At 50.7% G+C, this 72,089-nt stretch overlaps 1 pseudogene; it reads right to left on the minus strand.

Annotated features, from left to right (window-relative positions):
* Positions 1-42,948: 42,948 nt before the first annotated feature.
* On the minus strand, positions 42,949-43,093 carry LOC139696133 (U1 spliceosomal RNA; annotated as a pseudogene).
* Positions 43,094-72,089: the final 28,996 nt, after the last annotated feature.

Raw genomic sequence — 72,089 nt, forward strand, 5'->3', positions numbered from 1 at the left:
CACCCCTCGAACTCCCGGAAGCCCTTTTGAGCCGGGTGCATCTTCTTCCCGGTGACCGCCCAAGATAGTATGCGGTCAGCAAGCACCCCGGCGTACAGCTTGGCGATGGTGTTGCCAAGCGCTATGGGCCTTCAGTTGCCGATGTCCCGGCGGTCCCCCCCTTTGTGCAGGAGGACAGTCCGAGAGGTCTTCCACGCGGCCGGTGTTCTGGCCTCCTTCAGGCATCTGTTGAAGATAAAAGAAAGAATTCGTCCACGTCTATCGACCGCCCTCAGGTCACCGTAGGTGAGGCCATCGGGGCCTGGAGCGGTGTTCTTTGTTCTAGATATTCGTCGCGTTACTTCTTCAGGAGTGATCCTTTCGAGGAGCAGCTTCTTCTCGGTCTCCGTCGTGCGACGGTAGACGGAGTCGTCACCCTTGTCCTCCAAGCCCCCCATCCCGACACTCCCGTAGACTTGGCGGAAATGCTTTTCCACCTCCTCCGCGGGAATGTCGCAATAGGGTGACTTATCGGATAGGATGCTCTCCACTGCCCTCCTGGGATGACTCTTGAAGAGTTTCTGTAAGTCCGACGCCTTTTTCGCGTCGTAGTCAGGTACTTGTCTGCGTCTTGGTGGTTGTCTGTGCACGACGTTTCGTGGCCGAGGAGCTTCCCCTCCGTCCGCAGGTTTCGCCTCCCTCTTCCTCTCCGCCTGGATGGTGGCCACCAGATCCTTCACCACGACCTCAAACTCCTCCCATGACTGGCCGGATGTACTGGCCAGTCGGTCGAGCCACAGCTTCTCCTTCTGCTGTATCGGTGGCTCGACCTGCCGTGGTGCTCCTTCTGCTGCGTCTGGAGCTGGCGGCGGCGATGTTGCTGCGTCCACAGGCGGCGGTGACCCGGGTCGTTGGTGTCACCGACTTCGGAAGGCTGCCCCGGCGCCAGGTCTTCGGCCGGAGTGTCTGCTGCTGCGTCTGGAGCGGAGGGTTGCGCCTCGGTCACGTTGGGCGGCGTCGTGCAGCTGTCTCCTCGATTGCCTCCTGAAGTGGGGCAATCAAGGGGGGAGGTCTTTTGTGGGTCACCATGTGGTTCGCCAACCCGCGACGGGTACCGCATGCGAAATCGCATGTCCCGCACCGATGCGAGAGTGCAACACGCCCGTCCGCCGCCTTACGTATCCCCCCTTTGAGGCAGGGATGAGTGGACGGCTTGCGGCCGATAGTCCCACCGCAGACGGAGCAGGCGTTCACCGACGGGAGTCGGTGGCCTTGCTGCTCCATCAGGTGCCGGAGGAGACTTCTCCGCATCGCCGTCCACTCCGTAGCGCGGAAGGACATGCTGCATCCCACCTCGGTGCAGGTTAACGTATCCGCCACGGGAAAGTAAACCACAAGCTGATCATCGATTCTCCTGGCCGACACCGCGGTGCCGGTCAGAAGCGTCGGGACCCTGTCAGTCGTTTGGGGGGCAGGGGCAGTCGGGGGAATCGGGGGGGGGAATCCAGCGCCGGACGTCTGGACGAAGAAGAATCCGGAGGCGTCGTGAAGTCGTCGAGGGAGAGAGGGGAAGAAGAACGGGACTTGGGGGGAGAATAAGTGACGTCCGAGAGCGGGGAGAAGGTCTCAAGGGAAGGCTTTCGGACGCCGGATGGAGAAGAAGAAGAAACGGGGGAGCCATAGTGTATGATTTTTCGCGGGCGACGCGTCCTACGCGCCGAAGCGCCTTCGGACGCGCCGCCCGGTGGTGTATGGGGAGGGGAGGAGTCGGGCTCTGACGCCTCGACTTTCCTCCTCCGCAGAGTGCGAGAGGAGGAGGGGGGGGGCGGAGGAACTAGCACGCGAGGATGCTTTTCTAACGGCCCCCGCCCCCCCGTTTTTACGGGGAGGACGTGGGGGCATGGGAGGGCGTTAAGACATGTTTACAAATGATCTGGAGGACGAATTTCCACGGCATGAAGGACCGTGGAACGTTATTTGAAAAATTGTCCTCTTAAGGACACAAAAAATTCAAAAGATATAAGTGCTGAAGGCAAAGGGGGGCGACGGAGGGCTTTTCCGCGGTCTCTCAGACCGCGGAACGAAAAGTTTAAAAATGTCAAATTTTAAATTTAGCGCGTGGCGTCCACCTGAATGAAGTCCAGGCGGCCGCCGAGGGATGGCGCTGAAGGCGCTCAACCCGCTTCTCGGCCCGTATGGGTGGGATCGGGAGGAAATTTAAATTTACAAATACCGGACGGGGGGAGGGGGTCAACCAAACCAGTTGGGCGTGAAGCGCGCCGAACGGTCGCTTGATCGGCGTCGCGGCCGAAAAAGGAAACCGCGCGCCGTTCAAATCACCCGCTCTGCGCCGATCCGTACGGGATCGACGGAGGATGTCCCTGGGGGCCCTGAGGGGGCCCGGGGGCCTCGGTGCTCAAGCTACCGGTCCGGAGGGGACCTGGCAGTGCACCGGAGGCCGGGGGACGTCCGGTGCTCAGCCTACCGGTCCTGAGGGAACCCGGCGGTGCACCGGGGGCGGGGGCCTGCGCCGGTCCTTAGGGGCCCGGCGTCGAGCCCGGGGAGGTTATCGCCCCAAGTGGGCGTGGGGAACGGTCCGTGAGCGACCGGGTGGCCCTGAGGGGGCGGTGGGTCCCACGGTCCGCCTTGATGAGGCAATGGACCGTGGGGCCATCGGGGGGCAGAAGAGGGGCTACTGGACAGAGCAGGCGCCTAGTGTCCTGTTGCCCCTTCCCTCTGGGAGTGTCCCGGGGGGCTTACCGTTGGTCGGGGCCCGTCCGGGATTCCTCAGAGAGGCAAGAAAAGTCCAAAAATGGTAGATCTGTTCATGAATATTTTTAAATTTGGCGGGCGGAATGCAAAAGAAGAAAGTTAAGGGGGATTAAGCTGATAAGAACAGATAAGAACAGATTTAAAATGTTTATTTAAAAATTTTTCAAATACAGAGTTTTACTCAAAAATACAATTAATATATATATAATTCATACATGTCCGGCTCCCTCCAAATGAGGGAGCCGGGGAACAAGTCTTTTCGCCCCTTTTTTGGGGAATTATTATATTAAGATATGCTTCTCGCACGAGTGTCTAATAATGTTTATATATTTAGTCTCTCACGGGGAGGGTTTACACTTTTTGGGGGTGGCCGTTCATACACCACGTCTTTGTCCATTTATACACTATGGCTCATAGAGTAAATAAAAGAGAAAGGGGACAGAAAAAGGTTTTACAATGAAGAAGTATGGAAAGAGGGGGGGAAATGAATTTGCACGACTTCACTTTTGTCTTTTCTTTTCAGCCTCCGGAGCCGTCTTCATATTGTCTATGTCCCGTGATGTGTTCGACGTAGCAGTCCCGGGTCCAGCGGATGACGTCGCTGACCATCAGTCGCCGCATGCTGGTGCAGAATCGTCGAGGTAGGCCCAGGGACTTCAGGACGGGGTCGTTCTGCGAGTCCCACGTCCCCAGGCTTCCCACGACGATGGCGGCGACCGATGACCGGTATCCCTGCTGGCGGATGGTCTCTGCCAGGGCGGCGTACTTCTCCTTCGCGGTCCTGGCTGCCAGCAGAGCTCCCTCGGTGTTTTCAAACGGCACTGCTACGTCGATCAATGTCAGTCTTGTCGGCCTGGTTAGTTATAACCAGGTCTGGTCTAAGAGTCGAGTCAGTGCCAGGTACTTGTTTGTTGACTCTGATTTCATCGTCACCTTTTCCCCGGCGTCCAATCAGAGCCCTGTGTAGTCGGTCTTGGACAGCATTATGTCTATGCTGCCACGTCCTTGAGTGCATCGTGCAGTGATTAACGACATGGGGCAGGGTCTCCTCCGTGTAGCCACATCGCCGACACCGCTTGTCCCCATTGGTTTCCCAACGGCGACAGGCATTGAGCGGGAGCAGATCAAGCCGAGCCCTAAAGATGAACCTCCAATCACAAAACCTGGTGTATCTCCCTCCTGCCAGGAAGTGATTGGAGGCTTCAGACTTCGCCGAGGCACGAATGACTTTCCCTTGATCGGGCTTGGCGCTTACCTTATTCAGGTAGTAGCGCCGCACCGCGATCTTCAGGGCACCCGTCAGTTGCCTTACGGCCTTCGGAGGAACCCTGATGAAGGGGGGGCGGTCTTCAGCCCCGTCATTCATGTCCCGGAACGAAATCTGCATCTCCCTTAGCTCGTCCTACCATCTCCAGCTCAAGCCTATGCGCGCGGCGATACGGCGTGACGCGGAGCGAACCTGCGTGAAGAGGGAACTGAAGTCGCCACTTTCCCTTCCAAAGTCATCCCGCAGACTACCACTAAGGTACTCTGCGAGATCACCGGTGGTTGGCGGTCTCCTCAGCTTCCTCCGCACTACCTCCTTCAGGCGACCCCAGGCGAGCACTCTCACGTTGGGGTCACGGGAATGGAGGAGTCGATATCCCTGCACGATGGTCAATATGTAAGTCAAGTCGGAAAGAGGGAGAAGACCTGCGCCGCCGTGTTGATGGCCAATGAAGACCATCTCAGGCGATGCACTTTTGGGCAAATGGAGCCAGCCCTTTGCGCAGGCCTTCAGCCTCTTTTCGAAGTCGGTCAAGTTTTTCTTTTAACGTTACCAGCCCGCAAGATGAATTCCAGCCTGGGCAGAAGGAAGATGTTGGTCGCGGCGATCTTCTGCCACGGGGCGAGGAGTGACTCGTCGATCTTCTTGACGTCCTCGCCCAAGCGCACCAAGTCCTCCTCGGGGGTGTGGTCCACATGGAACCCGAACGGGACCCCGAGGTACCGGTACGCTTCGCCGTCCTTCAGGCTGGAAATGGCCGCCCCCTGGATGGTGAGTTGGGACGGCTGCACGGGCTGGTTGGTTGAAAAGTTGAGGTCCAACGTTGCGCACTTGCCTGGCTTGAACTGTACACCTGCAGCGGTCGCCTCTTCTCCCGCGATGTTCAGCAGGCGCTGCAGGTGCTCCTGGTCCCGGGCCACCAGCACCAAGTCGTCCGCGTAGGCCAGGATGGCGATGTTCTGCCCCTGGACGACGACTCCGGACTTGCCTGCCTCACCAGCGACCGCCCGTATCACCGGCTCCATTCCCAAGTTGAAAATGGTCGGTGATAACGGGCACCCCTGCTTGACACCGGCGCAGATGTCGATGACGCCGGTGTCGCCGCTGGCCGTCTTCACGACCGTGGAGCCCTTCTGCAACTCCTCCACGGTCCTCCTCATCTCCTCAGGCAAGTCCATCCTCCTCAGGGTGTTCTGGGGGTGTTGGTGCGGGATGGACCCGAACGCGTTCCGTAGGTCAAGCCAAGCCAGTGCGATTCGGGAACGTCTGCGTCTCATTTCGTCAACAGCTGCCTGAAGGGTGAAATTGTGCTCGTGGCACCCCTCGAACTCCCGGAAGCCCTTTTGAGCCGGGTGCATCTTCTTCCCGGTGACCGCCCAAGATAGTATGCGGTCAGCAAGCACCCCGGCGTACAGCTTGGCGATGGTGTTGCCAAGCGCTATGGGCCTCCAGTTGCCGATGTCCTGGCGGTCCCCCCTTTGATCCTACACTTTGATCTTAGCCATAAGGCCGAGAAGCTACCGGTCCGGAGGGGACCTGGCAGTGCACCGGGGGGACGTCCGGTACTCAGCCTACCGGTCCTTAGCGGACTCGGCGGTGCACCGGGGGCGGGGGCCGGGGGGTCGAGCCTGCGGAGGTTTATTCCCCAAGTGGGCGTGGGGAACGGTCCGTGAGCGACCGGGGGGCCCTGAGGGGGCGGTGGGTCCCACGGCCCGCCTTGAAGAGGCAATGGACCGTGGGGCCATCGGGGGGCAAAAGAGGGGCTACTGGACAGAGCAGGTGCCTAGTGTCCTGTTGCCCCTTCCCTCTGGGAGTGTCCCGGGGGGCTTACCGTTGGTCGGGGCCCGTCCAGGATTCCTCAGAGAGGCAAGAAAGGTCCAAAAATGGTAGATCTGTTCATGTAAAAATTTTAAATTTGGCGGGCGGACTGCAAAAAGAAGAAAGTCAAGGGGAATTAAGCTGATAAGAACAGATAAAAATGTTTATTTAAAATTTCGTTAGGTTCAGAGTTTAAGTATTCAATAATCAATTTACATATATATTTTGATACAGAGCCGGCTCCCTCCAAGTGAGGGAGCCGGGGAACAAGTCTTTTGGCCCCTTTTTTTTGGGGAATTATAATATTTTGATATGTTTCTCGCACGAGTGTCATTTAAACTGTTTATATATATATATATAGTCTGTCACGGGGAGGGTTTACACTTTTTGGGGGGGGGCCGTTTATACACCACGGCGTGGCCATTCATACACTATGGCTCATAGAGTATAAGAAAAGTGAAAGGGGACAGAAAAAGGTTTTACAATGAAGAAATATGGAAAAAGGGGGAAAAATGAATTCACACGACTTCACATTTGTCTTTTCCTTTCAGCCTCCGGAGCCATCTTCATACTGTCTATGTCCCGTGATGTGTTAGACGTAGCAGTCCCGGGTCCAGCGGATGAAGTCGCTGACCATCAGTCGCCGCATGGTGGTGCAGAATCGTCGAGGTAGGCCCAGGGACTTCAGGACGGGGTCGTTCTGCGAGTCCCACGTCCCCAGGCTTCCCACGACGATGGCGGCAACTGATGACCGGTATCCCTGCTGGCGGATGGTCTCTGCCAGAGCGGCGTACTTCTCCTCCTTCGTGGTCCTGGCTGCCAGCAGAGCTCCCTCCGTGTTTTCAAACGGCACTGCTACGTCGATCAATGTCACAGTCTTGTCGGCCTGGTTAGTTATAACCAGGTCTGGTCTAAGAGTCGAGTCGGTGCCAGGTACTTGTCTGTTGACTCTGATTTCATCGTCACCTTTTCCCCGGCGTCCAATCAGAGCCTTGTGTAGTCGGTCTTGGACAGCGTTATGTCTACGCTGCCACGTCCTTGAATGCATTTTACAGTGGTTAATGACATGGGGCAGGGTCTCTTCCGCGTGGCCGCATCGCCGACACCGCTTGTCCCCGTTGGTTTCCCAACGGCGACAGGCATCGAGTGGGAGCAGGTCGGGCCGAGCCCTAAAGATGAACCTCCAATCACAAAACCTGGTGTATTTCCCTCCTGCCAGGAAGTGATTGGAGGCTTCAGACTTCGCCGAGGCACGAATAACTTTACCTTGGTCAGGCTTGGCGCTTACCTTGTTCAGGTAGTAGCGCCGCACCGCGACCTTCAGGGCACCCGTCAGTTGCCTCACGGCCTTCGGGGGAACCCTGATAAAAGGTGGTCGATCTTCTGAACCGTCATTCATGTCGCGGAACGAAATCTGCATCTCCCTTAGCTCGTCCGACCATCCCCAACTCAATCCAATGCGCGCGGCGATACGGCGTGACGCGGAACGAACCTGCGTGAAGAGGGAGCTGAAGTCGCCGCTTTCCCTTCCAAAGTCATCCCGCAGACTACCGCTAAGGTACTCTGCGAGATCACCGGTGGTTGGCGGCCTCCTCAGCTTCCTCCGCACTACCTCCTTCGGGCGACCCCAGGCGAGCACTCTCACGTTGGGGTCACGGGAATGGAGGAGTCGATATCCCTGCACGATGGTCAATGTGTAAGTCAAGTCGGAAAGAGGGAGAAGACTTGCGCCGCCGTATTGGTGGCCAATGAAGACCATCTCAGGCGATGCCCTTTTGGGCAAATGGAGCCAGCCCTTTGCGCAGGCCTTCAGCCTCTTGTCGATGTCGGTCAAGTTTTTCTTTTTAACATTACCAGCCTGGGCAGAAGGAAGGTGTTGGTGGCGGCGATCTTCTGCCACGGGGCGAGGAGTGACTCGTCGATCTTCTTGACGTCCTCGCCCAAGCGCACCAGGTCCTCTTCGGGTGTCTGGTCAACATGGAACCCGAACGGGACCCCGAGGTACCGGTACGCTTCGGCGTCCTTCAGGCTGGAAATGGCCGCCCCCTGGATGGTGAGTTAGGACGGCTGCACGGGCTGGTTTGCTGAAAAGTTGAGGTCCAGCGTTGCGCACTTGCTTGGCTTGAACTGTAGACCTGCAGCGGTCGCCTCTTCTCCCGCAATGTTCAGCAGGCGCTGCAGGGGCTCCTGGTACCGGGCCACCAGCGCCAAGTCGTCCGCGTAGGCCAGGATGGCGATGTTCTGCCCCTGGACGACGACTCCGGACTTGCCTGCCTCACCAGCGACCGCCCGTATCACCGGCTCCATTCCCAGATTGAAAATGGTCGGTGATAACGAGCACCCCTGCTTGACACCGGCGCAGATGTCGATGACGCCGGTGTCGCCGCTGGCCATCTTCACGACCGTGGAGCCTTCTGCAACTCCACGGTCCTCATCTCCTCAGGCAATAACTCTATAAGGAGTCTATAACCCTGTACAATAGTCAAGATGTCGGTCAAGTCAGAAAGAGGGAGAAGACCTGCGCCGCCATGTTGATGGCCAATGAAGACCATCTCAGGCGATGTTCGCCTCGCCGTCCTTCAGACTGGAGATGGCCGATCCCTGGATGGTTAGCTGGGACGGCTGCACGGGCTGGTTCGTAGAGAAATTTAGGTCCAGCGTGGCGCACTTGCTTGGCTTGAATTCTAGTCCTGCTGCTGTTGCCTTCTCTCCTGCGATGGTCAGCAGGCGCTGCAGGTGCTCCTCGTCTCGGGCCACCAGCACCAAGTCGTCGGCGTATGCCAGGATGGCCATGTTCTGCCCCTGGGTGACGACTCCGGACTTGCCTGCTTCTCCAGCGACCGCCCGTATCACCGGCTCCATCCCCAGATTGAGGATGGCCGGCGATAACGGGCACCCCTGCTTGACACCGGCGCAGATGTTAATGACGCCGGTGTCGCCGCTGGACGTCTTCACTACTGTGGAGCCCTTCTTCAGCTCCTCCACGGTCCTCATCTCCTCAGGCAAGTCCATCCTCCGTAAGGTCTTCTGGAGGTGCTGGTGCGGAATGGACCCGAACGCGTTTCGAAGGTCAAGCCAAGCCAGTGCGATGTGGGAGTGTCTGCGTCTTGCCTCGTCGACAGCTGTCTGAAGGGTGAAATTGTGCTCGTGGCACCCCTCGAACTCCCGGAAGCCCTTTTGAGCCGGGTGCATCTTCTTGCCGCTGACCGCCCAGGATAGTATGCGGTCAGCCAGCACCCCGGCGTATAGCTTGGCGATGGTGTTGCCAAGCGCAATGGGCCTCCAGTTGCCGATGTCCCGGCGGTCCCCCCCTTTGTGCAGGAGGACGGTTCGAGAGGTCACACGAGGCCGGTGTTCTGGCCTCCTTCAGGCACCTGTCAAAGATTGTAGAAAGAATAAGTCCATGTCTATCGACCGCCCTCAGGTCGCCGTAGGTGAGGCCATCGGGGCCTGGGGCGGTGTTCTTTGTCCTAGACATGCGTCACGTCACCTCTTCAGGAGTCACCCTTTCGAGGAGCAGTTTCTTCTCTGTCTCCGTTGTTCGACGGTAGACCGATTCATCATCCGTGTCTTCGAAGCCCCCAATCCCGACATCCCCGTAGATTTGGCGGAAATGCTTTTCCACCTCCTCCGCGGGTATATCGCAATAGGGAGACTTCTCAGAAAGGATGCTTTCAACTGCCCTTCTGGGGTGGCTCCGGAAGAGTTTTTGTATGTCCGACGCCTTTTTGGCGTCGTAGTGCGGTACTTGTCTGCGTCTGGTCGGTGGTTTATGCGCAACGTTTCGCGGCCGAGGTGCTTCCCTTCCGTCTGCTTCCTTTGCCTCCTTCCGCTCCGCCTGGATGCTGGCCACCAGTTCTTCTACCACGACCTCGAATTCTTCCCATGATTGGCCGGATGTATTGGCCAATCGGTCGAGCCACAGTTTCTCCTTCGGTCCTCCTGTGGGCCCGACAGGTCGTGGTGCTGCCAGATCTTCTGCTGTTTCTGCTGGTGGCGGATGTTCTTCATTTTCAGGCGGCGGTGACGGGATCTCAAAGTCACCGATCACGGGGGGCGGTTCCGGCTCCGGGTGTTCGGCCGGTTCAGCTGCTGTTGGTACGGAAAGTTGCACCTCGGTCGCGTTGGGCGGCGTTGCGCATCTAGCAGTCTCCTCGATTGCCTCCTGAAGGGGGACAATCAAGGGGGGAGGTCTTTTATGGGTCGACTTCTGGTTCGCTAATCCACGGCGGGTAGGACATGCAAAGGTGCATTGTTCGCACCGATACCGGAATGCCTCAGGTTCTTCCGCTTCCTTGCTGGTACCTCCCTTCAAGCAAGGGTGCGTGGATGGCTTGCGGCCGATAGTCTTGCCGCAGATGGAGCAGGCGTTGACGGATGTCAATGTTACTACACTTAGATCTTAGCCATAAGGCCGAGAAGCGAACAGATATATTCGTTTATTTAAAATTCTTATTAGTACAGAGTTTTAGTCAAGTAAATTTACATATATGTTTTTTTTATACAAGTCCGGCTCCCTCCAAGTGAGGGAGCCGGGAAACGTCTTTGCCCCTTTTATGGGGAATTTTAATATTGCAGTATGCTTCTCGCACAATTGTCTTTGTCCATATATATTTTTATATATTGTTTTGCACGGGGAGGGTTTATCACTTTGGGGGGGGGCGTTTATAAACCACGGCATTTAGTCCATTTATACACTATGGCTCATAAGAGAAAGGGGACAGAAAAAGGTTTTACAGGGAAGAAGTATGGAAAAAGGAGAAAAAAAGGGAAAATGATTTTACTACGACTTCACTTTTGTCTTTATTTCAGCCTCCGGAGCCGTCCTCGTATTGTCGGTGATCCGTGATGTGCTCGACGTAGCAGTCCCGCGACCATCGGATGACGTCGCTCACCATTAGCCGCCGCATGGTGTTGCAGTATGGCCAATGAAGACCATATCAGGCGATGCCCTTTTGGGCAAATGGAGCCAGCCCTTTGCGCAGGCCTTCAGCCTCTTGTCGATGTCGGTCAAGTTCTTCTTTTTAACGTTACCAGCCCGCAAGATGAATTCCAGCCTGGGCAGAAGGAAGATGTTGGTGGCGGCGATCTTCTGCCACGGGGCGAGGAGTGACTCGTCGATCTTCTTGGCGTCCTCGCCCAAGCGCACCACGTCCTCCTCGGGGGTCTGGTCCACGTGGAAACCAAACGGAACCACGAGGTACCGGTACGCTTGGCGTCCTTCAGGCTGGAAATGGCCGCCCCCTGGATGGTGAGTTGGGACGTCTGCACGGGCTGGTTTGCTGAAAAGTTGAGGTCCAGCGTTGCGCACTTGCTTGGCCTTAACTGTAGACCTACAGCGGTCGGCTCTTCTCCCGCGATGTTCAGCAGGCGCTGCAGTTGCTCCTGGTCCCGGGCCACCAGGGCCAACTCGTCCGCGTAGGCCAGGATGGCGATGTTTTCCCCTTGTCGATGACGCCGGACTTGCCTGTCTCGCCAGCGACCGCCCGTATCACCGGCTCCATTCCCAGATTGAAAATGGTCGGTGATAACGGGCACCCCTGCTTGACACCGGCGCAGATGTCAATGACACCGGTGTCGCCGCTGGCCGTCTTCATGACCGTGGAGCCCTTCTGCAACTCCTCCACGGTCCTCATTTCCTCAGGCAAGTTCATCCTCCGCAAGGTCTTCTGGAGGTGTTGGTGCGGGATGGACCCGAACGCGTTCCGTAGATCAAGCCAAGCCAGTGCGATTCGGGAACGTCTGCGTCTCATTTCGTCGACAGCTGCCTCAAGGGTGAAATTGTGCTCGTGGCACCCCTCGAACTCCCGGTAGCCCTTTTGTGCCGGGTACATCTTCTTACCGCTGACCGCCCAAGATAAAATGCGGTCAGCAAGCACCCCGGCGTACAGCCTGGCGATTGTGTTGCTAAGCGCTATGAGCCTCCAGTTGCCGATGTCCTGGCGGGCCCCCCTTTGTGCAGGACGGTCCGAGAGGTCTTCCACGCGGCCGGTGTTCTGGCCTCCTTCAGGCATCTGTCAAAGATAAAAGAGAGAATTCGTCTATGTCTATCGACCGCCCTCAGGTCGGCGTAGGTGAGGCCATCGGGGCCTCGGGCGGTGTTCTTTGTTCTAGACATTCATCGCGTCACTTCTTCAGGAGTGATCCTTTCGAGGAGCAGCTTCTTCTCGGTCTCCGTCGTGCGACGGTAGACCGAGCCGTCACCCTCGTCCTCCAGGCCCCCCATCTCGACACTCCCGTAGACTTGGCGGAAATGCTTTTCCACCTCCGCGGGAATGTAGCAATAGGGTGACTTATTTGACAGGATGCTCTCCACTGCCCTCCTGGGATGATTCCTGAAGAGTTTCTGTAAGTCCGACGCCTTTTTCGCGTCGTAGTCAGCTACTTGTCTGCGTCTTGGTGGTTTTCTGTGCACGACGTTTCGTGGCCGAGGAGCTTCTCTTCCGTCCGCAGCTTTGGCCTCCCTCTTCCTCTCTCCCTGGATGGTGGCCACCAGATCCTTCACCACGACCTCAAACTCCTCCCATGACTGGCCGGATGTGCTGGCCAGTCGGTCGAGCCACAGCTTCGCCTTCTGCTGTATCGGTGGCTCGACCTGTCGTGGTGCTCCTTCTATTTCGTCGGGAGCAGGCGGCGGCGGTGTTGCTGCGTCCACAGGCGGCGGTGACCCGGTGTCGTTGGTGTCACCGACTTCGGAAGGCTGCCCCGGCGCCAGGTGTTCGGTCGGAGCGTCTGCTGCTGCGTCTGGAGCGGAGGGTTGCGCCTCGGTCACGTTGGGCGGCGTCGAGTATCAAACTTCTCCTCGATATCCTGCTGAAGGGGGGCAATCAAGGGGGGAGATCTCCTGTGGGTCACCATGTGGTTCGCCAACCCGCGACGGGTAGCGCATGCGACATCGCATGTCCCGCACCGATGCAAGAGTGCAACACGCCCGTCCGCCGCCTTGCGTATCCCCCCTTTGAGGCAGGAATGAGTGGACGGCTTGCGGCCGATAGTCCAACCGCAGACGGAGCAGGCGTTCACCGACGTGAGTCGGTGGCCGTGTTGCTCCATCAAGTGCCGAATGAGACTTCTCCGCATCGCCGTCCACTCCGTAGCGAGGAAGGACATGCTGCATCCCACCTCGGTGCAGGTCAACGTATCCGCCACGGGAAAGTAAACCACAAGCTGATCATCGATTCTCCTGGTCGACACCGCGGTGCCGGTCAGGAGAAGCGTCGGGACCCTGTCAGTCGTTTTGGCGGCGGGGGAATCGGGGGTGGGGAATCCAGCGCCGGACGTCTAGAAGTTGAAGAATCCGGAGGCGTCGTGAAGTCGTCGAGGGAGAGAGGGGAAGAAGAACGGGACTTGGGGGGAGAATAAGTGACGTCCGAAAGCGGGGGGAAGGTCTCAAGGGAAGGCTTTCGGACTACGGATGGAGAAGAAGAAGAAACGGGGGAGCCATAGTGTATGATTTTTCGCGGACGGCGCGTTCACGCGCCGAAGCGCCTGATGCGCCGCCCGGTGGTGTATGGGGAGGGGAGGAGTCGGCCTCTGACGCTTCGACTTTCCTCCTCCGCAGATTGCGAGAGGAGGAGGGGGGGCGGAGGAACTAGCACGCGAGGATGCTTTTCTAACGATCCCGCCCCCCCGTTTTTACGGGGAGGACGTGGGGGCATGGGAGGGCGTCAAATCATGTCTACAAAGGTGACCTGGAGGTTGGTTTTCCACGGCCTGATAAGGCCGAGAAGCGATCTTAGCTAGACTACACTTCGATCTTAGCCATAAGAACTAGAAGCGAGAGGCCGGGCCGGGGCCCGTCCGGGATTCATCAGAGGCCAGAAAGGTTCAAAAGTGGTAGCACTGTTCATAAGGCAATTTAAATTTAGCGGGCGTAAAACAAGAACTCTTCCTCTCTTCCTGGCTGGTGGCCACCAGTTCCTCCACCACGACCTCGAATTCCTCCCATGACTGGCCGGATGTGCTGGCCAGTAGGTCGAGACACAGCTTCTGCTCTATCGGTGGCTCGACCTGTCTTGGTGCTCCTGCTGCGTCGTGAGCTGGTGGCGGCGATGTTGCAACGTCAGCAGGCAGCGGTGACCCGGTGTCGTTGGTGTAACCAATCTTCGGAGGCTGCCCCGGCGCCAGGTGTTTGGCCGGAGCATTTGCTGCTGCTGCGTCTGGAGCGGAAGGATGCGTTCGGTCACGTTGGGCGGCGTCGTGTATCTTAATGTCTCCTCGATTGCCACCTGAAGGGGAACAATCAAGGGGGAGGTCTCTTGTGGGTCACGATGTGGTTCGCCAACCAGCGACGGGTAGTGCATTCGAAATCGCATTTCCCGCACCGATGCGAGAGTGCTACACCTCGTTCCGCCGCCTTACGGATCCCTCCTTTGAGGCAGGGATGCGAGTGGTGGACGGCTTGCGGCCGATGGTCTTACCGCAGATGGAGCAGACGTTCACCGACGTGAGTCGGTGGCCGTGATGCTCCATCACGTGCCGGAGGAGACTTCTCCGCATACTAAAAGTTTTTTATTTAAAATTTTAAAAATATAGTTTTTCTCATTGTTTTAACTAGTAACTAAGTAGTAACTAACATATTTTAGCATCACCCGGTTCCCTCCAAATGGGGGAGCCGGAGCACAAGTCTTTTGCCCTTATTACTGGGTAACTATAAGTGTTTTTGCTTTCGCACATTTGTAGTTTTTATCTTAATAAGTCTTATATATGGTTATCATATTCACACACGGGGGGATTTACACTCTTTGGGGGTGGGGGAGCCGTTTATACACCACGACTTTGCCATTCATACACTATGGCTCATAGAAACAAAAAGAGAAAGGGGATAGAAAAAGGCTTTACAAAGAAGAGATTTCCCCGCGGGTAGGGGGATAGAGAATCCTCCCGTTGTATCCCTGCTTGTCGTAAGAGGCGACTAAAAGGCCGGGGAGAATACCCCGAAAACAAACCCCAAGCCAGCAAGGGATGCGTCCGGACAGTGCTGTGAATCCACTGTCTGAGCGGTCATACCATCTGGCCTGCGATCCGTCCAGGTGTTTGCCATCCGTCTCGTTTCGCTCCGGTGGCTTGTGGCAAGGTTGTGGGGGTCTGCGTAGGGAGGTCGGAGATGTAAGGGTTTGGGTGGGCCCTTGCACCGAATATCCACCCCGAAACACAACCACTCCTGAAGCGCTATATCCCTCGAGTTAGCTCTGGCGAGAGCTCCGGTTTGGCGGAGCGGCCTAATGTGTGGCTTCGTGGCGGTTGGGGACGCCGAGGGACGAGGGAATCATTTATTATTATGGAGGAAAAACCCTTTCTACCACTAAAAAGATCCCGTTCGGACACCGGCGGGGGAGAAAAATGTATTGGCGCATGTAACCGCTTTCGATTATGTCGTGTATAAAGGAAGGTGAAACCTTGAAAATGGTTTCTCCTCTCTTAAATCGCAGTGTTGTCACAGACTGTGCCTTGGGACCCAAAGATCGTGAAGAAGCTCAGGGATTATGCACTTCTTATAGACCCTGAACGATACACAGCGAAAAATTGTTAGCTATTGGAATGTTCCATGTCATTCCGGTAAAAGTGGAGGTACACCGCATTCTTAACACTTGTCGGGGAGTAATCAGTCATTACGACCCCTATGTCGACGTCGACGAAATCAAGAGGGAAATGTTCTCTCAGGGAGGGACTGATTGTCGTCGACTAACCACGAGGCGCAACGGAGAAAACGTTAACAGCACCTCCGTGATCTCTACGTTCGCGCGTGATAGACTACCCGACAAGGTGTTTGTGGAATATGAATCGGTCCTAGTGAGGCCATTCATTCCAAATCCGGTGCGTTGTTTCATGTGTCAACGGTTCGGCCATGTCGCATTGCGCTGCGAGGGCAAGGCCACCTGCCTGCGCTGTGGCAAAGACGCGCACGAGGATAAAGAGTGTTCGTGATTGCCCAAAGAAGAAAGGGAGGTCACGGAGATTAAAACGTTAGAAATAAACCCATATGCTGAACCGAGGAAAAAATACAGGGCGCTAATCGCCCAACTTTCTCCCGGTCCTTTGCTTTCGTTGAACCACGCCATGTGTAATGTTTACCATCGCCACGCAGACAGAGATCCCGAAAAAATCCCCTATGGACAAGCAAGTGCCTAAACCCAAAAGGGTAAAGGCTACGAAGAGTAAGGTGGACGAGGAGCCTCCTACTCCTGTGGGCCCTTCAAAGAAGAGCCCACAAAAACCACCAAGGGGAACACGCCAAAGGGCGTGAGAATACACCTTCCCCGCCGCCTCCAGTCAAGCCAAAGAAGGCGGAGGTAATTGAAGAGGACCTGAGTATCCCGGATACGGAGGTCCTAGCAACCGAGTGTAGGAGGAAACATTGCTTTAAGCGACGATTTCTTAACAACCGGTCATCTCCCAAATTTTAAAACACATTTATTTCTATATTTATTTTTTTTAATTATAATTATTTTAAATTGCCTTTTTACTGCAGTGGAACCGCAACGGTTTTTATCGGCACAAGGAGGAGCTGGCCGTTTTAAAGGACGCTTTTGATTCCTTTCGCATCTGTCTGCAAGAGACGCATTTTAAGGCGACAGACAAGGGTGTTTTAAAGGGGTGCACTGTTTTTAGACTAGACGACACGAGTGGTCAACGCGCCCAAGGAGGAGTGGCAGTTGCGATTCGTGAGGCCCTTTACACCTCCCGAGTCCAACTGAACACCCCATTCCAGGCAGTGGCTGTCACAGTGCATACCCCAGAGACGATGACGTTATGCAACGTCTTTCTGCCGGAGGGTGCACCGGTAACTCGTTTTAACTTGGAAGCCCTTGTCCGTCAGCTACCTCGGCCATTTATTTTGATGGGCGATTTTAATGCCCATGACCCACTATGGGGAGGCCCATCCACCCCAAGCAATAGGAGAGGGCGAATTTTATCGAATTTTATTGAGGATTTTAATTTGTTTTTATTAAATAGCGGGGAAAAAACTCGCTTCAACAGCTTCAATGGGGAATTTTCAGCAATAGATCTTGCCATATGCTCGAGAAGCCTAGCCCCGAAGCTGAAGATGAACGTCCACAACGATCTCTGTGGGAGTGACCACTTTCCTCTTCTACTCGAGAAAGTAGATCGTTCGCCAAACACCTTCAGACCTCCAGAAAACTGGCGTATCAGCCGTGCCGACTGGTCGCTTTTTAAGAATATTTTTCATTTTAAACACGACGCAAGTCTCGACGCGTTGCAAAATGTCGAGACACTGACTTCAACGCTCGTAGCCGCAGCTACCGAAAGTGTTCCTCGCACGTCCGGCACCCTTCATCGGGCACCCGTCCCTTGGTGGAACGAGGACTGCGACAGGGCGATCCGGACGAGGAAAAAAGCGTTGAATATTTTTAAGAAATACCCCACGGCAACAAACCTGGCAGCCTACCGCCACCTACGAGCGCGAGCCCGGAAGGCGGTGAAGCAGGCCAAGAGGGCATCCTGGATAGAGTATGTCGCTACCATTAACCAGAGAACCCCCCTTGCGCAGGTATGGGAGAAAGTCAAAAAAATCTCTGGGTCCAAGGGCTCCTTCGTCATCTCGCCACTGCTTGTTGCTGGACGGGTGGTGACTTCACCCCCAGAAATAAGCGACACTTTCGCCCAGCAGTTCGCGGCCAGCAGCAGTGATGAACTATATGACGCCAACTTCGCAAACTTCAAGAGGCAATGTGAGAGAGTCCCTCTCAATTTTGGCGAAGCTGGAAATCCTGCAGCATACAACGAGCCATTCTCGCCATGGGAACTAGAGTCCTCTATCATGGACTCCCATAACACCTCACCGGGAATGGATCAGATCCACAACGCCTTTCTTCGGAATATTCCGAAGTCAGCGTTGGGGGAGGTCCTCAATACCCTCAACCAATTGTGGATTGAGGGTAGTTTTCCGAATTCCTGGCGGGAGTTCCTGGTGATACCCGTTCCGAAACAGGGTAAGAACAAGAGCGACCCGAACAGCTATCGGCCCATCTCTCTCACCAGTTGCCTGTGCAAGGTGATGGAAAGAATGGTTAACCGACGTCTCGTCTGGTGCCTGGAGAGACAACACCTCCTCTCCGACGCTCAGTGCGGCTTCCGGCGTGAGAGGTCCACGACAGATCATCTGGTGCGCACTGACAATTTCATCCAGGAAGCCTTTCTGTTACGCCAACACGTCGTAGCAGTCTTCTTCGACCTCGAGAAGGCCTACGACAGTGTGTGGCGACGAAAGATTTTAAACACGTTGCACGAGTGGGGTTTTAAGGGCAATATGGCCATATTTATAAAAAATGTTTTAACAAACAGCCTTTTTAGAGTAAGGACGGGCAATTATTTATCCCGATCCTACACTCAGGAGAACGGCGTACCCCAGGGATCAGTCCTGAGTGTGACGTTGTTCGCCATCGCAATCAACGACGTAACGGAATGCATCAATGCCCCGGTGATGGCATCGCTATTTGTTGACGACCTGGCTATTTTCTGCCGCTCTACAAGACTGGCATACGCCTCCAGGCAAGCCCAGGTCACCTTGAACAAACTGGGAGAGTGGTCGCGAAGGAACGGGTTTCGCTTCTCCACGGAGAAAACGAAATGTGTTCATTTCCACCGTCTTCGCGGACAGCACACACCACCGACCTTATGCCTTCTGGGCAGAAATCTCCCATTTGTCGAGTCCATTCGCTTTCTCGGCATGATCCTGGACGAAAAACTAAATTGGCGGGAGCATATACGGGTATTACGGGAGAGGTGTCGCCAGACCCTAAATATCCTAAGGTTTTTGACCCATTCCAAATGGGGAGCAGATCGCTCTACCATGCTTTTATTATATCGAGGCTTGGTCCGGTCGAAGCTGGACTACGGGTCCATAATATACTCGTCAGGACGAGAGTCCTATTTGAAACCCCTGACGTGTGTCCACAATGCCGGGATACGTTTGGCCACTGGGGAATTTAGAACCAGCCCAGTCCCCAGCCTACTCGCTGACGCAGGTGAACCCTCGTTAGCAACCCGAAGGTTGATTTTGATGGGAAATTATGCCTGTAAAGTTTTATCCGTGACCAAGCACCCATGTTTTAGCATTCTTTTTAAACCAAGATTTTTAGATATATTTAACAGGCGAAGAAGGGCAACTAGGCCCTTGGCCGTTCGTTTTACTGATTTTATCCAGGCACTCAATATTACCTTACCTCAAGTTCTCCCTGTCGCCTATGCTAAACATCCTCCTTGGCTAACACCAAAGCCGGATATGAAGTCGTTGCCTCATGCGCACTGCAAAGCGTTCACGACCGAGTCAGAATACCAAGGACTCTTTAACGCCTTCCTCGGATCGCACCCGGACTTCGTCCCGGTCTACACCGATGGGTCGAAGTCGGCGTCCGCAAGTGCCTATGCAGTCGTCTCCCGCTACCATGGAGTCGTGAGGGAAAAATTGAACACGCTTTGCGGTATATTCACAGCCGAACTGTCAGCCATAAGAACCGCCCTAAAACAACTAAATGAAAATAACGGCTCTTTTCTCATCTGTTCGGACTCTTCTAGCGCCTTAAAATCCATTTCGGTGTTCTCATCAATGCACCCGATAGTCCAAGAGATCCATCATAGTCTCTTATCCCTTCAGAGAAAGGGGACCAGGGTATCCTTTATGTGGATTCCTGGTCATGTGAGAATACCTGGCAACGAAAAAGCCGACAAAGCAGCGAAGGAAGCCCTGGACCAAAATGAGTCCGATCATTGTTTGGTACCGGTGGAGGACATAAAGGCCGCCTTGCGGCATAATGTCCTAAACCAGTGGAAAGAAGCTTGGCGGTCCCTAATAAATAATAAACTTAGGGAGATAAAACCGGTTGTTTCGGCATGGCCCTCTTCCATCCGAAAGAATCGGAGGGAAGAGGTCACGATTACGCGTTTGAGGATAGGGCACTCTGCCCTCACACACTCGTACCTCTTCACAGAGGGAAAAGTGCAACCGCGCTGCAATGAGTGCGACCTGCCCCTTACAATGAAACATATTCTTACGCAGTGCCAAAAATATAAAAGGGCCAGAGAAAAGTTTCATGTAAGGGGAGATCTGGATCAAATATTAGGAGACGACCCCAACTCTTTAAGCAAGGTTTTATTATTTTTAAAGGAAACTGGCCTAATGAGGAAACTTTAGCTGTGGTATTTTTATTCTTGCCGATGTCATTTGTTTTTACTATATATTTATTTATTTATTTATTAAACCCTAACTGTGGTTTTTAAAAGTTTCGACGTGGTGCAAAATGACCTCAGCCGTCGATGCACCCCATAAACAAAAATACTACTACTACTAGTTATGAAAATCTCCGGGTCCAAGGGCTCATTTGTCATTTCGCCACTGCTTGTTGCTGGCCGGGTGATTACTTCACCTTACGAAATAAGCAACATACTTGCCAGTCAGTTCGCGGCCAAAAGCAGTGAAGAGGGCTATGCAGCGGACTTTGCGTACATGAAGAGCCGATGCGAGAGAGTCCCTCTCAATTTTGGTGCAGGTCCTGCATCTGAATATTACCAGGAGCCTTTCACGCCCTGGGAGCTTAAATCCGCCATCGGAGACTCCCACAACACAGCGCCAGGGTCGGACGAAATCCACCACGCTTTTCTCCGGAACATTCCGGAAACTGCGATTGGGGAGGTCCTAAATACACTCAACCACCTTTGAACGAGGGCAGTTTTCCAAATGCCTGGCGAGAGTCCATCGTGATACCAATCCCAGAACAGGGCAAGGACAAAAATGACCCGAACAACTACCGTCCCATATCTCTCACCAGCTGCGTGTGCAAGGTGATGGAACGGATGGTAAACCGATGTCTCATGTAGTGCTTGGAGAGTCGACACCTGCTCTCCGACGCTCAGTGCGGCTTTCGGCGTGGCAGGTCCAAGACAGACCATCTGGTACGCACTAAGAACTTCATCCAGGAAGCCTTTCTCCAGCGTAAACACGTCATAGCAGTCTTCTTCGACCTGGAGAAAGCCTATGATAGTTTGTGGCGATGGAGAATCCTTGACACGTTGCACAAGTGGGGATTTAGAGGCACCATGACCCTATTTATCAGACATTTTTTAACAAACCGCCTTTTTAAAGTAAGGACTGGTAAGCACTTATCCCAAAATTTTACACAGGAGAACGGGGTACCCCAGGGTTCAGCACTGAGCGTGACGTCATTTGCCGATACCATCAACGACGTGGTGGAATGCATCAATGCTTTGGTGATGGCATCGCTCTATGTGGACGATCTAGTCATATTTTGCCGGTCGACACGACTGCCAAACGCTTCCAGGCAAGCCCAGGTGACTCTAAACAAACTGGGAGAGTGGTCGCGAAAGAACGGATTTCGTTTCTCCATGGAGAAAACGAAATGCGTGCACTTTCACCGTGTTCGCGGTTACCACGTTACCCCGACCCTAACCCTGTTGGGTAGGATTCTTCCATTTGTGGAGTCCGTCCGCTTTCTCGGCATGATCCTGGACCAAAAGCTGAACTGGCGGGAGCATATCCGCGTGTTACGTGAGAGGTGTCGCCAAACCCTCAACGTTCTAAAGTTTTTTAACTCACTCCACTTGGGGAGCAGACCGCACCACCATGCTTTTATTGTACAGAGGCTTGGTGCTCCCCCCCGCGGGTAGGGGGATAGAGAATACTCCCGCAGTATCCCTGCTTGTCGTAAGAGGCGACTAAAAGGGCGGGGAGAAAACCCCGAAAACAAACCCCAAGCCAGCAAGGGATGCGTCCGGACAGTGCTGTGGATCCACTGTCTGTGAGCGGCCATACCATCTGGCCTGCGATCCGCCCAGGTGTTTGCCGTGCCTGGAGACCCGTAAGGGAGAGAAGGGGATCCTGGAGGGTGATCTCTCTGGTTCCCAGCAGGGTGTCGGAGGCCCTGTATGGACCGGGGAGTGATACCCCTCTTCGGCCCCGGATTTCGTGTAAACGGGAGGCCGGGAGCTAGCCACTCCCGGTCAATCGGCTTCCGTCGCGTTTTCGCTCCGGTAGCGAGTGCCAAGGTTGTGGGGGTCTGCGTAGGGAGGTCGGAGATGTAAGGGTTTTGGTGGGCCCTTGCACCGAAGATCCACCCCGAAACAGACAACCACTCCAGAAGCGCTATATCCCTCGAGTTAGCCCTGGCGACCGCTCTGGTTTGGCGGAGTGGCGTCCCAAATGTGTGGCTCCGTGGTGGGTGGGGAGGCCGAGGGACGAATCATTTACTATTATGGAGGAAAAACCCTTTCCATCACTAAAAAGATCCCGTCCGGACACCGGCGGGGGAGAAAAGTGTATTGGCGCATGTAAGCGCTATTTAATTATGTCGTGCATAAAGGAAGGTGAAACCTTGAAAAAGGTTTCTCCTTTCTTAATTCGCAGAGTGTTGTCACAGATTGTGCCTGGGGACCCAAAGAGCATGAAGAAGCTCAGGGATGGTACACTTCTTATAGAGACCCTGAACGATACACAAAGTGAAAAACTGCTTGCTATGGGAATGCTCCATGACATTCCGATTAAGGTGGAGGTGCACCGCACTCTTAACACCTGTCGGGGAGTCATCAGTCACTACGACCTCCTATACGTGGACATCGAAGAAATCAAGAGAGAAATGTTCTCTCAGGGAGTGACTGATTGTCGTCGACTCACCACAAGGCGCAACGGAGAAAACGTAAACAGCACCTCCGTGATCTTGACGTTTGCGCGTGATAGACTACCCGACAAGGTGTTTGTGGGCTATGAATCGGTACCAGTGAGGCCATTCATCCCAAATCCCGTGCGTTGTTTCAAATGCCAACGGTTCGGCCATGTCGCGTCGCGCTGCGAGGGCAAGGCCACCTGCCCGCGCTGTGGCAAAGACGCGCACGAGGATAAAGAGTGCTCTTCGGAACCTCTTTGTGTCAATTGCGAGGGTACACACCCAGTGTACTCTCGTGATTTCCCGAAGATGAAAGAAGAGAGGAAAGTCATGGAGATAAAAACTGGAAAAAATCCCATATGCGGAAGCGAGGAGAAAATACAGGGCGCTAATCGCTCCAACTTTCTCCCGGTCCTTTGCTTCCGTTGCAACCACGCCATGTGTAAAGTGTACCATCGCCACGCAGACGGAGATACCGAAAGAATCCCCAATGGAAAACACGCAAGTGCCTAAACCCAAAAGGGTGAAGGATGGAAAGAGTAAGGTGGACAAGGAGCCACCTACTCCTGTGGGCCCTTCAAAGAAGAGCCCACTAAAAACCACCAAGGGGAACACGCCAAAAGGGCGTGACAATACACCTTCCCCGCCGCCTCCAGTGAAGCCAAAGAAGCCGGAGGTAATTGAAGAGGACCAGAGTATCCCTGATACAGAGGTCTTCGAAAACGAGTGGAAGAGGAAACATCGCTTCAAGCGATAACCTCAATAGAGTTGGTCATCTCCCTTTTTAGTCAACTTATTTATTTATATATTTATTTATTTATTTTAATTTAACATTTTAAATGTGTTCCATTCTGCAGTGGAACTGCAATGGTTTTTATCGGCACAAGGAGGAGCTGGCCATTTTAATCCAAGATTTTAAACCCTCTTGTATTTGTCTCCAAGAGACCCATTTTAAGGCTGAAGATAAGGGTATTCTGAAGGGATTCACTGTTTTTAGAATGGATGACCTAAGTGGCCAGCGAGCCCAAGGGGGAGTAGCAGTTGCGGCCCGTGAGGCCCTTTACACCTCGCGAGTCCAACTGAACTCTCCATTCCAGGCCGTCGCTGTCACGGTGCACACCCCTGAGAGGATGACGTTATGCAACGTGTATCTGCCAGAGGGTGCACCGGTGACTCGCCTGAACCTTGAAGCCCTTGTCCACCAGCTTCCTCAGCCGTTCATTTTGATGGGAGATTTTAATGCCCATGATCCTCTCTGGGGAGGGCCAGAAACCCAAAGTAATAGGAGAGGTCGAATTTTATCCAACTTTATTGAGGATTTTAACCTGTTTTTATTAAATAGCGGCGAAAAAACCCGTTTTAACAGCTTCAATGGGGAATTCTCAGCAATAGATCTTTGTCTATGCTCGAGAAGTCTAGTCCCAAAGCTGAAAATGTCCACCCACAACGATCTCTGTGGGAGTGACCATTTTCCTCTTCTACTCGTTAAAGAAGACTCTTCGCCCACCATTTCAAAACCTCCGGAAAAGTGGCGTATTAACCGTGCGGACTGGCCACTTTTCAAGCGTACGTTTACATATAAACACGACGCAAGTTTCGACGCGTTGCACAACGTCGATAAACTAAGTTCAACGCTGTTGGCGGCAGCTACCAAAAGTATCCCTCGTACGTCCGGGAATATAAATCGAGCTCCTGTCCCTTGGTGGAACGGGGAATGCGACCGGGCGATTCGGGCGAGGAAAAAAGCATTGAATATTTTTAGAAAATATCCCACGGCAACTAATCTGGCATCGTACCGCCGCCTGAGAGCGCGAGCTCGAAGGGCCGTGAAGGAGGCCAAGAGGGCTTCCTGGATAGAATACGTCTCTACCATCAACCATCGCACGCCACTTGGTCAGGTATGGGACAAAGTGAAGAAAATCTCCGGGTCCAAGGGCTCATTTGTCATCTCGCCATTGCTTGTTGCTGGCCGGGTGGTTAATTCACCTGCCGAAATAAGCAACATATTTGCCAGTCAGTTCGCGGCCAATAGCAGTGACGAGGGCTATGCCGCGGACTTTGCGAACCGGAAGAGGCGATGCGAGAGAGTCCCTCTCAATTTTGGTGCAGGTCCTACAAGCGAATATTACAATGAGCCTTTCACGTCCTGGGAGCTTAAATCCGCCATCGAAGACTCCCATTACACCTCGCCAGGGGCGGACGAAATCCACAACGCATTTCTCCGGAACATTCCGGAAACCGCGATTGGGGAGGTCCTAAATACCCTCAACCAACTCTGGAACGAGGGCAGTTTTCCAAATGCCTGGCGAGAGTCCATCGTGATACCAATCCCAAAACAGGGCAAGGACAAAAATGACCCGAACAACTACCGTCCCATATCTCTCACCAGCTGCCTGTGCAAGGTGATGGAACGGATGGTAAACCGACGTCTCATGTGGTGCTTGGAGAGTCGACACCTGCTCTCCGACGCTCAGTGCGGCTTTCGGCGTGGCAGGTCCGCGACAGACCATCTGGTTCGCACTGAGAACTTCATCCAGGAAGCCTTTCTCCAATGTCAACACGTCATAGCTGTCTTCTTCGACCTGGAGAAGGCCTATGATAGTGTGTGGCGATGGAGAATCCTCAACACGCTCCACAAGTGGGGATTTAGAGGCAACATGGCCCTATTTATCAGAAATTTTTTAACAAACCGCCTTTTTAAAGTAAGGACTGGGAAGCACTTTTCCCGATCTTTTACACAGGAGAACGGGGTACCCCAGGGTTCAGTACTGAGCGTGACGTTATTTGCCATTGCCATCAACAACGTGGTGGAATGCATCAATGCCCCGGTGATGGCATCGCTCTATGTGGACGACCTAGCCATATTTTGCCGGTCGACACGACTGCCAAACGCTTCCAGGCAAGCCCAGGTGACTCTAAACAAACTGGGAGAGTGGTTGCGAAAGAACGGATTTCGTTTCTCCATGGAGAAAACGAAATGCGTGCACTTTCACCGTCTTCGCGGTTACCACGTTACCCCGACCCTAACCCTGTTGGGTAGGATTCTTCCATTTGTGGAGTCCGTCCGCTTTCTCGGAATGATCCTGGACCAAAAGCTGAACTGGCGGGAGCATATCCGCGTGTTACGTGAGAGGTGTCGCCAAACCCTCAACGTTTTAAAGTTTTTAACTCACTCCACTTGGGGAGCAGACCGCACCAGCATGCTTTTATTGTACAGAGGCTTGGTGCGATCCAAACTGGACTATGGTTCCATAGTGTATTCCTCAGGACGAGAGTCTCACTTGAGACCACTTACATGTGTCCACAATGCTGGGATACGGTTGGCCACCGGGGCATTTAGAACAAGCCCAGTCCCAAGCTTACTTGCAGACGCAGGGGAGCCTCCGTTGGAAACCCGCAGGATGATTTTAATGGGCAACTATGCCTGTAAAATTTTATCAGAGACAATCCACCCTTGTTTTAACATAGTTTTTAACCAACGGTTTTTAGACTTATTTAACAGGCGGAGAAGGGCAACTAGGCCCTTTGCCGTTCGTTTTAATGATTTTATTAACGCGGTAAATTTTACATTTCCTCAAGTATGCCCCGTCTCCTATGCTAAGTACCCGCCTTGGTTAACGCCAATGCCGGATATTAAACTCATTGCCAGTGCACGCCGCAAAGCCAAGACGACCGATTCCGAATACCAGCAGCTCTTCAGTGCCGTCCTCGGCTCACTTTCTGACTTTGTCCCAGTCTACACCGACGGGTCAAAGTCAGAATCTGCATGTGCCTATGCGGTCGTGTCCCACTACCATGGAGTCGTGAGGAAAAAACTGCACACTTCTTGCAGCATTTTCACAGCCGAGCTGTACGCCATAAGGACGGCCCTAGGAGAAATAAATGAAAGCAATGGCTCTTTCCTCATCTGCACAGACTCGTTAAGCGCCCTAAAATCTATATCGGTCTTTGCACCTGTGCACCCGATAGTCCAGGAGATCCATTATACCCTGTTGTCCCTTCAGAGAAAGGGGAACAGGGTCTCCTTTATATGGACTCCTGGTCACGTCGGCATAAGAGGTAACGAAAAAGCTGGCCAGGCAGCGAAGGATGCCCTTTGAGAACCCGAGACCGACTCCACCTTGGTTCCAATGGAGGACGTAAAGGCTGCCTTGCGGAACTCGGTCCTGCATCATTGGAAGGAGACTTGACAGTCTCTGCAAAATAATAAACTCAGGGCAATAAAACCGGTCGTTTCACCATGGTCCTCTTCCATCCGGAAAATTCGGAGGGAAGAGGTCATGATTACGCGCCTGAGAATAGGACACTGCCCTCACTCATTCGTACCTCTTTGCGGAGGTAAAAGAACAGCCCCGCTGCAATGAGTGTTTCCAACCCCTGACGATAAAACATATCCTGACGGAATGCACAACATACCAAAGGGCCAGAGACATGTTGAAGATAAGGGGAGACTTAAAAAATATTTTAGGGGATGACTCTGGGTCTATTAACCGAGTCTTAAGTTTTTTAAGGTCAACAGGTTTATTGGGGCAGCTTTAGCTTTGGAGCTCATAATTTTAATGCTTTTGATTTTAGCATTTTCCTTTTTTTTTGTTTATTTTATTTATTTATTCGTATTTATTTGTTTACTTATTCCTAGTTTAAAAGGAACATAAGTTTTACGTTATGACAGTGGTGCAAAATGACCATAGCTGTCGACGCACCCTACAAACCCCTAAAACTACTACTACTACTACTGCTTGGTGCTATCCAAACTGGACTATGGTTCCATGGCGTATTCCTCAGGGCGAGAGTCTTACTTGAAACCAGTTACACGTGTCCACAATGCTGGGATACGGTTGGCCACTGGGGCATTTAGAACAAGCCGAGTCCCAAGCTTACTTGCAGACGCAGGGGAGCCTCCGTTGGAAACCCGCAGGATGATTGTAATGGGCAACTATGCCTGTAAAATTTTATCAGAGCAAACCACCCTTGTTTTAACATATTTTTTCACCAACGGTATTTAGACTTATTTAACAGGCGGAGAAGAGCAACTAGGCCCTTTGCCGTTCGTTTTAATGATTTTAGTAGCGAGGTAAATTTTACATTTACTTAAGTATGCCCCGTCTCCTATGCTAAGTATCCGCCTTGGTTAACGCCAATGCCGGATGTTAAACTCATTGCCAATGCACGCCGCAAAGCCATGACGACCGATTCCGATTACCAGCAGTTCTTCTGTTCCGTCCTTGTTCACTTTCTGACTTTGTCTCCGTCTACACCGACGGGTCAAAGTCAGAGTTGTCAAGTGCCTATGCGGTCGTGTCTTACTACCATGGAGTCGTGAGGAAAAAACTGCTCACTTCTTGCAGCATTTTCACAGCTGAGCTGTCAGCCATAAGGACGGCCCTAGGAGAAATAAAAGAAAGCAATGGCTCTTTCCTCATCTGCACAGACTCGTTGAGCGCCCTAAAATCTATATCCGTCTTTGCACCTGTGCACCCGATAGTCCAGGAGATCTATTATATCCTGTTGTCCCTTCAGAGAAAGGGGAACAGGGTCTCAACGTCGGCATAAGAGGTAACGAAAAAGCTGACCAGGCAGCGAAGGCTGCCCTTCGAAAACCCGAGACCGACTCCACCTTGGTTCCAATGGAGGACGTAAAGGCTGCCTTGCTGAACTCGGTCCTGCATCAGTGGAAGGAGGCTTGGCAGTCTCTGCAAAATAATAAACTCAGGACAATAAAACCGGTCGTTTCACCATGGTCCTCTTCCATCCGGAATATTCAAAGGGAAGAGGTGATGATTACGCCCCTGAGAATAGGGCACTCTGCCCTCACTCATTCGTACCTCTGCGGAGGTAAAAGAACAGCCCCGCTGCAGAGTGCCTCCAACCCCTGACGATAAAACATATCCTGACAGAATGTAGAACATACCAGAGGTCCAGAGACATGTTTAATATAAGGGTAGACTTAAGTTAATTTTAGGGGAGCACTCTGGGTTCATAAATCGAGTCTTAAATTTTTTAAGGGCAACTGGTTCAATGAGGCAGCTATAGTTTTGGATCTCATAATTTTAAATCCTCTTGATTTTATCAATTATTTATTTATTTATGTATTTAATCGTATTTATTATTCCTAATTAAAAAGGAATTTTAATTTTAATGAGAGGTGCGAAATGACCTTAGCTGTCGACGCACCCTTAAACTCAAAACTGCTACTACTCCCTAAAGATGAATCTCCAATCACAAAACCTGGTGTGCCTTCCTTTTGCCAGGAAGTGTTTAGAGGCTTCAGACTTCGCCGAGACACGAATGACTTTACCTTGATCGGGCTTGGCGCTCACCTTATTAAGGTAGTAACGCCGCACCGCGATCTTCAGGGCACCCGTCAGTTGCCTTACGGCCTTCGGAGGAACCCTGATGAAGGGGGGGCGGTCTTCAGCCCCGTCATTCATGTCCCGGAACGAAATCTGCATCTCCCTTAGCTCGTCCGACCATCTCCAGCTCAAGCCTATGCGCGCGGCGATACGGCGTGACGCGGAGCGAACCTGCGTGAAGAGGGAACTGAAGTTGCCGCTTTCCCTTCCAAAGTCATCCCGCAGACTACCACTAAGGTACTCTGCGAGATCACCGGTGGTTGGCGGTCTCCTCAGCTTCCTCCGCACTACCTCCTTCAGGCGACCCCAGGCGAGCACTCTCACGTTGGTGTCACGGGAATGGAGGAGTCGATATCACTGCACGATGGTCAATATGTCAGCGTCGCGTTTTCGCTCCGGTGGCGAGTGCCAAGGTTGTGGGGGTCTGCGTAGGGAGGTCGGAGATGTAAGGGTTTTGGTGGGCCCTTGCACCGAAGATCCACCCCGAAACAGACAACCACTCCTGAAGCGCTATATCCCTCGAGTTAGCCCTGGCGACCGCTCCGGTTTGGCGGAGTGGCGTCCCAAATGTGTGGCTCCGTGGCGGGTGGGGAGGCCGAGGGACGAATAATTAATTATTATGGAGGAAAAATGCTTTCCACCACTAAAAAGATCCCGTCCGGACACCGGCGGGGGAGAAAAGTGCATAGGCGCATGTAAGCGCTATTTAATTATGTCGTGCATAAAGGAAGGTGAAACCTTGAAAAAGGTTTCTCCTTTCTTAATTCGCAGAGTTTTGTCACAGATTGTGCCTGGGGACCCAAAGAGCGTGAAGAAGCTCCGGGATGGTACACTTCTTATAGAGACCCTGAACGATACACAAAGCGATAAACTGCTTGCTATGGGAATGCTCCATGACATTCCGATTAAGGTGGAGGTGCACCGCACTCTTAACACCTGTCGGGGAGTCATCAGTCACTACGACCTCCTATACGTGGACATCGAAGAAATCAAGAGAGAAATGTTCTCTCAGGGAGTGACTGATTGTCGTCGACTCACCACGAGGCGCAACGGAGAAAACGTAAACAGCACCTCCGTGATCTTGACGTTTGCGCGTGATAGACTACCCGACAAGGTGTTTGTGGGCTATGAATCGGTACCAGTGAGGCCATTCATCCCAAATCCCGTGCGTTGTTTCAAATGCCAACGGTTCGGCCATGTCGCGTCGCGTTGCGAGGGTAAGGCCACCTGCCCGCGCTGTGGCAAAGACGCGCACGAGGATAAAGAGTGCTCTTCGGAACCTCTTTGTGTCAATTGCGAGGGTACACACCCAGTGTACTCTCGTGATTGCCCGAAGATGAAAGAAGAGAGGAAAGTCATGGAGATAAAAACCCTTGAAAAAATCCCATATGCGGAAGCGAGGAGGAAATACAGGGCGCTAATCGCTCCAACTTTCTCCCGGTCCTTTGCTTCCGTTGCAACCACGCAATGTGTAAAGTGTACCATCGCCACGCAGACGGAGATACCGAAAGAATCCCCAGTTGAAAACACGCAAGTGCCTAAACCCAAAAGGGTGAAGGATGGGAAGAGTAAGGTGGACAAGGAGCCACCTACTCCTGTGGGCCCTTCAAAGAAGAGCCCACAGAAAACCACCAAGGGGAACACGCCAAAAGGGCGTGAGAATACACCTTCCCCGCCGCCTCCAGTGAAGCCAAAGAGGCCGGAGGTAATTGAAGAGGACCAGAGTATCTCTGATACTGAGGTCTTCGCAAACGAGTGGAAGAGGAAACATCGCTTCAAGCGATAACCTCAATAGAGTTGGTCATCTCCCTTTTTAGTCATCTTATTTATTTATATATTTATTTATTTATTTTAATTTAACACTTTAAATGTGTTCCATTCTGCAGTGGAACTGCAATGGCTTTTATCGGCACAAGGAGGAGCTGGCCATTTTAATCCAAGATTTTAAACCCTCTTGTATTTGTCTCCAAGAGACCCATTTTAAGGCTGAAGATAAGGGTATTCTGAAGGGATTCACTGTTTTTAGAACGGATGACCTAAGTGGCCAACGAGCCCAAGGGGGAGTAGCAGTTGCGGCCCGTGAGGCCCTTTACACCTCGCGAGTCCAACTGAACTCTCCATTCCAGGCCGTCGCTGTCACGGTGCACACCCCTGAGAGGATGACGTTATGCAACGTGTATCTGCCAGAGGGTGCACCGGTGACCCGCCTGAACCTTGAAGCCCTTGTCCACCAGCTTCCTCAGCCGTTCATTTTGATGGGAGATTTTAATGCCCATGATCCTCTCTGGGGAGGGCCAGAAACCCAAAGCAATAGGAGAGGTCGAATTTTATCCAACTTTATTGAGGATTTTAACCTGTTTTTATTAAATAGCGGCGAAAAAACCCGGTTTAACAGCTTCAATGGGGAATTCTCAGCAATAGATCTTTGTCTATGCTCGAGAAGTCTAGCCCCAAAGCTGAAAATGTCCACCCACAACGATCTCTGTGGGAGTGACCATTTTCCTCTTCTACTCGTTAAGGAAGACTCTTCGCCCACCATTTCAAAACCTCCGGAAAAGTGGTGTATTAACCGTGCGGACTGGCCACTTTTTAAGCGTACGTTTACATATAAACACGACGCAAGTTTCGACGCGTTGCACAACGTCGATAAACTAAGTTCAACGCTGTTGGCGGCAGCTACCAAAAGTATCCCTCGTACGTCCGGGAACATTAATCGAGCTCCTGTCCCTTGGTGGAACGGGGAATGCGACCGGGCGATTCGGGCGAGGAAAAAAGCATTAAATATTTTTAGAAAATATCCCACGGCAACTAATCTGGCATCGTACCGCCGCCTGAGAGCGCGAGCTCGAAGGGCCGTGAAGGAGGCCAAGAGGGCTTCCTGGATAGAATACGTCTCTACCATCAACCATCGCACGCCGCTTGGTCAGGTATGGGACAAAGTCAAGAAAATCTCCGGGTCCAAGGGCTCATTTGTCATCTCGCCATTGCTTGTTGCTGGCCGGGTGGTTAATTCACCTGCCGAAATAAGCAACATATTTGCCAGTCAGTTCGCGGCCAATAGCAGTGACGAGGGCTATGCCGCAGACTTTGCGAACCTGAAGAGGCGATGCGAGAGAGTCCCTCTCAATTTTGGTGCAGGTCCTACAAGTGAATATTACAATGAGCCTTTCATGTCCTGGGAGCTTAAATCCGCCATCGAAGACTCCCATTACACCTCGCCAGGGGCGGACGAAATCCACAACGCATTTCTCCGGAACATTCCGGAAACTGCGATTGGGGAGGTCCTAAATACCCTCAACCAACTTTGGAACGAGGGCAGTTTTCCAAATGCCTGGCGAGAGTCCATCGTGATACCAATCCCAAAACAGGGCAAGGACAAAAATGACCCGAACAACTACCGTCCCATATCTCTCACCAGCTGCCTGTGCAAGGTGATGGAACGGATGGTAAACCGACGTCTCATGTGGTGCTTGGAGAGTCGACACCTGCTCTCCGACGCTCAGTGCGGCTTTCGGCGTGGCAGGTCCACGACAGACCATCTGGTGCGCACTGAGAACTTCATCCAGGAATCTCCCCCCCGCGGGTAGGGGGATAGAGAATACTCCCGCAGTATCCCTGCTTGTCGTAAGAGGCGACTAAAAGGGCGGGGAGAAAACCCCGAAAACAAACCCCAAGCCAGCAAGGGATGCGTCCGGACAGTGCTGTGGATCCACTGTCTGTGAGCGGCCATACCATCTGGCCTGCGATCCGCCCAGGTGTTTGCCGTGCCTGGAGACCCGTAAGGGAGAAAAGGGGATCCTGGAGGGTGATCTTTCTGGTTCCCAGCAGGGTTTCGGATGCCCTGCATGGACCGGAGAGCGATATCCCTCTTCGGCCCCGGATTTCGCGTAAACGGGAGGCCGGGAGCTAGCCACTCCCGGTCAATCGGCTTCCGTCGCGTTTTCGCTCCGGTGGCGAGTGCCAAGGTTGTGGGGGTCTGCGTAGGGAGGTCGGAGATGTAAGGGTTTTGGTGGGCCCTTGCACCGAAGATCCACCCCGAAACAGACAACCACTCCTGAAGCGCTATATCCCTCGAGTTAGCCCTGGCGACCGCTCCGGTTTGGCGGAGTGGCGTCCCAAATGTGTGGCTCCGTGGCGGGTGGGGAGGCCGAGGGACGAATAATTAATTATTATGGAGGAAAAACCCTTTCCACCACTAAAAAGATCCCGTCCGGACACCGGCGGGGGAGAAAAGTGCATAGGCGCATGTAAGCGCTATTTAATTATGTCGTGCATAAAGGAAGGTGAAACCTTGAAAAAGGTTTCTCCTTTCTTAATTCGCAGAGTTTTGTCACAGATTGTGCCTGGGGACCCAAAGAGCGTGAAGAAGCTCCGGGATGGTACACTTCTTATAGAGACCCTGAACGATACACAAAGCGATAAACTGCTTGCTATGGGAATGCTCCATGACATTCCGATTAAGGTGGAGGTGCACCGCACTCTTAACACCTGTCGGGGAGTCATCAGTCACTACGACCTCCTATACGTTGACATCGAAGAAATCAAGAGAGAAATGTTCTCTCAGGGAGTGACTGATTGTCGTCGACTCACCACGAGGCGCAACGGAGAAAACGTAAACAGCACCTCCGTGATCTTGACGTTTGCGCGTGATAGACTACCCGACAAGGTGTTTGTGGGCTATGAATCGGTACCAGTGAGGCCATTCATCCCAAATCCCGTGCGTTGTTTCAAATGCCAACGGTTCGGCCATGTCGCGTCGCGCTGCGAGGGTAAGGCCACCTGCCCGCGCTGTGGCAAAGACGCGCACGAGGATAAAGAGTGCTCTTCGGAACCTCTTTGTGTCAATTGCGAGGGTACACACCCAGTGTACTCTCGTGATTGCCCGAAGATGAAAGAAGAGAGGAAAGTCATGGAGATAAAAACCCTTGAAAAAATCCCATATGCGGAAGCGAGGAGAAAATACAGGGCGCTAATCGCTCCAACTTTCTCCCGGTCCTTTGCTTCCGTTGCAACCACGCAATGTGTAAAGTGTACCATCGCCACGCAGACGGAGATACCGAAAGAATCCCCAGTTGAAAACACGAGAGTGCCTAAACCCAAAAGGGTGAAGGATGGGAAGAGTAAGGTGGACAAGGAGCCACCTACTCCTGTGGGCCCTTCAAAGAAGAGCCCACAGAAAACCACCAAGGGGAACACGCCAAAAGGGCGTGAGAATACACCTTCCCCGCCGCCTCCAGTGAAGCCAAAGAGGCCGGAGGTAATTGAAGAGGACCAGAGTATCTCTGATACTGAGGTCTTCGCAAACGAGTGGAAGAGGAAACATCGCTTCAAGCGATAACCTCAATAGAGTTGGTCATCTCCCTTTTTAGTCATCTTATTTATTTATATATTTATTTATTTATTTATTTTAATTTAACACTTTAAATGTGTTCCATTCTGCAGTGGAACTGCAATGGGTTTTATCGGCACAAGGAGGAGCTGGCCATTTTAATCCAAGATTTTAAACCCTCTTGTATTTGTCTCCAAGAGACCCATTTTAAGGCTGAAGATGAGGGTATTCTGAAGGGATTCACTGTTTTTAGAACGGATGACCTAAGTGGCCAACGAGCCCAAGGGGGAGTAGCAGTTGCGGCCCGTGAGGCCCTTTACACCTCGCGAGTCCAACTGAACTCTCCATTCCAGGCCGTCGCTGTCACGGTGCACACCCCTGAGAGGATGACGTTATGCAACGTGTATCTGCCAGAGGGTGCACCGGTGACCCGCCTGAACCTTGAAGCCCTTGTCCACCAGCTTCCTCAGCCGTTCATTTTGATGGGAGATTTTAATGCCCATGATCCTCTCTGGGGAGGGCCAGAAACCCAAAGCAATAGGAGAGGTCGAATTTTATCCAACTTTATTGAGGATTTTAACCTGTTTTTATTAAATAGCGGCGAAAAAACCCGCTTTAACAGCTTTAATGGGGAATTCTCAGCAATAGATCTTTGTCTATGCTCGAGAAGTCTAGCCCCAAAGCTGAAAATGTCCACCCACAACGATCTCTGTGGGAGTGACCATTTTCCTCTTCTACTCGTTAAAGAAGACTCTTCGCCCACCATTTCAAAACCTCCGGAAAAGTGGCGTATTAACCGTGCGGACTGGCCACTTTTCAAGCGTACGTTTACATATAAACACGACGCAAGTTTCGACGCGTTGCACAACGTCGATAAACTAAGTTCAACGCTGTTGGCGGCAGCTACGAAAAGTATCCCTCGTACGTCCGGGAACATTAATCGAGCTCCTGTCCCTTGGTGGAACGGGGAATGCGACCGGGCGATTCGGGCGAGGAAAAAAGCACTGCATATTTTTAGAAAATATCCCACGGCAACTAATCTGGCATCGTACCGCCGCCTGAGAGCGCGAGCTCGAAGGGCCGTGAAGGAGGCCAAGAGGGCTTCCTGGATAGAATACGTCTCTACCATCAACCATCGCACGCCACTTGGTCAGGTATGGGACAAAGTGAAGAAAATCTCCGGGTCAAAGGGCTCATTTGTCATCTCGCCATTGCTTGTTGCTGGCCGGGTGGTTAATTCACCTGCCGAAATAAGCAACATATTTGCCAGTCAGTTCGCGGCCAATAGCAGTGACGTGGGCTATACCGCGGACTTTGTGTACAGGAAGAGGCGATGCGAGAGAGTCCCTCTCAAATTTGGTGCAGGTCCTACACGGGAATATTACAATGAGCCTTTCACGTCCTGGGAGCTTAAATCCGCCATCGAAGACTCCCATTACACCTCGCCAGGGGCGGACGAAATCCACAACGCATTTCTCCGGAACATTCCGGAAACTGCGATTGGGGAGGTCCTAAATACCCTCAACCAACTTTGGAACGAGGGCAGTTTTCCAAATGCCTGGCGAGAGTCCATCGTGATACCAATCCCAAAACAGGGCAAGGACCAAAATGACCCGAACAACTACCGTCCCATATCTCTCACCAGCTGCCTGTGCAAGGTGATGGAACGGATGGTAAACCGACGTCTCATGTGGTGCTTGGAGAGTCGACACCTGCTCTCCGACGCTCAGTGCGGCTTTCGGCGTGGCAGGTCCACGACAGACCATCTGGTGCGCACTGAGAACTTCATCCAGGAAGCCTTTCTCCACCGTCAACACGTCATAGCAGTCTTCTTCGACCTGGAGAAGGCCTATGATAGTGTGTGGCGATGGAGAATCCTCAACACGCTCCACAAGTGGGGATTTAGAGGCAACATGGCCCTATTTATCAGAAATTTTTTAACTAACCGCCTTTTTAAAGTAAGGACTGGGAAGCACTTATCCCGATCTTTTACACAGGAGAACGGGGTACCCCAGGGTTCAGTACTGAGCGTGACGTTATTTGCCATCGCCATCAACGACGTGGTGGAATGCATCAATGCCCCGGTGATGGCATCGCTCTATGTGGACGACCTAGCCATATTTTGCCGGTCGACACGACTGCCAAACGCTTCCAGGCAAGCCCAGGTGACTCTAAACAAACTGGGAGAGTGGTCGCGAAAGAACGGATTTCGTTTCTCCATGGAGAAAACGAAATGCGTGCACTTTCACCGTCTTCGCGGTTACCACGTTACCCCGACCCTAACCCTGTTGGGTAGGATTCTTCCATTTGTGGAGTCCGTCCGCTTTCTCGGCATGATCCTGGACCAAAAGCTGAACTGGCGGGAGCATATCCGCGTGTTACGCGAGAGGTGTCGCCAAACCCTCAACGTTTTAAAGTTTTTAACTCACTCCACTTGGGGAGCAGACCGCACCACCATGCTTTTATTGTACAGAGGCTTGGTGCGATCCAAATTGGACTATGGTTCCATAGTTTATTCCTCAGGACGAGAGTCTTACTTGAGACCACTCACATGTGTCCACAATGCTGGGATACGGTTGGCCACCGGGGCATTTAGAACAAGCCCAGTCCCAAGCCTACTTGCAGACGCAGGGGAGCCTCCGTTGGAAACCCGCAGGATGATTTTAATGGGCAACTATGCCTGTAAAATTTTATCAGAGACAATCCACCCTTGTTTTAACATAGTTTTTAACCAACGGTTTTTAGACTTATTTAACAGGCGGAGAAGGGCAACTAGACCCTTTGCCGTTCGTTTTAATGATTTTATTAATGAGGTAAATTTTACATTTCCTCAAATATGCCCCGTCTCCTATGCTAAGTATCCGCCTTGGTTAACACCAATGCCGGATATTAAACTCATTGCCAGTGCACGCCGCAAAGCCAAAACGACCGATTCCGAATACCAGCAGCTCTTCAGTGCCGTCCTCAGCTCACTTTCTGACTTTGTCCCAGTCTACACCGACGGGTCAAAGTCAGAATCTGCGTGTGCCTATGCAGTCGTGTCCCACTACCATGGAGTCGTGAGGAAAAAACTGCACACTTCTTGCAGCATTTTTACAGCCGAGCTGTCAGCCATAAGGACGGCCCTAGGAGAAATAAAAGAAAGCAATGGCTCTTTCCTCATCTGCACCGACTCGTTGAGCGCCCTAAAATCTTTATCGGTCTTTGCACCTGTGCACCCGATAGTCCAGGAGATCCATTATACCCTGTTGTCCCTTCAGAGAAAGGGGAACAGGGTCTCCTTTATATGGACTCCTGGTCACGTCGGCATAAGAGGCAACGAAAAAGCTGACCAGGCAGCGAAGGATGCCCTTCGACAACCCGAGACCGACTCCACCTTGGTCCCAATGGAGGACGTGAAGGCCGCCTTGCGGAACTCGGTCCTGCATCAGTGGAAGGAGACTTGGCAGTCTCTGCAAAATAATAAACTCAGGGCAATAAAACCGGTCGTTTCACCATGGTCCTCTTCCATCCGGAACATTCGGAGGGAAGAGGTCATGATTACGCGCCTGAGAATAGGACACTCTGCCCTCACTCATTCGTACCTCTTTGCGGAGGTAAAAGAACAGCCCCGCTGCAATGAGTGTTTCCAACCCCTTACGATAAAACATATCCTGACGGAATGTACAAGATACCAAAGGGCCAGAGACATGTTGAAGATAAGGGGAGACTTAAAAAATATTTTAGGGGATGACTCTGGGTCTATTAACCGAGTCCTAAGTTTTTTAAGGTCAACCGGTTTAATGGGGCAGCTTTAGCTTTGGAGCTCATAATTTTAATGCTTTTGATTTTAACAATTATTTATTTATTTATATTTAACCGTATTTATTTATTTATTATTCCTAAGTAAAAAGGAATTTTAGTTTTATATGTAATGAGTGGTGCAAAATGACCTTAGCTGTCGACGCACCCTAAAACCCAAAACTACTACTACTACTTCATCCAGGAAGCCTTTCTCCACCGTCAACACGTCATAGCAGTCTTTTTCGACCTGGAGAAGGCCTATGATAGTGTGTGGCGATGGAGAATCCTCAACACGCTCCACAAGTGGGGATTTAGAGGCAATATGGCCCTATTTATCAGAAATTTTTTAACTAACCGCCTTTTTAAAGTAAGGACTGGGAAGCACTTATCCCGATCTTTTACACAGGAGAACGGGGTACCCCAGGGTTCAGTACTGAGCGTGACGTTATTTGCCATCGCCATCAACGACGTGGTGGAATGCATCAATGCCCCGGTGATGGCATCGCTCTATGTGGACGACTTAGCCATATTTTGCCGGTCGACACGACTGCCAAACGCTTCCAGGCAAGCCCAGGTGACTCTAAACAAACTGGGAGAGTGGTCGCGAAAGAACGGATTTCGTTTCTCCATGGAGAAAACGAAATGCGTGCACTTTCACCGTCTTCGCGGTTACCACGTTACCCCGACCCTAACCCTGTTGGGTAGGATTCTTCCATTTGTGGAGTCCGTCCGCTTTCTCGGCATGATCCTGGACCAAAAGCTGAACTGGCGGGAGCATATCCGCGTGTTACGCGAGAGGTGTCGCCAAACCCTCAACGTTTTAAAGTTTTTAACTCACTCCACTTGGGGAGCAGACCGCTCCACCATGCTTTTATTGTACAGAGGCTTGGTGCGATCCAAACTGGACTATGGTTCCATAGTGTATTCCTCAGGACGAGAGTCTTACTTGAGACCACTCACATGTGTCCACAATGCTGGGATACGGTTGGCCACCGGGGCATTTAGAACAAGCCCAGTCCCAAGCTTACTTGCAGACGCAGGGGAGGCTCCGTTGGAAACCCGCAGGATGATTTTAATGGGCAACTATGCCTGTAAAATTTTATCAGAGACAATCCACCCTTGTTTTAACATAGTTTTTAACCAACGGTTTTTAGACTTATTTAACAGGCGGAGAAGGGCAACTAGGCCCTTTGCCGTTCGTTTTAATGATTTTATTAATGAGGTAAATTTTACATTTCCTCAAATATGCCCCGTCTCCTATGCTAAGTATCCGCCTTGGTTAACACCAATGCCGGATATTAAACTCATTGCCAGTGCACGCCGCAAAGCCAAAACGACCGATTCCGAATACCAGCAGCTCTTCAGTGCCGTCCTCAGCTCACTTTCTGACTTTGTCCCAGTCTACACCGACGGGTCAAAGTCAGAATCTGCATGTGCCTATGCGGTCGTGTCCCACTACCATGGAGTCGTGAGGAAAAAACTGCACACTTCTTGCAGCATTTTCACAGCCGAGCTGTCAGCCATAAGGACGGCCCTAGGAGAAATAAAAGAAAGCAATGGCTCTTTCCTCATCTGCACCGACTCGTTGAGCGCCCTAAAATCTTTATCGGCCTTTGCACCTGTGCACCCGATAGTCCAGGAGATCCATTATACCCTGTTGTCCCTTCAGAGAAAGGGGAACAGGGTCTCCTTTATATGGACTCCTGGTCACGTCGGCATAAGAGGCAACGAAAAAGCTGACCAGGCAGCGAAGGATGCCCTTCGACAACCCGAGACCGACTCCACCTTGGTTCCAATGGAGGACGTGAAGGCCGCCTTGCGGAACTCGGTCCTGCATCAGTGGAAGGAGACTTGGCAGTCTCTTCAAAATAATAAACTCAGGGCAATAAAACCGGTCGTTTCACCATGGTCCTCTTCCATCCGGAACATTCGGAGGGAAGAGGTCATGATTACGCGCCTGAGAATAGGACACTCTGCCCTCACTCATTCGTACCTCTTTGCGGAGGTAAATAACAGCCCCGCTGCAATGAGTGTTTCCAACCCCTGACGATAAAACATATCCTGACGGAATGTACAACATACCAAAGGGCCAGAGACATGTTGAAGATAAGGGGAGACTTAAAAAATATTTTAGGGGATGACTCTGGGTCTATAAATCGAGTCTTAACTTTTTTAAGGGCAACCGGTTTAATGGGGCAGCTTTAGCTTCGGAGCGCATAATTTTAATGCTTTTGATTTTAGCATTTTCCTTTTTTTTTGTTTATTTTATTTATTTATATATTTATTCGTATTTATCTGTTTACTTATTCCTAGTTTAAAAGGAACATAAGTTTTACGTAATGACAGTGGTGCAAAATGACCATAGCTGTCGACGCACCCTACAAACCCCTAAAACTACTACCCCCCCTTTTGGGCAAGTGGAGCCAGCCCTTTGTTCCGCTTAATCCCCTTCACTTCTTAAGCTGAACAGATTAAACTACACTTTGATCTTAGCCATAAGGCCGAGAAGCGATAAGGGAGCCCTTTTCTGCATGATTTTCATGTGTAGGGACTTCCCCGGAGAACTAGGGCTGGGGGCGCCGGGGTGCCGTTGGTCGGGGAGAATTCGCGTGGGGTCCTGCGGGGGTGTTTCCGAAGGCTTCCTTGTTTTCCTGCAGCAAGAAAAGTTTTGGGGGGGCGCGGGGGGCAGGAGGGCCGGAGCAATTGCGTCCCCGGAGTCCGGAGGCGAGACAGTAAATAGCAACGCGGAGTCCTTCGCTAGGTCGTGCCATCTCTGTGAGCGACACACGAGACGTATTGCAAGCTCTCTCCCCGCTTCCCGGGAAAGGTCGGGCGCAATTTTCAAACATTCCGAAAATTGAGGGGGGCATCCAGGGCGGTAATAAAGGGCCCTTTTTGGCAATATCCAGTGAACGCAAATTTTTGGAAAAACGGGCTTCCTCTTCACTTCACTTCCTGTGTAGTAGAGATTTAAAATCGTGTGCTTTTTACTTACTTTGCATTAATCGTCATTAGTAAAAATACGCTTTCCTTATAAATAAATAAATTATGGTTTCTTCAAATCGGAGAATAGGAATCGAAAAGGCTGTAAAAAAAGTGGCGCTTTCAATTGCACAAGATGGAAAACCGGATTTCTCTATTGTTTATATTTTCCATTTTTTCGAAAAATATCGCGAAAATGGGCATCAATTTCCGTGAAATTCGCAAAAAATTTCTGAAAATTTTTTTGGACAACATTTTTCCAATTTTTTCCGAGTGCTCGCGATCGTTCGTTTCCTCCGATGTATTTATTCCACATTTTACAAGAATTATCTTAGCATAAATTCTGTGAAAAGATTGGTGTGCAAACTAAGGTAAAAAAGTGGAACTCACCTATTTTCGCGAGTCGATTCGCGCAGGCTCATCTTTGATTACGCTCCTCGCCGGGAGCGCACGCGCCATCTCTTCGGGGGGGGAGGCAATTAGCTGGAAGGAGGAGCGTCACACGCCAAAGTTTGAAACGTGATCCGGCGCCTCTCTTCAACAGTTGTCGTCGTCTCCAATGATGGAATACTGAGGAGACAAGACGTTGTTGTTTTGTTGACGTTGCATTGAAAGCAGAAAAAATAATTGCATTATTTTCACTCGTGTCACAAAATTGTATTTATTATTACACTTACACTTTAAAGTGACGACTCCCTTCAGATGGGATTCTTTTCTTCCCGTTTCTCTCCTTTTAATAATTTATTCACCTTTTAATAATACTTCGTTGAGGTGCTTCAATTAGGATTCTTCCATTACTTCTGAGTACGTTCTCCGCTCGCATGGAATAAAATTGCTTCTCTCCTATTTTCCAATGTTCCCAAAAATATATTCAGTGCGCAGTATTCAGTGGTCGCCAAAAGGGGTATAGTCGTAATGCCTTCATTTTTCGCAATACACGTCACTTTTTCGATTGGTTTTTTCTTTAATTATTTCGATTGATTTTTTTCCAGATTGATTTTTTTTCCCGATTGATTTTTTTATCTTATAACGAGAATTTTCTACGCGTGAGTCTGATCGATGGCGGCGGTGGAAGCTGGGTTTTGCGGTACTGGCTAATTTCAACGCCGGTGGTTTCGAATTTTTTGTGCATTTGCCGGGAATACGCGGTTTTGTGAATGGAGTTAATGGTACTTTTTAGGACGACTCATTTTTCTAAAGATAATCAAAGCAAAGCCGGATCACAGAGGAAAATTTTAAAAATTGCAATGCGACATAAAAATCATGAAAATGAATTAAATGACATATGACATGAAAAGACATGAAATCAAAAAATGAAATTGGACGAACCAACGCAAAAAGAATACAAAAACTGAAATGAAAATAGAATGGGCCAAGTAGTCGGTTTATCAAATATCAAAATCGAAATGATAAATAAAAAACTAATTGCAATCAGAGAAACCCAACTAAAACTCCATAAAACAAATATTCAAAAATGGAAAACACACACTCAAAAATATCTTAAAAGTTACAAACGGACACTCAAAAATATGTTACAAATTGAAAACAGACACCAAAAACTACCGAAGAACAAATACTCAGAATAATCTAAAATAAAACCATAAACACACAATCCATTAAGAAAAATACTGGATTTCTTAAAAATGAAAAACACAGCAAAATGAAATCAAAGGATGGAAAATATTCAAAAATATCTTAAAAATGAAGAACCGACAGATAAGAAATTAAATCAAAGAATCGATTTTGCTCCAATTTCGCCTCATTTGGAATATGCCGCAAGTCTTTGGGATCCTCGGGAGAAATATTGGCCAAAAGAATTAATAAAAACTAATTTTAATAAGCCACCGAAAGGCACCTTAAGGAGTCGAGGACTACTTGCACGCAAATGACCACTTATTCACGGCTTATATGACGACTTAGGGCGTATTCTACCAAGAAGTCATTCAGAGGAATTTAACCGCGTAACGTTCATCGACGGCGCACTTGCAGCCAAAGAAATCTGTTTCGATTACCAGTGGAAGAGTTCTTAAGGGAAGGCGCAAACGCAGTCCCTACTACCAAAAATTACGCGCCCGAGTTACCCACATTTGGGGCAATCGGAGGGGTCAGCCTACCCGGAGTGCAATGGGTGAGCCTCGTCCTGGGAGAACCGTTTTTTTTACATATTTAGTAACATATACATTAAAATTAATTCTCCGGGTGGAGTTATCCACGTCCCGAGGGCAATGGCCCCCTGCGGGTAGGGGGGTAGAGAATACTCCCGCAGTATCCCTGCTTGTCGTAAGAGGCGACTAAAAGGGCGGGGAGAAAACCCCGAAAACAAACCCCAAGCCAGCAAGGGATGCGTCCGGACAGTGCTGTGGATCCACTGTCTGTGAGCGGCCATACCATCTGGCCTGCGATCCGCCCAGGTGTTTGCCGTGCCTGGAGACCCGTAAGGGAGAAAAGGGGATCCTGGAGGGTGAGCTTTCTGGTTCCCAGCAGGGTGTCGGATGCCCTGTATGGACCGGGGAGTGATACCCCTCTTCGGCCCCGGATTTCGTGTAAACGGGAGGCCGGGAGCTAGCCACTCCCGGTCAATCGGCTTCCGTCGCGTTTTCGCTCCGGTGGCGAGTGCCAAGGTTGTGGGGGTCTGCGTAGGGAGGTCGGAGATGTAAGGGTTTTGGTGGGCCCTTGCACCGAAGATCCACCCCGAAACAGACAACCACTCCTGAAGCGCTATATCCCTCGAGTTAGCCCTGGCGACCGCTCCGGTTTGGCGGAGTGGCGTCCCAAATGTGTGGCTCCGTGGCGGGTGGGGAGGCCGAGGGACGAATAATTAATTATTATGGAGGAAAAATGCTTTCCACCACTAAAAAGATCCCGTCCGGACACCGGCGGGGGAGAAAAGTGCATAGGCGCATGTAAGCGCTATTTAATTATGTCGTGCATAAAGGAAGGTGAAACCTTGAAAAAGGTTTCTCCTTTCTTAATTCGCAGAGTTTTGTCACAGATTGTGCCTGGGGACCCAAAGAGCGTGAAGAAGCTCCGGGATGGTACACTTCTTATAGAGACCCTGAACGATACACAAAGCGATAAACTGCTTGCTATGGGAATGCTCCATGACATTCCGATTAAGGTGGAGGTGCACCGCACTCTTAACACCTGTCGGGGAGTCATCAGTCACTACGACCTCCTATACGTGGACATCGAAGAAATCAAGAGAGAAATGTTCTCTCAGGGAGTGACTGATTGTCGTCGACTCACCACAAGGCGCAACGGAGAAAACGTAAACAGCACCTCCGTGATCTTGACGTTTGCGCGTGATAGACTACCCGACAAGGTGTTTGTGGGCTATGAATCGGTACCAGTGAGGCCATTCATCCCAAATCCCGTGCGTTGTTTCAAATGCCAACGGTTCGGCCATGTCGCGTCTCGTTGCGAGGGTAAGGCCACCTGCCCGCGCTGTGGCAAAGACGCGCACGAGGATAAAGAGTGCTCTTCGGAACCTCTTTGTGTCAATTGCGAGGGTACACACCCAGTGTACTCTCGTGATTGCCCGAAGATGAAAGAAGAGAGGAAAGTCATGGAGATAAAAACCCTTGAAAAAATCCCATATGCGGAAGCGAGGAGAAAATACAGGGCGCTAATCGCTCCAACTTTCTCCCGGTCCTTTGCTTCCGTTGCAACCACGCAATGTGTAAAGTGTACCATCGCCACGCAGACGGAGATACCGAAAGAATCCCCAGTTGAAAACACGCAAGTGCCTAAACCCAAAAGGGTGAAGGATGGGAAGAGTAAGGTGGACAAGGAGCCACCTACTCCTGTGGGCCCTTCAAAGAAGAGCCCACAGAAAACCACCAAGGGGAACACGCCAAAAGGGCGTGAGAATACACCTTCCCCGCCGCCTCCAGTGAAGCCAAAGAGGCCGGAGGTAATTGAAGAGGACCAGAGTATCTCTGATACTGAGGTCTTCGCAAACGAGTGGAAGAGGAAACATCGCTTCAAGCGATAACCTCAATAGAGTTGGTCATCTCCCTTTTTAGTCATCTTATTTATTTATATATTTATTTATTTATTTTAATTTAACACTTTAAATGTGTTCCATTCTGCAGTGGAACTGCAATGGCTTTTATCGGCACAAGGAGGAGCTGGCCATTTTAATCCAAGATTTTAAACCCTCTTGTATTTGTCTCCAAGAGACCCATTTTAAGGCTGAAGATAAGGGTATTCTGAAGGGATTCACTGTTTTTAGAACGGATGACCTAAGTGGCCAACGAGCCCAAGGGGGAGTAGCAGTTGCGGCCCGTGAGGCCCTTTACACCTCGCGAGTCCAACTGAACTCTCCATTCCAGGCCGTCGCTGTCACGGTGCACACCCCTGAGAGGATGACGTTATGCAACGTGTATCTGCCAGAGGGTGCACCGGTGACCCGCCTGAACCTTGAAGCCCTTGTCCACCAGCTTCCTCAGCCGTTCATTTTGATGGGAGATTTTAATGCCCATGATCCTCTCTGGGGAGGGCCAGAAACCCAAAGCAATAGGAGAGGTCGAATTTTATCCAACTTTATTGAGGATTTTAACCTGTTTTTATTAAATAGCGGCGAAAAAACCCGGTTTAACAGCTTCAATGGGGAATTCTCAGCAATAGATCTTTGTCTATGCTCGAGAAGTCTAGCCCCAAAGCTGAAAATGTCCACCCACAACGATCTCTGTGGGAGTGACCATTTTCCTCTTCTACTCGTTAAGGAAGACTCTTCGCCCACCATTTCAAAACCTCCGGAAAAGTGGCGTATTAACCGTGCGGACTGGCCACTTTTCAAGCGTACGTTTACATATAAACACGACGCAAGTTTCGACGCGTTGCACAACGTCGATAAACTAAGTTCAACGCTGTTGGCGGCAGCTACCAAAAGTATCCCTCGTACGTCCGGGAACATTAATCGAGCTCCTGTCCCTTGGTGGAACGGGGAATGCGACCGGGCGATTCGGGCGAGGAAAAAAGCATTAAATATTTTTAGAAAATATCCCACGGCAACTAATCTGGCATCGTACCGCCGCCTGAGAGCGCGAGCTCGAAGGGCCGTGAAGGAGGCCAAGAGGGCTTCCTGGATAGAATACGTCTCTACCATCAACCATCGCACGCCGCTTGGTCAGGTATGGGACAAAGTGAAGAAAATCTCCGGGTCCAAGGGCTCATTTGTCATCTCGCCATTGCTTGTTGCTGGCCGGGTGGTTAATTCACCTGCCGAAATAAGCAACATATTTGCCAGTCAGTTCGCGGCCAATAGCAGTGACGAGGGCTATGCCGCGGACTTTGCGAACCTGAAGAGGCGATGCGAGAGAGTCCCTCTCAATTTTGGTGCAGGTCCTACAAGTGAATATTACAATGAGCCTTTCACGTCCTGGGAGCTTAAATCCGCCATCGAAGACTCCCATTACACCTCGCCAGGGGCGGACGAAATCCACAACGCATTTCTCCGGAACATTCCGGAAACTGCGATTGGGGAGGTCCTAAATACCCTCAACCAACTTTGGAACGAGGGCAGTTTTCCAAATGCCTGGCGAGAGTCCATCGTGATACCAATCCCAAAACAGGGCAAGGACAAAAATGACCCGAACAACTACCGTCCCATATCTCTCACCAGCTGCCTGTGCAAGGTGATGGAACGGATGGTAAACCGACGTCTCATGTGGTGCTTGGAGAGTCGACACCTGCTCTCCGACGCTCAGTGCGGCTTTCGGCGTGGCAGGTCCACGACAGACCATCTGGTGCGCACTGAGAACTTCATCCAGGAAGCCTTTCTCCACCGTCAACACGTCATAGCAGTCTTTTTCGACCTGGAGAAGGCCTATGATAGTGTGTGGCGATGGAGAATCCTCAACACGCTCCACAAGTGGGGATTTAGAGGCAATATGGCCCTATTTATCAGAAATTTTTTAACTAACCGCCTTTTTAAAGTAAGGACTGGGAAGCACTTATCCCGATCTTTTACACAGGAGAACGGGGTACCCCAGGGTTCAGTACTGAGCGTGACGTTATTTGCCATCGCCATCAACGACGTGGTGGAATGCATCAATGCCCCGGTGATGGCATCGCTCTATGTGGACGACTTAGCCATATTTTGCCGGTCGACACGACTGCCAAACGCTTCCAGGCAAGCCCAGGTGACTCTAAACAAACTGGGAGAGTGGTCGCGAAAGAACGGATTTCGTTTCTCCATGGAGAAAACGAAATGCGTGCACTTTCACCGTCTTCGCGGTTACCACGTTACCCCGACCCTAACCCTGTTGGGTAGGATTCTTCCATTTGTGGAGTCCGTCCGCTTTCTCGGCATGATCCTGGACCAAAAGCTGAACTGGCGGGAGCATATCCGCGTGTTACGCGAGAGGTGTCGCCAAACCCTCAACGTTTTAAAGTTTTTAACTCACTCCACTTGGGGAGCAGACCGCTCCACCATGCTTTTATTGTACAGAGGCTTGGTGCGATCCAAACTGGACTATGGTTCCATAGTGTATTCCTCAGGACGAGAGTCTTACTTGAGACCACTCACATGTGTCCACAATGCTGGGATACGGTTGGCCACCGGGGCATTTAGAACAAGCCCAGTCCCAAGCTTACTTGCAGACGCAGGGGAGGCTCCGTTGGAAACCCGCAGGATGATTTTAATGGGCAACTATGCCTGTAAAATTTTATCAGAGACAATCCACCCTTGTTTTAACATAGTTTTTAACCAACGGTTTTTAGACTTATTTAACAGGCGGAGAAGGGCAACTAGGCCCTTTGCCGTTCGTTTTAATGATTTTATTAATGAGGTAAATTTTACATTTCCTCAAATATGCCCCGTCTCCTATGCTAAGTATCCGCCTTGGTTAACACCAATGCCGGATATTAAACTCATTGCCAGTGCACGCCGCAAAGCCAAAACGACCGATTCCGAATACCAGCAGCTCTTCAGTGCCGTCCTCAGCTCACTTTCTGACTTTGTCCCAGTCTACACCGACGGGTCAAAGTCAGAATCTGCATGTGCCTATGCGGTCGTGTCCCACTACCATGGAGTCGTGAGGAAAAAACTGCACACTTCTTGCAGCATTTTCACAGCCGAGCTGTCAGCCATAAGGACGGCCCTAGGAGAAATAAAAGAAAGCAATGGCTCTTTCCTCATCTGCACCGACTCGTTGAGCGCCCTAAAATCTTTATCGGCCTTTGCACCTGTGCACCCGATAGTCCAGGAGATCCATTATACCCTGTTGTCCCTTCAGAGAAAGGGGAACAGGGTCTCCTTTATATGGACTCCTGGTCACGTCGGCATAAGAGGCAACGAAAAAGCTGACCAGGCAGCGAAGGATGCCCTTCGACAACCCGAGACCGACTCCACCTTGGTTCCAATGGAGGACGTGAAGGCCGCCTTGCGGAACTCGGTCCTGCATCAGTGGAAGGAGACTTGGCAGTCTCTTCAAAATAATAAACTCAGGGCAATAAAACCGGTCGTTTCACCATGGTCCTCTTCCATCCGGAACATTCGGAGGGAAGAGGTCATGATTACGCGCCTGAGAATAGGACACTCTGCCCTCACTCATTCGTACCTCTTTGCGGAGGTAAAAGAACAGCCCCGCTGCAATGAGTGTTTCCAACCCCTGACGATAAAACATATCCTGACGGAATGTACAACATACCGAAGGGCCAGAGACATGTTGAAGATAAGGGGAGACTTAAAAAATATTTTAGGGGATGACTCTGGGTCTATAAATCGAGTCTTAACTTTTTTAAGGGCAACTGGTTTAATGGGGCAGCTTTAGCTTCGGAGCGCATAATTTTAATGCTTTTGATTTTAGCATTTTCCTTTTTTTTTGTTTATTTTATTTATTTATATATTTATTCGTATTTATCTGTTTACTTATTCCTAGTTTAAAAGGAACATAAGTTTTACGTAATGACAGTGGTGCAAAATGACCATAGCTGTCGACGCACCCTACAAACCCCTAAAACTACTACTACCGAGGGCAATGGATATGTCCCTACCAGCCCAAATATATATTTATCCTACATGTCCCTTAAACACCACTATATGCACTTCATATGCTTCCGGTAGATGTCGGTGGATACCCTGATGGCTGCCGAACACATTTTCTTGCTCAGCCCACGAGCCCTGCCCTTCTGGATGCCGAGTCGGGATAAAATCGCATCGTTTTTCCTGTCCCAGGACCCTAGGGCCCCAACAATGATGGCACCCAGGCGGACAGTAATCTTGTACCCGCGAATGCTCTCGGCCAGTCCACGCTATTTCTCCATTTTTACTGCCCGTGCCACTCGGAAAGCCGCCATCCGGTTTTCGAAGGGGACCGTAATATCCACGATATGGATTTTGTCCCCTTCGCGGATCACCAGGTCGGGACGAAGCCTTGAGTCCTGACTGGAGACCGTCTTGTCCACAGCGACTTCCCATGAGGGCGGGAGGCATTCCAGTAGGAGCTCCTGGATTCCATTGTGCCGGGCGATGCGGAGCTGCCTGTGGGCGAGGCCCTGGGTTAGGATGTGGACCAAAGTCTCATCCGTCTCCTTGCAGAGCCTGCAAAGGGTGGATTCTGGTCTTGCGCTTCCCCTCAGTGCACCAAGTAAGGGGAGTACATAGTCTTCCTCGGTGGACGAAGGCCCAGTCCACCAGGCGAGTGTGCTCCCCAGATAGTATGAAGTGGCTGCCCTCCGTGCTTGCTGTGACCACCTCCATCATCCTGCCCTGGTCGGGTTTTGCCACCAGGCGGCGGCGGTAGCACTCCGACACAGCCCTTCTGAGGACGGTGGTTAGTCGGTGCCGGGCAGATGATGGGATGATGCTCAGCTTGGTTGATGGTGTGGAGTTTCTCACCCGAAGGGAGATCTCCCGTCGCATCTCACTCAACTCCCACCCTGGAGCGCAGAGGGGGGCCAGGCATCTTGAGGCCTTTCTGGCCCTCCGCCATGTTGACGCCATCTCTCCTGCGTTGGTTCCCAGGTCGCCTTCCATCAACCCTGAGAGATAGAGGCACATTACCCGCCTGTCCAGAGGTGGGCCGCTCCTCCCCATGCGTTTGTGCACGGAGTCTCGGAGGCCATACCATGCCGAATCTTGGATGGTCGTGGCTTTGCAGGTGAGCATCCGGTACACCTGCAAAATAGCCAGGATGCTGGCTTCATGCGGTAGTGGCATGTAGCCTCCGCCCCCAGCATGGCTTGGAAGGTACTCTCCGTACTTAGGTAGATCTCCGTACTTGCCCGTACCGGGAGGAAGAGCCAGGACCTGACCGCCTCCCGGATAGCCCTATCGGCTTGGTCTAGGTCTTTGCGGGTAACCGGTGCCACTCTGTGGGAAAGACATCCTCGTCGGGAGGAAAGTCATCAGAGCGTCGAGTTTCTGCCTTGGGAGGTCACTGGCCTTGAGGCATGCAGGGTCCGCCATAAGGCTTTCCAGGGAGGTGTTTGGGGATGTACATGATTTAAATCCCACGGGGGAACCCAGATACATGTAGTGGTCCCCTTCCTTCAGCGCTCTCATATCACCACCCTGAATGCAGAAGGTGGTGGATTGCACCTTTTGCTGGCCCTTCCGGAAGTCGAGGTGTAGGCTCGCGCACGTCCTCGGCTTGAATTGGAGCCCGCACCAGTCAGCCGCTCTGCTAGCCACGTGCAGGATGCTCCGAAGCATACCCGCGCTCCTGCCCCACGACGATTAGGTCATCGCCGGAGGCCAAAACAGAAATGTCGGCCCAAAGCGGAACGCCGTGGTGCTCCGCGAGTTGAGCATTGCTCGGATTAGTGGCTCGATAGCGAGGTTAAAGAACAGCGGGGAAAGCAGATCACCCTGCCTCACTCTGCAGTGGATGGCAATGGGATCCGTGGTCTCCGACTTCAGCTCGGCGATGATCGTCGTGCCGGTACATAGGGCAGATATTAACTGTATCATCGACTCCGGCATAGCCATTTTCCTTAGGATGCGGAGGATGTGAGGGTGGAGGACGGAGCCAAAGGCTTCGGCAAGGTCAAGCCAGGCGACCGCAATCTCCTTGTAGTTCCTTCGAGCGTCATCAATGGCCGCTTGAAGGAGGAAATTGTGCTCAAAGCACCCTTTCGTCGCTGGGATGAAGCCCTTTTGGGTTGGGAGTGAAATTCGTCGGCTTTGCAATGCCCACCTTGTCACTGTCTGCTAGGATGCCGGTAAATACCTTAGCCATAGTGGGCATCAGGGCTTTGGGCCTCCAGATGGAGATGTCATTTAATTCCCCACCTTTGTGGAAGAGTAGCGTGTGGTAGGACTTCCAGGCCTTTGGAGTTCGCCTGGTGCGTAGGCAGCGGTCAAACACCGCGGCCAGCACTCTCCTGTCTGGGTCCACCAGTCTCCAGTCCATGTACGCGACCCCATCCTAGCCAGGAGCTGTTTTCTTGGCCACCTGCAATCGTCTGCGGACTTCCAGCGGAGTGATCGGTCGCGTGAGAGTCGCCGTCTCCCGATGCTGCTTGCTAAAGCACAGTTCCGGAATTACCGTTGGGCTAAGGAGTCACCAAGGCTTACTTCTTCTTTAGACAAAAAGTCGGCAACCACATCGGCTGGTACGTCGCATCTTGGAAATAGGGAGGAGATTGTGTTGAAAAGCGGCCTCCCTGTTCACTTTGTAGAGGAACTGCAGTCTCCCTTTATCTATCGGGTCGCCCAATTGGTAGGCCTGTGGCCTCTGCGACCGACATCAAGGGTGGCAGGCTGCCGCTTCCTCTACCATATCCTCCAGCGACTCGTCATCCCCATCCTCCAGGATCCCTATTCAAAGGAGCCATACCATCTGCCTCTCCGTAGGGAGATCTAACTTGGGGCGCGGAATAGCTTCCCGAGGGCGTCTGGCTTGGGGCACCAAGTCAGGACCCCCCTGCGGGTAGGGGGTTAGAGAATACTCCCGCAGTATCCCTGCTTGTCGTAAGAGGCGACTAAAAGGGCGGGGAGAAAACCCCGAAAACAAACCCCAAGCCAGCAAGGGATGCGTCCGGACAGTGCTGTGGATCCACTGTCTGTGAGCGGCCATACCATCTGGCCTGCGATCCGCCCAGGTGTTTGCCGTGCCTGGAGACCCGTAAGGGAGAAAAGGGGATCCTGGAGGGTGAGCTTTCTGGTTCCCAGCAGGGTGTCGGATGCCCTGTATGGACCGGGGAGTGATACCCCTCTTCGGCCCCGGATTTCGTGTAAACGGGAGGCCGGGAGCTAGCCACTCCCGGTCAATCGGCTTCCGTCGCGTTTTCGCTCCGGTGGCGAGTGCCAAGGTTGTGGGGGTCTGCGTAGGGAGGTCGGAGATGTAAGGGTTTTGGTGGGCCCTTGCACCGAAGATCCACCCCGAAACAGACAACCACTCCAGAAGCGCTATATCCCTCAAGTTAGCCCTGGCGACCGCTCCGGTTTGGCGGAGTGGCGTCCCAAATGTGTGGCTCCGTGGCGGGTGGGGAGGCCGAGGGACGAATCATTTCTTATTATGGAGGAAAAACCCTTTCCACCACTAAAAAGATCCCGTCCGGACACCGGCGGGGGAGAAAAGTGTATCGGCGCATGTAAGCGCTATTTAATTATGTCTTGTGCAAAGGAAGGTGAGACCTTGAAAAAGGTTTCTCCCTTCTTAATTCGCAGAGTGTTATCACAGATTGTGCCTGGGGACCCAAAGAGCGTGAAGAAGCTCAGGGATGGTACACTACTTATAGAGACCCTGAACGACACACAGAGCGAAAAACTACTTGCTATGGGAACGCTCCATGACATTCCGATTAAGGTGGAGGTGCACCGCACTCTTAACACCTGTCGGGGAGTTATCAGTCACTACGACCTTCTATACGTGGACATCGAAGAAATCAAAAGAGAAATGTTCTCTCAGGGAGTGACTGATTGTCGTCGACTCACCACAAGGCGCAACGGAGAAAACGTAAACAGCACCTCCGTGATCTTGACGTTTGCGCGTGATAGACTACCCGACAAGGTGTTTGTGGGCTATGAATCGGTACCAGTGAGGCCATTCATCCCAAATCCCGTGCGTTGTTTCAAATGCCAACGGTTCGGCCATGTCGCGTCGCGCTGCGAGGGCAAGGCCACCTGCCCGCGCTGTGGCAAAGACGCGCACGAGGATAATGAGTGCTCTTCGGAACCTCTTTGTGTGAATTGCGAGGGTACACACCCAGTGTACTCTCGTGATTGCCCGAAGATGAAAGAAGAGAGGAAAGTCATGGAGATAAAAACACTGGAAAAAATCCCATATGCGGAAGCGAGGAGAAAATACAGGGCGCTAATCGCTCCAACTTTCTCCCGGTCCTTTGCTTCCGTTGCAACCACGCAATGTGTAAAGTGTACCATCGCCACGCAGACAGAGATCCCGAAGGAATCCCCAATAGAAACCACGCAAGTGCCTAAACCAAAAAGGGTGAAGGATGGAAAGAGTAAGGTGGACAAGGAGCCACCTACTCCTGTGGGCCCTTCAAAGAAGAGCCCACTAAAAACCACCAAGGGGAACACGCCAAAAGGGCGTGAGAATACACCTTCCCCGCCGCCTCCAGTCAAGCCAAAGAAGCCGGAGGTAATTGAAGAGGACCAGAGTATCTCTGATACTGAGGTCTTCGCAAACGAGTGGAAGAGGAAACATCGCTTCAAGCGATAACCTCAATAGAGTTGGTCATCTCCCTTTTTAGTCAACTTATTTATTTATATATTTATTTATTTATTTTAATTTAACATTTTAAATGTGTTCCATTCTGCAGTGGAACTGCAATGGCTTTTATCGGCACAAGGAGGAGCTGGCCATTTTAATCCAAGATTTTAAACCCTCTTGTATTTGTCTCCAAGAGACCCATTTTAAGGCTGAAGATAAGGGTATTCTGAAGGGGTTCACTGTTTTTAGAATGGATGACCTAAGTGGCCAACGAGCCCAAGGGGGAGTAGCAGTTGCGGCCCGTGAGGCCCTTTACACCTCGTGAGTCCAACTGAACTCTCCATTCCAGGCCGTCGCTGTCACGGTGCACACCCCTGAGAGGATGACGTTATGCAACGTGTATCTGCCAGAGGGTGCACCGGTGACCCGCCTGAACCTTGAAGCCCTTGTCCACCAGCTTCCTCAGCCGTTCATTTTGATGGGAGATTTTAATGCCCATGATCCTCTCTGGGGAGGGCCAGAAACCCAAAGCAATAGGAGAGGTCGAATTTTATCCAACTTTATTGAGGATTTTAACCTGTTTTTATTAAATAGCGGCGAAAAAACCCGGTTTAACAGCTTCAATGGGGAATTCTCAGCAATAGATCTTTGTCTATGCTCGAGAAGTCTAGCCCCAAAGCTGATAATGTCCACCCACAACGATCTCTGTGGGAGTGACCATTTTCCTCTTCTACTCGTTAAAGAAGACTCTTCGCCCACCTTTTCAAAACCTCCGGAAAAGTGGCGTATTAACCGTGCGGACTGGCCACTTTTCAAGCGTACGTTTACATATAAACACGACGCAAGTTTCGACGCGTTGCACAACGTCGATAAACTAAGTTCAACGCTGTTGGCGGCAGCTACCAAAAGTATCCCTCGTACGTCCGGGAAAATTAATCGAGCTCCTGTCCCTTGGTGGAACGGGGAATGCGACCGGGCGATTCGGGCGAGGAAAAAAGCATTGAATATTTTTAGAAAATATCCCACGGCAACTAATCTGGCATCGTACCGCCGCCTGAGAGGGCGAGCTCGAAGGGCCGTGAAGGAGGCCAAGAGGGCTTCCTGGATAGAATACGTCTCTACCATCAACCATCGCACGCCGCTTGGTCAGGTATGGGACAAAGTGAAGAAAATCTCCGGGTCCAAGGGCTCATTTGTCATCTCGCCATTGCTTGTTGCTGGCCGGGTGGTTAATTCACCTGCCGAAATAAGCAACATATTTGCCAGTCAGTTCGCGGCCAATAGCAGTGACGAGGGCTATGCCGCGGACTTTGCGAACCTGAAGAGGCGATGTGAGAGTGTCCCTCTCAATTTCGGTGCAGGTCCTACCAGCGAATATTACAATGAGCCTTTCACGTCCTGGGAGCTTAAATCCGCCATCGAAGACTCCCATTACACCTCGCCAGGGGCGGACGAAATCCACAACGCATTTCTCCGGAACATTCCGGAAACCGCGATTGGGGAGGTCCTAAATACCCTCAACCAACTCTGGAACGAGGGCAGTTTTCCAAATGCCTGGCGAGAGTCCATCGTGATACCAATCCCAAAACAGGGCAAGGACAAAAATGACCCGAACAACTACCGTCCCATATCTCTCACCAGCTGCCTGTGCAAGATGATGGAACGGATGGTAAACCGACGTCTCATGTGGTGCTTGGAGAGTCGACACCTGCTCTCCGACGCTCAGTGCGGCTTTCGGCGTGGCAGGTCCACGACAGACCATCTGGTGCGCACTGAGAACTTCATCCAGGAAGCCTTTCTCCACCATCAACACGTCATAGCAGTCTTTTTCGACCTGGAGAAGGCCTATGATAGTGTGTGGCGATAGAGAATCCTCAACACGCTCCACAAGTGGGGATTTAGAGGCAACATGGCCCTATTTATCAGAAATTTTTTAACTAACCGCCTTTTTAAAGTAAGGACTGGGAAGCACTTATCCCGATCTTTTACACAGGAGAACGGGGTACCCCAGGGTTCAGTACTGAGCGTGACGTTATTTGCCATCGCCATCAACGACGTGGTGGAATGCATCAATGCCCCGGTGATGGCATCGCTCTATGTGGACGACTTAGCCATATTTTGCCGGTCGACACGACTGCCAAACGCTTCCAGGCAAGCCCAGGTGACTCTAAACAAACTGGGAGAGTGGTCGCGAAAGAACGGATTTCGTTTCTCCATGGAGAAAACGAAATGCGTGCACTTCCACCGTCTTCGCGGTTACCACGTTACCCCGACCCTAACCCTGTTGGGTAGGATTCTTCCATTTGTGGAGTCCGTCCGCTTTCTCGGCATGATCCTGGACCAAAAGCTGAACTGGCGGGAGCATATCCGCGTGTTACGCGAGAGGTGTCGCCAAACCCTCAACGTTTTAAAGTTTTTAACTCACTCCACTTGGGGAGCAGACCGCTCCACCATGCTTTTATTGTACAGAGGCTTGGTGCGATCCAAACTGGACTATGGTTCCATAGTGTATTCCTCAGGACGAGAGTCTTACTTGAGACCACTCACATGTGTCCACAATGCTGGGATACGGTTGGCCACCGGGGCATTTAGAACAAGCCCAGTCCCAAGCTTACTTGCAGACGCAGGGGAGCCTCCGTTGGAAACCCGCAGGATGATTTTAATGGGCAACTATGCCTGTAAAATTTTATCAGAGACAATCCACCCTTGTTTTAACATAGTTTTTAACCAACGGTTTTTAGACTTATTTAACAGGCGGAGAAGGGCAACTAGGCCCTTTGCCGTTCGTTTTAATGATTTTATTAATGAGGTAAATTTTACATTTCCTCAAATATGCCCCGTCTCCTATGCTAAGTATCCGCCTTGGTTAACACCAATGCCGGATATTAAACTCATTGCCAGTGCACGCCGCAAAGCCAAAACGACCGATTCCGAATACCAGCAGCTCTTCAGTGCCGTCCTCAGCTCACTTTCTGACTTTGTCCCAGTCTACACCGACGGGTCAAAGTCAGAATCTGCATGTGCCTATGCGGTCGTGTCCCACTACCATGGAGTCGTGAGGAAAAAACTGCACACTTCTTGCAGCATTTTCACAGCTGAGCTGTCAGCCATAAGGACGGCCCTAGGAGAAATAAAAGAAAGCAATGGCTCTTTCCTCATCTGCACCGACTCGTTGAGCGCCCTAAAATCTTTATCGGCCTTTGCACCTGTGCACCCGATAGTCCAGGAGATCCATTATACCCTGTTGTCCCTTCAGAGAAAGGGGAACAGGGTCTCCTTTATATGGACTCCTGGTCACGTCGGCATAAGAGGCAACGAAAAAGCTGACCAGGCAGCGAAGGATGCCCTTCGACAACCCGAGACCGACTCCACCTTGGTTCCAATGGAGGACGTGAAGGCCGCCTTGCGGAACTCGGTCCTGCATCAGTGGAAGGAGACTTGGCAGTCTCTTCAAAATAATAAACTCAGGGCAATAAAACCGGTCGTTTCACCATGGTCCTCTTCCATCCGGAACATTCGGAGGGAAGAGGTCATGATTACGCGCCTGAGAATAGGACATTCTGCCCTCACTCATTCGTACCTCTTTGCGGAGGTAAAAGAACAGCCCCGCTGCAATGAGTGTTTCCAACCCCTGACGATAAAACATATCCTGACGGAATGTACAACATACCAAAGGGCCAGAGACATGTTGAAGATAAGGGGAGACTTAAAAAATATTTTAGGGGATGACTCTGGGTCTATAAATCGAGTCTTAACTTTTTTAAGGGCAACCGGTTTAATGGGGCAGCTTTAGCTTCGGAGCGCATAATTTTAATGCTTTTGATTTTAGCATTTTCCTTTTTTTTTTTTGTCTATTTTATTTATTTATATATTTATTCGTATTTATCTGTTTACCTATTCCTAGTTTAAAAGGAACATAAGTTTTACGTAATGACAGTGGTGCAAAATGACCATAGCTGTCGACGCACCCTACAAACCCCTAAAACTACTACTACCATTTAGCAGATGTGGCATGGACCCAGATGATTCGAAAGGTCCGTCCTTGGAGCCAGGACGATGTGATAGCCGACCACCAATGGGGAAAGCCAAAGCAGTGCAGCTTCCAGAGTAGCCCCTCGTGCCAAACCCGGTCGAACGCCTTGCTGATGTCAAAGAAGGCTCCGACGGTGGTGGTACGTCGGTTGAAGCCCTCAGTGACAAAATTCAGCAGGCATGCGACCTGGTGTGTGGTTGAATGCTCGCTCCTGAATCCAAATTGATGGTCCGGTACAATGTTCAGTTCCTCCGCAATGGCGATGAGATGGCGCCGGAGGATCTTCTCGAAGAGCTTCCCCATGCCGTCGAGCAGGGATATCGCTTGGAAGTTCGACGGAGAAGATGGTCTCCCGATTTTTGGTACACAGACGATACGCGCTTCTTTCCATCGAGTTGGAAAGTGGCCAAGAGCCAGACAGGCGTTGAAGATGCACAGGAGAACCGATGCCAAAGAGGTTGGCATCTGCGCGATGACGGTGTTGACAATGCCATCAGGTCCCGGTGCTTTGAGGAGCTTAAGTTGCTTTATGGCCCTGCGAAGGTCCGACTCGTCAACGATTGGAGGAGGTTCCTTCGGGTCGCGAACGGTCTGCGGAGGTCTCGGCGGGGTCACCGGCGACTGCAACGGATCTGGCAGGTTCGGGTCACCATCCAGGGGCGCGAAGACTTCCTCTAGATGACTTGCCATCACTGCTGCTTTGTCCTCCGGCGTGCGAAGATAGCCCGTTGATGATCGAAGTGGCGCTTCCTCGCAAGATTCTCCTCGAAGGCACCTCGCTAGCCTCCAGAGGGAGCCGTCTTCCGGGGATAGGGAGGAGACCTTCCTTTCCCAGTTAGCGGCCCTGAAGGTGGCAATCGCGTCCCTGATGCGGTGTCGAGCGGCGTTTAGCTGGGATTTGTCCGAGGGACATCGGAAGCGCTGGAATCGTCTTCTGATCCGATTCTTCTCCTTGATCTGGTCCCTGATGGTCTTGGAAAGTGCCAGATGATTCCATTCTCGAACTTGGCGCTCAGGAATGGATGTTGCTACTGCGGACTGCACAGTCTCGGTCAGGAGATCGACCTGGGAGTCGATCTCTTCAGGAGAGCCGACAGCCAGAGGTAGCGGTAGGGCGGCAATACGGTCCGCGATCCGGTTACGAAGAAGAGTCCAGTCGGCGTCTTCGTAATTGCGTATCAACTTGGGTGGATTCTCAAGCGGGCGTCCGGCGATCTGGAGGACAGGCAGATGGTCACTGTCCAGACGCAGCAGGGTGCGGCAGCGCTGGGAAATTGATACCAAGACGATATCGCGGCGTGGAGCATTGTGAGGCTGGAGCTTGGGAAGCGGCGCTTCCTCGCCAGGCGTTTCTTGAACCGAGCGTAGCAGGCTGCTTCGTTGTGGAGCTTGTAGGTTGTTCGGGAATGGATGGATTTTCCCTGGGTGCCGTTGCTTGCGAGGAAAAAGCTTGCGGTCCTTTTATGCGGCATCCACGGCGTTTCCGCAGTGGTTTCTGGTCACGGCACTCCTTTTCGGCGTGCCATTTTCCGCATTCGGGAGAATACACAGCATGGTTTCCGTCGCAGTTTGGGCACTTTTCGGCGCCTGAGCGGGGGCAGTCTTGGAGGCAGTGTCCTCCGGAGCAGAAGGGGCATCTTGGAGAGGCCGAGCAGAAGTAGCTTCCGTGTCCAAAGAGGAGCAGCGATGGCACAGCTGGGGGTTTCGGTAGACGTAAAGCCTCACCAAAACCACGCAGTTTCCGATGCTACGCAGAGCCTTGATTGCGGAGATCGGCCAGGATTCCGATGGGGTGATGGCGACCACAAAAACACCGATTGGTTTCCCCTCCGCGGTAAGTTGACGACCTCTTCGGGCGTTGATTCCGATTGCTCTCAAATCTTCGAGAAGGTCATCAAGTTGGTGGCGGGATGATAGGCCTCGGAAGGTAAATGATGTCGTCTTTTCTTCCCCAATGCCCCAAGTCGACATCTGGGCGTCAGCCTTTGATAGAGCAGATTTTAGTGATTTAAAATCTTCCATGGTGCGCGTCTGCACATGGGCAGACGAGTCCCCGAAGGATACCGTGAAAGATTGGTCCTTTACAGTGGTTCTGATTAGGTCCCGGAACGAACAGACGTCTTCTACGTCATATATTATCAAGGGAGGAGGGCGCGGTCCACGGTTGACTTGCGTGGCATTTCTTGAATTAGAGTCAGAATGGGAGTGGGAGAGTGGGAGCGACGTTCTCATTCGCAGGCGTGAGCTAAAGAGTTGCTAATTTCGATGGGCATGAAAGGGTCCGCCGAGGTTCTTGCGCGTTTCAACGCCGCATCGCTCAGGGTCATAAATGGCCGTCGGATGCCGGAACGGGAGGAGCTTGATGCCGCTTCCTTGAATAGCGGTGCTAATATTTTCACAGTCCTTTTGGGAGTGATAAAGCCATCTTGATCTGTCAAGGTTGGGGATCCAGGGCGGGAGACACCAGGTGATGGGGCAGCCGCCATGGCGTGGGGGCGGGTAGGATGGGATGCGTTTCCTTCCACCTTCTAATGTCCTTCAAACGTCCTTGAGGAGGCGTAAATATGAAATTGTAAATACTTTAATCAATACAACAATAAGCAACAATTGCCAACAATCAATGCAAATCCGCGAATCAGGTTAAACACATAGGCTGGATAAGCGCACAGCCGCTCCATCAAGTATGATTACATTTATATGGAGCAGTTTCTTTCAAGGGCTCTTGGGTAGCCCTTACACTGCGCCTTTGCAGCCTCCAAGGCTACTAAGGCGGGAAGAATTCTTCTGCGTTGTCAATCTTTTGATTTGCTTTTGCAAACGACCCCACCATTTTCCGCAATTATCTCCGCTACTATTACTAATTCATAAGCGGATATAGTATTTATGTGCCTGGTCAATGCACACATACCTATATCTTAGTTGAGTTTCTCAGATATAACCGACAAACCGTCATCGCAGTCTCCTCGCAATATCCGTGTTTTTATTGTAACATAGAAATAGTTTCCATCGAGTGGTCGGATTATGCTGGGAAATCAACAAGATTCTGCTCCATTCACAAATTTGCACCGGGCCGGCTGACGATATCCCCCCCCCCCTTTGCTCGTTGTCATATATTATTCGTATCATTGACGGTATAACAATATGCTTTAGTAGAAATACAATATCTTCAGTCCATTTAATCTAAGACGCCCCCCCGCGGGAAGGGGGTTAGAGAATACTCCCGCAGTATCCCTGCTTGTCATAAGAGGCGACTAAAAGGGCGGGGAGAAAAACCCCGAAAACACACCCCAAGCCAGCAAGGGATGCGTCCGGACAGTGTTGTGGATCCACTGCCTGTGAGCGGCCATACCATCTGGCCTGCGATCCGCCCAGGTGTTTGCCGTGCCTGGAGACCCGTAAGGGAGAGAAGGGGATCCTGGAGGGTGAGCTTTCTGGTTCCCAGCAGGGTGTCGGATGCCCTGTATGGACCGGGGAGTGATACCCCTCTTCGGCCGCGGATTTCGTGTAAACGGGAGGCCGGGAGCTAGCCACTCCCGGTCAATCAGCTTCCGTCGCGTTTTCGCTCCGGTGACGAGGGCCAAGGTTGTGGGGGTCTGCGTAGGGAGGTCGGAGATGTAAGGGTTTTGGTGGGCCCTTGCACCAAAGCTTCACCCCGAAACAGACAACCACACCTGAAGCGCTATATCCCTCGAGTTAGCCCTGGCAACCGCTCTGGTTTGGCGGAGTGGCGTCCCAAATGTGTAGCTCTGTGGCGGGTGGGGAGGCCGAGGGACGAATCATTTATCATTATGGAGGAAAAACCCTTTCCTCCACTAAAAAGATCCCGTCCGGACACCGGCAAGGGAGAAAAGTGTATTGGCGCATGTAAGCGCTATTTGATTATGTCGTGCATAAAGGAAGGGGAGACCTTGAAAAAGGTTTCTCCTTTCTTAATTCGCAGAGTGTTGTCACAGATTGTGCCTGGGGACCCAAAGAGCATGAAGAAGCTCAGGGATGGTACACTTCTTATAGAGACCCTGAACGATACACAAAGCGAAAAACTGCTAGCTATGGGAATGCTCCATGACATTCCGATAAAGGTTGAGGTGCACCGCACTCTTAACACCTGTCGGGGAGTCATCAGTCACTACGACCTCCTATACGTGGACATGGAAGAAATCAAGAGAGAAATGTTCTCTCAGGGAGTGACTGATTGTCGTCGACACATCACGAGGCGCAACGGAGAAAACGTGAACAGCACCGCCGTGATATTGACGTTTGCGCGTGATAGACTACCCGACAAGGTGTTTGTTGGCTATGAATCGGTACCAGTGAGGCCATTCATCCCAAATCCCATGCGTTGTTTCAAATGCCAACGGTTCGGCCATGTCGCGTCGCGCTGCGAGGGCAAGGCCACCTGCCCGCGCTGTGGCAAAGACGCGCACGAGGATAAAGAGTGCTCTTCGGAACCTCTTTGTGTCAATTGCGAGGGTACACACCCAGTGTACTCTCATGATTGCCCGAAGATGAAAGAAGAGAGGAAAGTCATGGAGATAAAAACACTGGAAAAAATCCCATATGCGGAAGCGAGGAGAAAATACAGGGCACTAATCGCCCCAACTTTCTCCCGGTCCTTTGCTTCCGTTGCAACCACGCCATGTGTAAAGTGTACCATCGCCACGCAGACAGAGATCCCAACAGAATTCCCAATTGACAACATGCAAGTGCCTAAACCCAAAAGGGTGAAGGATGGAAAGAGTAAGGTGGACAAGGAGCCACCTACTCATGTGGGCCCTTCAAAGAAGAGCCCACAAAAAACCACCAAGGGGAACACGCCAAAAGGACGCGATAATACACCTTCCCCGCCGCCTCCAGTCAAGCCAAAGAGGCCGGAGGTAATTGAAGAGGACCAGAGTATCTCTGGAACTGAGGTCTTCGCAAGCGAGTGGAAGAGGAAACATCGCTTCAAGCGATAACCTCAATAGAGTTGGTCATCTCCCTTTTTAATCAACGTATTTATTTATTTATTCATTTTAATTTAGAACTTTAAATGTGTTCCATATTGCAGTGGAACTGCATAGGCTTTTACCGGCACAAGGAGGAGCTGGCCATTTTAATCCAAGATTTTAAACCCTCTTGTATTTGTCTCCAAGAGACCCATTTTAAGGCTAAAGATAAGGGTATTCTGAAGGGGTTTACTGTTTTTAGAACGGATGACCTAAGTGGCAGACGAGCCCAAGGGGGAGTAGCAGTTGCGACCCGAGAGGCCCTTTACACCTCCCGAGTCCAACTGAACTCTCCATTCCAAGCTGTCGGTGTCACGGTGCACACCCCTGAGAGGATGACGTTATGTAACGTATATCTGTCAGAGGGTGCACCGGTGACCCGCCTGAACCTTGAAGCCCTTGTCCGCCAGCTTCCTCAGCCGTTCATTTTGATGGGAGATTTTAATGCCCATGATCCTCTCTGGGGAGGAACAGAAACCCAAAGTAATAGGAGAGGTTGAATCTTATCACACTTTATTGAGGATTTAAACCTGTTTTTATTAAATATCGGTGAAAAAACCCGCTTTAATGGCTTCAATGGGGAATTCTCAGCTATAGATCTTTGTTTATGCTCGAGAAGTAGCCCCAAAGCTGAAAATGTCCACCAACAACGATCTCTGTGGGAGTGATCATTTTCCTCTTCTACTTGTTAAAGAAGACTCTTCGCCCAACATTTCAAAACCTCCGGAAAAGTGCCGTATTAACCGTGCGGACTGGCCACTTTTCAAGCGTACGTTTACATATAAACATGACGCTAGTTTCGACGCGTTGAACAACGTCGAAAAGCTAAGTTCAATGCTCTTGGCGGCAGCTGCCAAAAGTATCCCTCGTACGTCCGGGAATCTTAATCTGTTGCTTGAGCTGCTGTCCCTTGGTGGAACGGGGAATGCGACAGGGCGATCCGGGCAAGGAAAAAAGCGCTGAATATTTTTAAAAAATACCCCACGGCAACTAATCTGGCATCGTACCGCCGCCTGAGAGCGCGAGATCGAAGGGCCGTCAAGGAGGCCAAGAGGGCTTCCTGGATAGAATTCGTCTCTACCATCAACCATCAACCATCGCACACCACTTGGTCAGGTATGGGACAAAGTTATGAAAATCTCCGGGTCCAAGGGCTCATTTGTCATCTCGCCACTGCTTGTTGTTGGCCGGGTGGTTACTTCACCTGCGGAAATAAGCAACATATTTGCCAGTCAGTTCGCGGCCAATAGCAGTGACGAGGGCTATGCCCCAGACTTTGCGAACATGGAGAGGCGATGCGAGAGAGTCCCTCTCAAATTTGGTGCAGGTCCTACACGGGAATATTACAATGAGCCTTTCACGCCCTGGGAGCTTAAATCCGCCATCGAAGACTCCCATAACACCTCGACAGGGGCGGACGAAATCCACAACGCATTTCTCCGGAAACTGCGATTGGGGAGGTCCTAAATACCCTCAACCAACTTTGGAACGAGGGCAGTTTTCCAAATGCCTAGCGAGAGTCCATCGTGATACCAATCCCAAAACAGGGCAAGGACAAAAATGACCCGAATAACTACCGTCCCATATCTCTCACCAGCTGCGTGTGCAAGGTGATGGAACGGATGGTAAACCGATGTCTCATGTGGTGCTTGGAGAGTCGACACCTGCTCTCCGACGCTCAGTGCGGCTTTCGGCGTGGCAGGTCCACGACAGACCATCTGGTACGCACTGAGAACTTCATCCAGGAAGCCTTTCTCCAGCGTCAACACGTCATAGCAGTCTTCTTCGACCTGGAGAAGGCCAATGATAGTGTGTGGCGATGGAAAATCCTTAACACGTTGCACAAGTGGGGATTTAGAGGCAACATGGCCCTATTTATCAGGAATTTTTTAACAAACCGCCTTTTTAAAGTAAGGACTGGGAAGCACTTTTCCCGATCTTTTACACAGGAGAACGGGGTACCCCAGGGTTCAGTACTGAGCGTGAAGTTATTTGCCATCGCCATCAACGACGTGGTGAAATGCATCAATGCCCCGGTGATGGCATCGCTCTATGTGGACGACCTAGCCATATTTTTCCGGTCGACACGACTGCCAAACGCTTCCAGGCAAGCCCAGGTGACTCTAAACAAACTGGGAGAGTGGTCGCGAAAGAACGGATTTCCTTTCTCTGTGGAGAAAACGAAATACGTGCACTTTCACCGTCTTCGCGGTTACCACGTTACCCCGACCCTAACCCTGTTGGGTAGGATCCTTCCATTTGTGGAGTCCGTCCGCTTTCTCGGCATGATCCTGGACCAAAAGCTGAACTGGCGAGAGTATATCCGCGTGTTACGTGAGAGGTGTCGCCAAACCCTCAACGTTTTGAAGGTTTTAACTCCCTCCACATGGGGAGCAGACCGCACCACCATGCTTTTATTGTACAGAGGCCTGGTGCGATCCAAACTGGACTATGGTTCCATAGTGTATTCCTCAGGACGAGAGTCTTACTTGAGACCACTGACATGTGTCCACAATGCTGGGATACGGTTGGCCACCGGGGCATTTAGAACAAGCCCAGTCCCAAGCTTACTTGCAGACGCAGGGAAGCCTCCGTTGGCGACCCGCAGGATGATTTTAATGGGCAATTATGCCTGTAAAGTTTTATCAGAGACAATCCACCCTTGTTTTAACATAGTTTTTAACCAATGGTTTTTAGACTTATTTAACAGGCGGAGAAGGGCAACTAGGCCCTTTGCCGTTCGTTTTAATGATTTTATTAATGAGGTAAATTTTACATTTCCTCAAATATGCCCCGTCTCCTATGCTAAGTATCCGCCTTGGTTAACGCCAAAGCCGGATATTAAACTAATTGCCAGTGCACGCCGCAAAGCCAAGAAGACCGATTCCGAATACGAGCAGCTCTTCAGTGCCATCCTCAGCTCACTTTCTGACTTTGTCCCCGTCTACACCGACGGGTCAAAGTCAGAGTTGTCAAGTGCCTATGCGGTCGTGTCCCACTACCATGGAGTCGTGAGGAAAAAACTGCACACTTCATGCAGCATTTTCACAGCCGAGCTGTCAGCCATAACGACGGCCCTAGAAGAAATAAAAGAAAGCAATGGCTCTTTCCTCATATGCACCGACTCGTTGAGCGCCCTAAAATCTATATCGGTCTTTGCACCTGTGCACCCGATAGTCCAGGATATCCATTATACCCTGTTCCTTCAGAGAAAGGGGAACAGGGTCTCCTTTATATGGACTCCTGGTCACATCGGCATAAGAGGTAACGAAAAAGCTGACCAGGCAGCGAAGGATGCCCTTCGAAAACCCGAGACCGACTCCACCTTGGTTCCAATGGAGGACGTAAAGGCCGCCTTGCGGAACTCGGTCTTGCAACAGTGGAAGGAGGCTTGGCAGTGTCTGCAAAATAATAAACTCAGGGCAATAAAACCGGTCGTTTCACCATGGTCCTCTTCCATCCGGAAAATTCGGAGGGAAGAGGTCATGATTACGCGCCTGAGAATGGGACACTCTGCCCTCACTCATTCGTACCTCTTTGCGGAGGTAAAAGAACAGCCCCGCTGCAATGAGTGCCTCCAACCCCTGACAATAAAACATATCCTGACAGAATGTAGAGCATACCAAAGGACCAGAGACATGTTGAAGATAAGGGGAGACTTAAGTTATATTTTAGGGGATGACTCTTGGTTCATAAATCGAGTCTTAAATTTTTTAAGGGCAAGTGGTTTAAGCAGGCAGCTTTAGCATTGGAGCCCATAATTTTAATGCCTTTCGATTTTAACAATTATTTATTTATTTATTTATTTAATCGTATTTATTTATTCCTAATTAAAAAGGAATTTTCGTTTTAATTTTAATGAGTGGTGCAAAATGACCTTAGCTGTCGACGCACCCTAAAACTCTCAAAACTACTACTACTTTTACTCATGGTTCAAGGGGACCTGGAGGATGATATTTTACGGCCTGAAGAACCGTGGAATGTTACATGTGGAATAGGACCCGGTAGTGCACCAGGGGTCGAGGGAAACCTGGTGCTTAGGCCGCCGGTGTAGAAGGGATCCGGCTGTACACCAGGGTGAGGGGGGCTTTGATACGGCGTCGGATCTGAAGGATTCGGCGCCAAGCCCGGGGATATTCGCCCAGAAGTGGTATAAGGGATGATCCGTAAAGGATCGGAGGAGACCTGCAGGGGCGTCGGGTAACACGGCCCGCCTTGAGGAGGCAATTGACCGGGGGGCCATCGGGGTTGGGGGGAGAAAGAGGGGAAGTAAGCAGAGCAGGCGCCTAGTTTTCTGTTGCCCCTTCTCTCTGAGAGTATCCCGGGGGGCTTTTCTTAAGCTGATAAGAAAAGATTAATCGTTTACTTAAGATTGTTTTCAATACAGAGTTTTCTCAACTTAAATTTAAACACATACTATATAATTTTGATACCATTCCGGACTCCCTCCAAGTGACGGAGCCGGCGCACAAGTCTTGCCCCTTTTTGGGGAATTTTTATATGGTGTATGCTTCTCCCACATTTGTCTGTATACACAGCAAAGTTTATGTTGTTTTGTTCATTTCACAGGGGGGTTCACAGGAGGGTGGGTTTATACTTCGGGAGCCGTTTATAAACCACGGCTTTTGTCCATTTATACACTATGGCTCATTATAAAGGGGACAGAAGAAGGTTTTACAAAGAAGAAGTATAGAAAAGGGAAAGAAGGGAAATGATTTAACAAGACTTCACTTTTGTCTTTATTGTTTCAGCCTCCGGAGCTGTCCTCGTACTGTCGGTGACCCATGATGTGCTCGACGTAGCAGTCCCGCGACCATCGGATGACGTCGCTCACCATTAGCCGACGAGGGGTGGTGCAGTATCGTCGAGGTACGGCAGGAGGCACGAATGACTTTACCTTGGTCGGGCTTGGTGCCGCACCACGATCTTCAGGGCACCCATCAGTCACCTTCCGGCCTTCGAAGGAACCCTGAGGAAAGTGATGCGGCTTCTGCCCCATCATTCATGTCCCGGTATGAAATTTGCATCTCCTTCAGCTCATCCGACCACCTCCAGCTGAAGCCGATGCGCCTGGCGACCCGACGTGATGCAGAAAGAACCTGCGTGATGAGGGAGCCAATGTCACCGCTTTCCCTCCCAAAGCATCCCGCAGACTGACGCTCAGGTACTGCGAGATCACCGGTGGTTGGCGGCCTTCGCACTACCTCCAGGCGGCCTCAGGCGAGCACTCTCACGTTGGGGTCCCTGTAATGGAGGAGTCGATATCCCTGCACGATGGTCAAGATGTCAATCAAGTCGGAAAGAGGGAGAAAACCTGCGCCGCCATGTTGATGGCCAATGAAGACCATCTCAGGCAATGCCCTTTCGGGCAAATGGAGCCAACCCTTTGCGCAGACCTTCAGCGTCTTGTCGATGCCAGTCAGGTGCTTCATCATAACGTTGCGACCCCGCAAGATGAATTCCAGCCTGGGCAGGAGCAAGATGTTGGTGTTGAACGGGATGTTGCATGTTGGAAAGGGACCCTGAGGTACCATACACTTCGCCGTCCTTCAGGCTGGAAATGGCCGCCCCCTGCATGGTGAGTTAGGATGGCTGCACGGGCTGGTTTGTAGAGAAATTCAGGGCCAGCATTCCACACTTGCTTCACTTGGACTCTAGTCCTGCTGTTTAGCCTTTTCCTGAGATGGTCAGCAGGCGCTGCAGGTGCTCCTCGTCCCGGGCCACCAGCACCAAGTTGTCGGCGTATGCCAGGATAGCAATCTTCTGCCTCTGGAAGACAACTCTGGACTTGCCTGCTTCTCCAGCGACTGCCCGTATCACCGGCTCCATCCCCAGATTTAAGATGGTCTTCGGTTATCGATAGCTATTATATAGAAGGAATTCTCGGCAATAGATCTTTGTTGATGCTCGAGAAGTCTAGCCCCAAAGCTGGAAATGTCCACCCACAATGATCTCTGTGGGAGTGACCATTTTCCTCTTCATCTCGTAGAAGAAGACTTTTCGCCCACCATTTATAAACCTCCGGAAAAGTGGCGCATTAACCGTGCAGACTGGCCCCTTTTCAAGCGTAGGTTTATATATAAACACAACGCAAGTTTCGATGCGTTGCACAACGTCGAGAAACTAAGTTCAACGCTCTTGGCGGCAGCTACCAAAAGTATACCATGTACAACCGGAAATCTTAATCGAGCTCCTGTCCCTTGGTGGAATAGAGAATGCGACAGGGCGATCCGGGCAAGGTAAAAAGCGTTGGGTGCGCACTGAGAACTTCATCCAGGAAGCCTTTCTCCAATGTCAACACGTCATAGCTGTCTTCTTCGACCTGGAGAAGGCCTATGATAGTGTGTGGCGATGGAGAATCCTTAACACGTTGCACAAGTGGGGATTTAGAGGCAACATGGCCCTATTTATCAGGAATTTTTTAACAAACCGCCTTTTTAAAGTAAGGACTGGGAAGCACTTTTCCCGATCTTTTACACAGGAGAACGGGGTACCCCAGGGTTCAGTACTGAGCGTGACGTTATTTGCCATCGCCATCAACGACGTGGTGAAATGCATCAATGCCCCGGTGATGGCATCGCTCTATGTGGACGACCTAGCCATATTTTGCCGGTCGACACGACTGCCAAACGCTTCCAGGCAAGCCCAGGTGACTCTAAATAAACTGGTAGAGTGGTCGCGAAAGAACAGATTTCGTTTCTCCATGGGGAAAATGAAATACGTGCACTTTCACTGTCTTCGTGGTTACCACGTTACCCCGACTCTAACCTTGTTGGGTAGGATTCTCCCATTTGTGGAGTCCGTCCGCTTTCTCGGCATGATCCTGGACCAAAAGTTGAAAACCCAAACCCCCAACGTTTTAAAGTTTTTAACTCACTCCACATGGGGAGCAGACCGCACCACCATGATTTTACTGTACAGAGGCTTGGCGCGATCCAAACTGGACTATGGTTCCATAGTGTATTCCTCAGGACTAGTCTTACTTGAAACCAGTTACATGTGTCCACAATGCTGGGATACGGTTGGCCAACGGGGCATTTAGAACAAGCCCAGTCCCAAGCTTACTTGCAGACGCAGGGGAGCCTCCGTTGGAAACCCGCAGGATGATTTTAATGGGCAACTATGCTTGTAAAATTTTATTAGAGACAAACCAGCCTTGTTTTAACATAGTTTTTAAGCAACGGTTTTTAGACTTATTTAACAGGCGGAGAAGGGCAACTAGGCCTTTTGCCGTTCGTTTTAATGATTTTATTAATGAGATAAATTTTACATTTCCTCAAGTATGCCCCGTCTCCTATGCTAAGTATCCGCCTTGGTTAACGCCAATGCCGGATATTAAATTCAATAAAAGGACCAGAGACATGTTTAATGTAAGGGGTAAGTGATATTTTAGGGGATGACTCTTGGTTCATAAATCGAGTCTTAAATTTTTTAAGGGCAGCGGGTTTAATGAGGCAGATATAGTTTTGGATCTCATAATTTTAATGCCTTTTGATTTTAACAATTATTTATTTATATATTTAATCGTATTTATTTATTCCTAATTTAAAAGGAATTTCAGTTTTAATTTTAATGAGTGGCGCAAAATGACCTTAGCTGGCGATGCACCCTAAAATGCTTAAAACTACTACTCTGTTCTGTACCGTATGTTGGTTATGGTTTCCCACGAAGATCTGGTATTCGAGAAATCACATAGCTCGGGTGGAGCTGTAGCTGCCCAGAGACTTGCCCAGGAATCGAACCCGGGACCCTCCGGTTAGTAGTCCAATACTCTACCCCTGGACTACCACATCCCACATTAATACCATCAATATTCTATTTTAACTATTTGCATATTACTGTTTAAAAATATTTGGTATGCTCTTTTAACTAAAATGCTAACATTGGAATATTTTAATGACATGCATATTTTTTATATTGGATATGGTAGATGTAATGCATGTAAAATCTAATAGGCTGAAACTGCAGATGTAAATTAAATCTTAGGTTTACTTTACGTCAAAGAGTAATTTTTTCTCTCTTTTTCAGATTATGTAGTACAATAACTACTGATGATAAGAGATTCTTTGGCACTAATAGAAGGCCTGTAAGTTGTTTAACGAAAAATAGAAGAAGATTCATTTAAAAGAAAAGAGTACACGGAGAAGTCAAGAGGAGGTCACTATTATTTCAAGGGCAAAAGAATGCCTTCATCTTACTTGCCTATGTTTTAAATTAATGATCAGCATAGTGTCTGCATTTATATGTGATGTAAAAATCAGGTGCTTTAAAATATTTATAAGGACTCCAAGTCTTAATTCTTTTTGATTATTCTGTGAACGTCTTCCCAAAATTGATGACATTTGGTGTTTATTGTGAAAGTTGATCAAAGTGATCAAAGGTCCTTCTCCTCAACATCTAATGGTGTTGATCTTCAAATAAATGTCTGTTCATGAGAATTATATATTTCATGTGGAAAAACTAATGTATGCCTTGTATTTCACTTGCAAAAACCATTTGTATAGACCCCACAGTTCTTATAATTCATCAAATTTTCTCCATTTTAAGAATACTGTATTAGATTTGACAAATTGCTTCAAGTTCCTCAGCAGTGAGGCATGAATCTCATTAGAGTAGAAATATTTTTAGTGGTGTCTATGTAACAGGGTGATAGTTAAATATTTAATGCTTTCTAAATCAGCAATGCAGAGCAGGTCAATCAAAGAGAAAAGGCTAGTTTAATTTCATCTCCTGTGGTCAACTGTCTTGCAGTTGCTATTAGTGTGGTGGTTGTTAATGCAACAGAATTCTGCCTAAATGAGTGAGAGTTTTTTCAGTTGATGTGTGTGCATTTTTAGTTTTCATAATAGTTTTAACATGTCACTACTGCCTTGACATGACATTCAACATTCAAACCGTGGCATTCTATGAAATTTGTATATCCCTGTCCCTTCATGTGTCTCTGTTGTGACCAATGAACCAACATTTTGACTATTGCTTATGCTAGGAGAGATTGACATACAGGCCTAAAGAGGTGCATCAGTTTTGAAGTATGGGATTTTTATTGCATGTGTGCATGAAGTGAAAGAGGAATGCACAATCTGAAAGAGGTAAATGAACAAATAACCAATGTAAAAATGTGTTAATTCGAAATGATATATTTTAAAGTTTTTCTGAAAAATTTTTGTATCTTTATTTATGATTAAATACTAATATTTTTCTAATTGCAACACTGGACTGAGGAGTGATAATGGGAGCTGTTGTCTATATTTGATAATGTAAAGATGAAAATGTTCCATGAGGGTGGTTTCCTCTACTGTGTAATATCTTAGATTAAATTTTGGGATTGAAGTGTTTATAATATACCAAAGTTGAAAAATAAATTATATAACATTTGAAAGCATATTGTATTGAATGAGCAAATAGTTTTATAGGTTTACTTGCTCATGTGATGCCTTTTTGAAATAATAATAGTTGCTTAAAAATAATAGATGGCTGTGAGATGTTAGGCAATATTTTTCATTGAATGATTTGGAATGAAAAGAA

This window comes from Hetaerina americana, unplaced genomic scaffold (assembly GCF_022747635.1).
Source record: "Hetaerina americana unplaced genomic scaffold, ioHetAmer1.1.p SCAF_69, whole genome shotgun sequence".
NCBI lineage: Eukaryota > Metazoa > Arthropoda > Insecta > Odonata > Calopterygidae > Hetaerina > Hetaerina americana.